Below are 72,089 nucleotides of genomic sequence, written 5' to 3' on the forward strand. Positions count from 1 at the left end.
TTTTTAAGGCAGGATTCACAGAAAACAGCAATTTTTGCATTGTTCTCTGGTTGCCGAGAGCAGGGAAATTTAACGGCTCCCTGCTCTATTCATTTATTCCAATGCAGCGCCGTAAAAGGCTACTGCATTGGAATAAAGCCCGTTAGTGGCCATCAGTCTCCGTCTTCCATCAGTCTCCGAGAATTTCCCTAAATTATATTATTATTATTATTTTTATTATTATTATTACTATTATTATAATGAATACTGTTCTGGCATTTAGCGATCGGACAAATAAAATCACAGGATGCATCGCAAGGGTGCTAGGGTCTACATAATGAGAACATAGTTTTACTCTTGATATAAATGACTATTTAGACCAAATATGGAATATTGTGTACGGTTATGTGCACATATGTATCCGAAAGTCATTATCAAACTGAAGCAGGTACAAAGGCGGGAGACAAAGTAATTAAAATAATTCAAAACGACTTTATAGGGATTGTTTTGCCTTACTGTATCAACACTGTAGACTAAGAATAGGTTTAACTAAATAAATTGTGTAGTTTTTTCAATCTTACTATGTAAATATTTATTTATGATATTATTGATTTAGTTAACTATCTTTTTATTAGAAAATCTGAACTAGAGTAGTACTACAGAAGGGGCACTTAGAAGGTGCTGGGCAGCCCACCTGACCTAATAGTGTCGGCGTGACTAATAGGCAACTAGCCAGCATGGTGCTCTATATGTAACCGTGTGACTGGCACCTTATAGAAGTTATATTTTTGTGCAACGGTAATACTAAACAGCCGCCTCCCCCATGGATGATAGGTGTGAGAGCGGACGCTTATCAGTATTTTGCTCTTGTGCAATCTCCCTCTATACAACATTGTGACTTGTCTGCAACCTGCCTGGGAATTGGCGTTTTAATTGGCGTTTGTATCAGTAAGTATGGCCTTTATCTGTGATTTTAAATAATTTGATCCCATTTTCTGTGTTTTATCACTACATATCAAATATAGTTACTTGCTCACCAGCCTAGAAATTTTGCTTTGACAGTATGTTGGCGCTATATAAATAAAAATTATTATTATAAGTACCCAGTGATGTTGCCACACTGAGCAGATACTACCTATGATATCCATGATATTGCATTCATGAAGATGTATGCTCCTGATTGAACATAATTATACTGTTTACATATAAGATTAATCGACATAATAAATTGAGTAACTTTGTATATTGATAGTTCCTGATCCTGATTAACAACATGTATTAAAATCCAGTGTTTTATTCCCACTTCTAGAGGCTTCATATCTAGAATGTCCAATCATTCCTCGCTGGCTTAATATTTGCATAGAATTCATTCTGGTTATTTTAATACTGGGAAGTCTTCATACTTGGCACTGTACAATAAGATGTTACAGTAAATATGAATCAATCTATCTGCATTACAGGAGATCAACTAAGCGGATTTTTCCAACAGCAACCAATAGAGTTGTTAAAGGGGGTTTCCAGGATTAGAAAAACATGGCTGCTTTCTGCCAAAAAAAGTGCTACACCTGTTCATAAGTCATGCGAGATATTACCATCAACGCTGTTTCTAGATGCCATGTTTTCTAATCCTGGACAACCCCTTTAATAAAGTAATGCGCTACATACTGTAGCTGTACACCATGGAAACGTAAGTAATGCAGATGTGGGAAATGTTACTTACAATTTTAAATGTATATATAAACTGTAAAAGTTATCTAAAGGTGAACCTGTTATGCTGATAAATGGGACACAGCACAGGGTTTAAAAAACTTTTTCCCCCAGATAGACCATCTAATTTGGTCAAAATACCACAATGCATCTAGTATTACAGGGACAGCAAACACCAGTTCCATGATAAATCCATACATTACACTTACCTAAGCTTCCTATCCTACCTCAATTTTTTTGTTCCTTTTTTTTTTTACTTTTTTTTTTTTATTTCCTTCTAGACATTTATGAAAATGGATGAAAAGGATATATACAATGCTTTCCATAAGTATAAGATATTATGGGACAGTTACCAACGTTCCTATGCCAGTTTTCTGGCATAGAAAAGTTGCAAACTGCCCACAAGTTGCTAATTTTGGTCCATTTCCCCTGCTCTCTACACTTTTCAAAAAGTGGCTGGAGCTTAGCGGAGGTGGCGTGGGACCTGCAGCCCAACGCATTTACTATAATTACGTCAGAAACTGGCATAAATTATAGCGTAAATCTACGCCAGTGCCTGGTTGATGTAGATTTCATTTAGTGTACATACATCTGAAGATGGAACAAATATATTAAGAGGCGCGTGCCTCTTAACAAATTTATTGTATCTTAATCTATCTTGTTTTTTATTAAGTACATCTCCGTCATTATGTTTGTTTTTTGTACACATTTGTGTTATGTCTAATGTTGGATAGTTGACTGCATTTCTGGATTCATTTTGCATGGAAACAGGAACAGATTTCTTTAATTTTCAGCATAACAAATTTGTGAAATCGGCCTAAGAACAGTTCATTAGCGATGTCATATTTACATCTGAATTAACAAGAAGAAAATTAATAGAAAGGAGGTCCAATGCTGAATTGGATATAACAACTCTTAAATACATATGTTGGACAGAGAAAATCGTGAAATTGTGCCAGAAGCTCTGCGTCACAATTCCACTTACAATTAAAAGGATTGAAGTTCAATGGTGACTTGCAAAAGATAGCTTCTTCATTCAAATAGCACTTTGGCCTTGCCACATATATAGACAAAATACATTGAAATTGTGCCAAGAACTCTTCCTAAGCCTGTTTCACATAAGCGTATTGGAAAAATTCTACACTATGAATGTATTATGTATGATTTTGCATCATTATGCCATCAGTATTGCATCAGTGTTGCATCAGTATTACAGATCCGTAATACTGATGGACAGTCTTCTAGGGAGACTACTGAATTACATAAGACAGCCCCTCTGAAAAACTGTTGCAGAACGGATGCAATATGAATCACATACGGATTTAATACGGAGCACATACGAACCAAATACAGATGCATCCATATTTTAATCACTCTCCATATACTTTAATGTGCATTTTCCATCTGCAATACGGATGAAAGTAGTGCCCGCTGCGTTTTAAAAATGTGATACGTCTATGTGACTATTGATTAACATTAACTCCGTATTATGGTCTGCAACAAATGGATGGAATACGTTATAAAATACACTCGTCTGAAAGAGGCCTAAGGCTGGATTCGCAAGTTCTATTTTTAAGCAGTCTTTGGTGCAAACTTTGATGCGGTTTATTAAAGCAAAGCCAAAAGTGGATACAAAAGAGAAGAGAACTATAAGGCTATGTTCACACCTGCGTTGGTGTGTTCTGTTGCTCTGCTCTATCAGAGGAGCAGAACAAGGAAATAATGGAACCAACGGGCAACACCAGTGGCTCATGGAACCCATTGACTTCAATGGGTTCCGTCAGCTTTCCATCGGGGTGTCCGGAATTTTACCGGAAACAATTGCGCAGTCTGCTGTGCTAATATTTCCGGTAATCCCTGCTGGATCTGCGACGGAGGCCCCTAACGGAGCATCTAATGCAGATGTGAATAGAGTCTTAGTCTTCCCTTTATAATTTTCCTTCCTCTGTAAGTCTGAGCTAAAAACTGCTTCAAAACTGTGTGTGTGATCCTGGCCTAAAAGTTGTATTCACAGAACTATTATTATTACTACAGTAGATAAACATTACACAGTGTATTGTAGATACAATACATTTAATTAAGGGAAATTAGTTGCTAACCTTGTATGTTTAGTTAACAACTTTGGCCAGACATACAACAATAATTAACTATTTCACAATACCCAGAATGTTTACTTGATGTTGGCGCACTGCTCAATTCTCATATTAACCCCTTGGCGCACCAGGACGTACCGGTACATCATGGTGCGGAGGGGTGATGTTTGGATAGCGATCACACGCTGAGCGCGCTCCATATGCTGCGGGTGTTGGCTGTGTTTTAGAGCCGACACACAGGACTAACAGCCAGGAGCAGCGATTGCGATGTTCCTGACTGTTTAACCCCTCAAATACTGCAGTCAATCACGACCGCAGAATCTGAGGCGTTGAAAAGAGGGGGCAGCTCCCTCCGACAGCTCATCGCCCCCCCGTAATGAGATCTGGGGGTGACGATGGTTGTTATTGCAGCCATGGGGCTTAATGAAGACCCCCAGGGCTGCCTCCACTCTTCCTCTGTAAAGCCCTGCCTGTGGCAGGGCTAAACAAATAACTGTAAAAATTATGATTTACTGCAATACATAAGTATTGCAGTATATTGTACCAGCGATCTAATGATTGGAGGTTCAAGTCCCCTAGAGGGACTAATAAAATGTGTAAAAAGAAGTGATATAAAGTTTTTAGTAGTGCCAAAAGAAAATAAAAAAAGTTAAAAAACCCCCCTTTTCCCATTTTTCCTCTAAAGTAATGTAAAAAATAAAAAAGCAAACAAAATTGGTATTGCTGTGTCCGCACGGTGAACGCCGTAAAAAATAAAAATTGTAAACCGCCAAAATAGCAGTTTTTTTGTCACCTTAGCTCCAAAAGATTTTTTAATAAAAAGTGATCAAAAAGTCATATGTACCAACAAATGGTGCCAATAAAAACTAAAGCTCGTCCCGCAAAAAATAAGCCCTCACACCGCTAAATGCAAGGAAAAATAAAAAAAGTTATGGGTCTCAGAATGTGGTGAAACAAACTGTTTTTTGTTTTTTTTTAAAGTAGTAAAATATAAAAAAAATCAATATAGATTTGATATCACCGTAATCGTATTGAGCCACAGAATAAAGTTAAGTTGTTGTTTTTACCACATGGTGAAAGATGTAAAAACGGAACCCAAAAAATAATGGAGGAATCACAGTTTTTTCCAATTTCAGCCCATAAATATTTTTTTTCAGCTTCCAAGTACATTATATGGCACTTTAAATGCTACCAATAGAAACTACATATGCTCCCGCAAAATATAAGCCCTCACACCACTCTATTGACGGAAAAAGAAAGACGTTATGGCTCTTGGAAGGTGGGAAGTGAAAAACGAAAATGGAAAAGCAAAAAATGCCTCGGACATTAAGGGGTTAAAAGGCTACTAGAGATTGAATTGATTCTCCTAATCCTATCTATTCATCTATTTTCATATATGTCTGGAGAGAAATAAATAGGTAAAAATAACAGTAAAAAAAAATTTCTAACACAACTTGAGATAAGATAAGTTTCAAATCATTCTTGTGTCTTTTTTTTTTCTGGGGTACATGTGGCTTTCCTTCTATGCCATTTATATATTTTATATTGAGCACTGTGTATTTAGTGATCAGGAAGGCAGAGACGGTAATAAATAGTCTCTGCCTTCTCTATGATAGTCCGGCTGCCTCTGTATGTTGCTGTCCGTGCAGCTGCAGACTTTGCAGAACCTCAGAAACGTCCCAGCAGAGTTATAGGTGGACCAGCCCGATATTTAAAGACGTTGCGCCATCCACAAGTGGTTAAAGACCAGCCTTTTTTGGGCCTTCAGGATGAAGCAATTTTTTTATTAATTTTTTTTTATCACAACATTCTAAGGCCTCATGCACACGGTTGTGCCCGTAATCACGGCCCGCGAATACGGGCACGGCCAGCCGCTGGATGCCACAGAAAGCAACTCGCATTTTCGGCCCGTGCTCCCATACAAAGTATGGAAGCACGGCCCGTAAAAAGAAAAAGAACGGACATAATTTTATGAACATTTCTACGGCCCGGACACCTTCCCGCAGATATACGGAAGGTGTCCGTGGTCAATAGAAGTGAATGGGTCCGCAATTGCCTTGTTATTTTATTCAAGTTATACCGTTAAATATTTTTTATATTTTAATTTTATAGTATTCACTTTTGCTCAATGATGTTTCTAAGATTTTTGTTCATGGTATATTTTAACACTTCACCTTCTGAGGGTGAGATACAGTGTTACATTGACAGTTTACATGTTACACTAAAATGAGAATCATTGGTATAATATAAATCCCCCTGTGTCATTTTATTTTTCTTAGTCAATAGGTAATACGAGTACACTGGGCTTTGGCTTTCCAAAAGAAAAGCTGCAGATTTAATAGGGGCAGTTCAATGGAAACATTTTTGTCTTCAATCTAAAGCATTAAATGAAGGTAATTATTAAGAAGAACGTTCTTCTTTGAAGGTAACATACAGCTTTCAACTGCTCCAGTACAAGAAACTGAACTACTTACATATCAGATTTCGCAAGTCTCCTACCTTGTAATTCTACGATTGTATGGTTTATGGGTAATAAACTTATTATAACAAGTTTTTCAGGTTTTATACATGTTTTATTGCCAAGATGGCCTTAATTTACTATATATATGTAAAGGGACAGTAGAAAATTCAACATGCATTACATAAAATCCATAAACGTGCTTATTAATACTTGTGCAATTTTCAGCTTGTTACCATTTGCATAAGTAAAGTTGTAATGTGGAAAAGTACAGCTCTGAAAAGTTAGGCCTGTTTAAACCTATTCGGTATCAGTCAATATGATTTGGTTTATTAAAATCTGCGTTTATACTGTACTTTTACTTATTACTTTTGCAGAAATAACTTTATAAACATTTTATGTCATCAGCTGCTGAGTGAAAGTGGTTTAGGCCCCGGTCAATAAAGGTAAGGGGCCATTTACAAGCCATGAATCGTGTATGTATCAGATGTGATACACTTGAACTAGACTAAAAAACTGCGTTACAGCAGAATTTATTTCCTGTACTTTTTTCATTTGCAGGCCCTGCACCTAAATTAGGACATACAACCATCAAAGACTCTTCGCTATTACCCAGAACAGAAAGTCACTTGAGGCTCTCCCTCTGGTGGACCAGCACATCCATGTACATGTTTGCTGATTTATTTGAACGTTTGTCATGGAATACTACATTTCCAAGACAGCGATTGCTGCAGAATATATGGCCTCATCGAAATCAGCTTTCCGTCAGAAATTTCAAAAGTCGAAGCCACGCTGATCCCTTATTTAAAAAGTAGGAGGCTTTACGATTTCTGCATATGACTGAGGCATTTAGTTTGTCCATAGGTCCTTTGAAATGACCAAAATACCTGAATGGTCAGCCCACTCCAGCTTCGTGCTGAAAATATGAAGTCTATCATGATCAACCTGTAATCATATTTTTTAGACTATTTTGGAAAGGTGCCACAAAACAGCACTTTAACAGTCTTTGTGAGAAATATTGTTTCCCGGCTAAAGAGAAATTGAAACTCGTCCAAAATGTTCCACTAAAAGTTAGTATAGGAAAAATGAGCAGTGATTATCCAAATTCAAGCAAGTTCTTGAGGCTAAGTAGAAGGAATAAAAATGCACAATAAGGGTAAAAAAGGGTAATTTTTCAAATGCTGCTCATTTATCCTATGAGCTCTCCTCAACTTTAGTATAGCATTTGGGATATGTTATTAGAGTAGATACCTCTTTTTTATGGACCAAGCTTGAGGTCTTATTTTGACTGTTGACTCTGATAGATAACTAGTAGATGCCTAGAGCCTTTCACATGAGTCTGGGATTTTGCAGGCCTTATGTAGTATCCGCTAAATGTATTGCCTACATTTAGTGATATGTGCTTAACCCCTTCATTTATTGTATGTTACAGCCGACACTTCAGAGTAACTAGCGGCATAGCGCTCGAGCGCAATCCCGCTAGTTTAACTAGTTAAATGCCACGGTCAATACCGACCGCAGCATTTAAATCGTGAGAAAGAGGGGGGCGACCCCCTCTAACAGCTCATCGTGCCCCCCGCAACGCAATCGCGGGGGGGCGATGGTTGCTATGGCCTAATGAAGACCCCCAGGTCCGCCATATTTGTACACCCATGGAATAATTAGAAATCCCTAGTACTCGACTCTGGTCTAGCACCCGACTGTGTGAGAGTTCCAGTAATTTCAGTAGCCCTTGGGTGTTTAGCGGTCCCTTGTATTACCCTGTAGGAAGATAGAACTCAATTTGTTTACTTGTGAAGCATGTTATGTTACTGTTAAAGTGAATAAAGCGTTTATGTAGTAGACTATGCTATTGTTTCCGCTAGCGTAGTCGACAGAACAAAACGAAAACCAGTTGTAATGGAAGCATTAGCATTGAAATCAATGGTAATGCGAACGGAAGCTATGGTTTCCATTTGGCTTTCTGTTCATCGGTTCCTCCGACGGAAAGGTCGAACGAAACCCATGAGCGGAAGCCCGGCGCTGTTGTGAACACAGCCTAAAAGCTGCATGCCTCTTAAGAAATGTAGTGCCTTTTAGACTGTCTGAGACTGTCTGAGAGGCTGTAAATCAAATTTACACCTTATCATAGATTGATGAAAAAAAATCCACCATTTGAAGCTATTCTTTTTAATAAATTTGACTTAGGCCTCCTTTACACACACTTTTATGTGTACCGCTTTTTGAGCCCAAAAAAATGCATCTAAAAAAACTTACATTTTTTGGTAAAATGGTACATGCGTTTTTATTGCATTTTTGGTAGTGTTTTTTTACTCAGCGTGTTTTACTACTTGCAATTTTTTAAGTGGCGTTTTTTTACAGTGCAAATTATGTGATTTAAAGTTCATGTGATGCCAAGATTCCTGTTTGCAACAAATGCTTTCGTTTTAGGGCACATTCCAACAAGGCGGAAATTTACAGCTGCAGATTTTGCCACAAATTCATGGCAATTAAACAACAAATCTGCAGCAAAATTTGCATATTTGACATTTTATTTAGACGTGGCGGATTTTTCAGAGGACTTGCCGCAGATTTCAGGCTTTGCATTGCAAAGGCTGAAATCCGCAGTGATGATCCGCTGCTTCTCTGCAACAGACTGTGCATGCTGCGGAATGTAAATTCTGCACCGCAATCTAGTTTCCGCACTGTTATTTTCCACAACGTCTGCACTAAGTTACCTGAAAAGTAAAAGAAAAAAAAGTCTGCTACGGATTTTCACTGCGGCCTGTCCGTGGTCAGAATTCCACAGCAAATCCGCCACGTGCCCTTACTCTGAACAGATTAGCGCCTAATGGTCTAATTCCAGTAATAAAGGTAAAAAAAACACAACTCACATTTACGCTTGTTATTAAAGAGGCAAAAAATGGGAGAAAAATGCCACTAAATGATGCAAAAAATGACAAAGCCAGGCCTGCTGCAATTTTGGAAAAACGTCACTGACCTAAAGAACGCAAATTATGATAAAAAAAAGCCAGCTAAAAAAACACCATGTTTGCAGGATGTTTTATATTTCCTCATTGACTTTAAGCTAATTTCTGACCGCAGCATTTTTTGACACTAAGGGTATGTGCACACGAGGGCATTACGTCCGTAATTGACGGACGTATTTCAGCCGCAAGTACCGGACCGAACACAGTGCAGGGAGCCGGGCTCCTAGCGTCATACTTATGTACGACGCTAGGAGTCCCTGCCTCGCTGCAGGACAACTGTCCCATACTGTAATCATGGACGTAATGCCCTCGTGTGCACATACCCTAAAAACGCTGCAAAAGTGCCAGGAAAAATCCTCTAAAAATGTGAAATTTTCCCTAAAAACGTTATGTACAAATTCACCCTTGGAGACCACACCAACTTTCTTTGTCACTTGCCAAATTTGGCGAGTGATGAGAAAAATCAAACTTTTTTTGTGCAAACTTGGTGCTTGTTACCATTTGCAACACTTTTTTGGCGCAGTTTATGCTAAAACACGGCATAAACAGCTCAGTAAATGTGGGCAATTATTTATTTTCTAAAGACTTACTGTACATTTAAGTAATCAAACTAAAATGAAATACATGAGTCATTATCTTAAATTACTGGACTACTGTACAGCACTTTTGCCATTTAAATAAAATTGGAAGGAAACAATGTCTATCAATAGAACACAGATAATAAGTATCGCAACCTAATTGGGTTGTCTAGTTAAAATAAAACTTTTCATATACATTATTATGCAATCCTGAGTTAATAGAGGGGGACACATGTTTAGGATCCTCATCTCTCGACCAGAGTGGAGAGGGACTACAAAAAGCATCTCTTGCTCTGGATAACCCGTCCTGTCTTGCAACCCATTGATTTGAATGGGAATTGTGTAATGCAGAATTTACCACACGGGGGCGCTGCAGGAAAATGGAAGACTTGCTGACAGGCTTTCACATAGCTGGGGGTCCCAGCAGGGGGATACTTTGTAATTGGCCTATTGCCAAGGGACCCTTCTAACAAGTAGAAATGTTTTCACTGTCAACAATATATGTTATTTTCCCTGGAACATCTAATTTGTTTCTCACTGTACCTTTTACCCTTGAGGATTCTTATTTTGTTACAATGTAACCATGAATCTTGAATTTGTTTAGTATATTAGCATAAACTAAATTGTGATATTAATGTATCACTAATAGTTTTATTTTACTAGTGCTTTTTCACTTTACATTGATATTTATTATTTATTTAAATTAGTTAGGTAGACCAACCAGTGTGTTACACGCCAAAAAGAATTAACTTACATATGTTTTGCTTATCTGAATTATTTATTAATTTTTATAGTTATTTTTATTAATATATATTTATGTTTTTATTGACTATTTATATTTTTGATATTTTTCTCCTGTAAGCAAAGTTAGCACAGGTGTGGGCCGGTAACCCCACTTGTAATAAACGTCTGCACTGGGCTATGCCTGTATGTAATCCTTTCCTGATCACCTACACCAGGTTTAGAGGATATAGTTTCAGTGCTATTGGAACACACTTGCAATGTAATAATCTTTATTTATATAGCGCCAATGTAGCTACCAACTTCTAGCCCTACGCCTTTCTTCACTATATTCACACTGAGAAACAGGAGTCAAATACTACTGTTATTGAAAAAATAGAAAATACCAATTTTATTATGACAATTAAAAGATGAGGACATATAACACTATATAACACTACAGAGGATCCAAAATCAGATCTCTATAGGGACCATGTGTATGATAACATTAACACCACAGATGAATAGTAATGACTATGAACATGCACAATACATATTGTTTATAGTAGTAGAACAGGCATTGACATGACTTAAATTTACAAGCAATTTACAAATAGGTATATGCTGTGTATCTATCTAAGTAGGTAAACATTTGCTATGTGAATTCTCATACAGGCTAAGTCATCAGTATGTAAGAAGTGTGGACACAAACTTCTAGCCCTAAGCGTTTCTTCACTATGTTGTTCATCTGCCGTAAATTTTCAGGGGCCTGCAGAATAAACATATTAGATGTACTAGCATTCTAGAAGTCTAAGTGTACAATGTACTAGAGCATAGAATCATGCATGACGTGGATATAGATGCTAGTCGCAGTTAGTGGCAAAAAGCTCCGTCTTATGAAGCTGAAATGTCCCCCAATCTATGTATTACAGCCAATCAGAAGACGCAGCATGCATTGGGAAGGGGCTCATTAATCACAGCCAATCACATATCGGCTGTGGACCGGCTTCCCCTGGTGACGTATGGGGTAATGCTTGGAGACTTGGCGCTGCACTGTGTAACAGTGCATAGCCCATCTCTCATGCCGGCTAAACTCAGACAATGTTCTTAACCCTATCTCCACGTCACAGGGGGAGGAGCATTGTCGGAATATACTGGGATTATCTATAGTACTATGTAAACTGTGGCCTGATTTAGCAATCTTTATGTCGTTTTATTGGGGGGGGGGGTTTGGTTCGGTGTGTGTGTAGGCTATTGTTCATGTAAGGCACCGATACTTTAGGGTTTGTATTTTGACACTCTGATTTTGATATATATAGGGTGTTTAGTGCAATAAATAAAAACAAAGGATCCATAAATAACTTGAGTCATTTACATAGTATCTACACTACCGTTCAAAAGTTTGGGGTCACCCAGACAATTTTGTGTTTTCCATGAAAACTCACACTTATATTTATCAAATGAGTTGCAAAATGACTAGAAAATATAGTCAAGACATTGACAAGGTTAGAAATAATGATTTTTATTTGAAATAATAATTTTCTCCTTCAAACTTTGCTTTCGTCAAAGAATGCTCCATTTGCAGCAATTACAGCATTGCAGACCTTTGGCATTCTAGCTGTTAATTTGCTGAGGTAATCGGGAGAAATTTCACCCCATGCTTCCAGAAGCCCCTCCCACAAGTTGGATTGGCTTGATGGGCACTTCTTGCGTACCATACGGTCAAGCTGCTCCCACAACAGCTCTATGGGGTTGAGATCTGGTGACTGCGCTGGCCACTCCATTACAGATAGAATACCAGCTGCCTGCTTCTTCCCTAAATAGTTCTTGCATAATTTGGAGGTGTGCTTTGGGTCATTGTCCTGTTGTAGGATGAAATTGCCTCCAATCAAGCGCTGTCCACAGGGTATGGCATGGCGTTGCAAAATGGAGTGATAGCCTTCCTTATTCAAAATCCCTTTTACCTTGTACAAATCTCCCACTTTACCAGCACCAAAGCAACCCCAGACCATCACATTACCTCCACCATGCTTGATAGATGGCGTCAGGCACTCTTCCAGCATCTTTTCAGTTGTTCTGCGTCTCACAAATGTTCTTCTGTGTGATCCAAACACCTCAAACTTTGATTCGTCTGTCCATAACACTTTTTTCCAATCTTCCTCTGTCCAATGTCTGTGTGCGTTTGCCCATATTAATCTTTTCCTTTTATTAGCCAGTCTCAGATATGGCTTTTTCTTTGCCACTCTGCCCTGAAGGCCAGCATCCCGGAGTCGCCTCTTCACTGTAAATGTTGACACTGGCGTTTTGCGGGTACTATTTAATGAAGCTGCCAGTTGAGGACCTGTAAGGCGTCTATTTCTCAAACTAGAGACTCTAATGTACTTGTCTTGTTGCTCAGTTGTGCAGCGGGGCCTCCCACTTCTCTTTCTACTCTGGTTAGAGCCTGTTTGTGCTGTCCTCTGAAGGGAGTAGTAAACACCGTTGTAGGAAATCTTCAGTTTCTTGGCAATTTCTCGCATGGAATAGCCTTCATTTCTAAGAACAAGAATAGACTGTCGAGTTTCACATGAAAGCTCTCTCTTTCTAGCCATTTGGAGAATTTAATCGAACCCACAAATGTAATGCTCCAGATTCTCAACTATCTCAAAGGAAGGTCAGTTTTATAGCTCCTCTAAACAGCAAAACTGTTTATAGTGGTGCTAACATAATTGCACAAGGCTTTTCAAGTGTTTTCTAATCATCCATTAGCCTTCTAACACAGTTAGCAAACACAATGTACCATTAGAACACTGGAGTGATGGTTGCTGGAAATGGGCCTCTATACACCTATGTAGATATTGCATTAAAAACCAGACGTTTGCAAAGAATAGTCATTTACCACATTAACAATGTATAGAGTGTATTTCTGATTAATTTAATGTTATCTTCTTGGAAAAAAACTGTGCTTTTCTTTCAAAAATAAGGAAATTTCTAAGTGACCCCAAACTTTTGAACGGTAGTGTATATCTGGGAGTTTATACAAAACTAGTAAATTACATATAGTCATTAATACCTTCCTGGTTCAGTGTTTTTAATCGATAGATGCACCTACATTCCTTTTGAAGTTGGAGTCTGTCTAGATTACCTCCACGATTGCAGGATTTAATCACTTCTATAGCCTGGAATGTAATTTCTTCCTCTCTGTTGTTGTGTTTGACTCGCATATGTCTTGCTAGACATGTATCTTCTCTTCTACAGATATTTCCCATATGATCCAGGATTTCCCGAAACATTTTACCCACATAGTTTTGTGGGCAGGTACATGTGGCCATATAGACCACCCCCTTAGTTATGCAATTGGCAAATTCTCTATTTTAAAATGTTTGCCATGTAGCTGCACTCCGAAAGGTTTTACTTTTTACTATGTATTTACATGCTTTGCAGGATCCACATCTAAATGTGCACGTTGGTATATGGCACGGCCTGATGGCATAGGTGCTTTTGGGCCTCTGTGTTGCTTCCTCTGCAGGAGCGTTGCTGCAGTGACGGTGACCGCCATGCGGTACTGCAACCGATAGAGTAGGGAGCAACTTTAAAGAGGTCGCCGTGAAGTGGCAAGTGGGCTTGTATACAATTTGATCAAAATGTTAACAAAGAACCTCATGTTCATGTTTATAAATTTTGCCTAGCCGCGATAGATCAAAGTATATAGTAGATGTGCGGTCCATGTCTAGTTTCTCACTAATTTATATATTAATAAAAATAACAATAAAAATGTATAAATAATTCAGATAAGCAAAACATATGTAAATTAATTATTTTTGGCGTGTAACACACTGGTTGGTCTACCTAACTAATTTAAAATAAATAATAAGTGTCAATGTAAAGTGTGAAAGCACTAGTAAAATAAAACTATTAGTGAGGGCATGACCACACGTGGCGGATTTCCTCCGCAACTGTCCGCATCAATGCCGCACAGAATCTGCGTTGCAGATTCTGCTGCGGATCTGCACAAAATGTGCAGTAAATTGATGCGGACTGCGGGAAAAGTGCTTCCCTTCTCCCTATCAGTGCAGGATAGAGAGAAGGGACAGCACTTTCCCTAGTGAAAGTAAACGAATTTCATACTTACCGGCCGTTGTCTTGGTGACGCGTCCCTCTTTCGGCATCCAGCCCGACCTCCCTGGATGACGCGGCAGTCCATGTGACCGCTGCAGCCTGTTATTGGCCTGTGATTGGCTGCAGCCATCACTTAGACTGAAACGTCATCCTGGGAAGCCGGACTGGAGACAGAAGCAGGGAGTTCTCGGTAAGTATGAACTTATATTTTTTTACAGGTTGCTGTATATTGTGATCGGTAGTCACTGTCCAGGGTGCAGAAACAGTTACTGCCGATCGCTTAACTCTTTCAGCACCCTGGACAGTGACTATTTACTGACGTCTCCTAGCAATGCTCCCGTCATTACGGGAGCCCCATTGACTTCCTCAGTCTGGCTGTAGACCTAGAAATACATAGGTCCAGCCAGAATGAAGAAATGTCAAGTTAAAAAAGCAAGACGGATCCGCAGCACACATAACATGTGCATGACAGCTGCGGACTTCATTGCGGAAATTAGAATCTCCATTGAAGTCAATGGAGAAATTCCGCCATGAGTCCGCCACTGCTCCGCAACAGACAGAGCATGCTGCGGACACCAAATTCCGCTCCGCAGCCTATGCTCCGCAGCGGAATTTTACGCCTCGTCTAAACGAACACTGCTAAATTAAAGTGTAAGTCAATGGACAAACGGCTCCGCTGCGGATTAACGCTGCGGAGTGTCCGCAGCGGAATTTTAGTGAAATTCCGCCACGTGTGAACCCAGCCTGATACATTGATATCAAAATTTAGTTTATGCTAATATATTAAACAAATTCAACATTCATGGTTACGTTGTAACAAAATAAGAATCCCCGAGGGTAAAAGGTACAGTGAGTAAGGCCATGTTCAGACATGGCGGAATTTTTCCGCTGCAAATGTTGGTGCAGATTTGGGGCAATTACGCAACGAATCTGCACAAACATGTGCATATTTGACAAGTAATTCAGACGTTGCAGATATCACAGCGGACTTGCCACAGATTTCAGTTTTTGCATGTAAAAGGCTGAAATCCGCAGTGAAATTCCGCTTCTTCTCTGCAATGTAATGAGCATGCTGCAGAGGGAAAAATCTGCACTGCAGCCTAATTTCCCGCACAGTTATTTTCTGCAACGTCTGAACTAAGTTTCCTAAAAATATATAGAAAGAAATGTAAAAAACGGCTGCTGCAGAATTCCACTGCGGACTGTCCGCAGCGGAATTCAACAGCAATTCTGCCACGTCTGAATGTGCCTTAACAGGTAAAGATTGTCCAAAGCGGGGAACCCCTTTAAGGTAAGATAATGTTTCTCAGCGACCTGTAGTTGCTAAGCAATGTCGATGGAAACACTAAGAATAAATTTAATATTTCCACAAACATACCCTATTACCTCTGTGTAATTAATTGATGAGAATATATATTTTTTTCATTCACTTAGGTTTAGTATAAATTAATCTAGATAGAATGTAGATGTTTTTTGTATATACACATACTGCATATGTTTTTATAGTACAATTATTAAAATATATGGAAATGTATAATAAACATAAGTCTACACCATGCAAATATAATCAAATTTACTTTATTAATAAGCTTGTAGTAAACAGGATAAATTGAAATATGCATCCAATTAGAGTTATAATCATAGGTAGGGTCAAAAAAATATTAGGAATAGCCTTCCTACACATATCAAATTTGCATGTGGGGGGGGGGGCAATATCTGTAATATGAATATTAATATACTATATGATAGTCACATTACTGTTCTAAACATCAGAAATCAAAAAAATTTAAAAACACAAATGACAGCAAATAAATTATACAAAATTTGACCAATTTCTATGTAAATGGGTATAAATATTAATATCACACATGCATTAATACATAAAGAAAGACAGTGGGCAATAGAACAAGGTGGATTCCAGCGCAAAATGATTCTTGGATGGTAAATGGTTAAAATGGAAACTTGTTCCAATTTTATTATAGAAATAGTAAAACAGGGAGACAATGTCCCACAAAGAAAGGTGGATGTGAATAATGCACGCTGCCAATGCGTTTCAGACGGCTTCCGCGTCCTTAATCATGGCTGAAGTGAAAGTTATGACAACATGATTGGGGTTTATATCCGGTCAGTAACAGGTGTAATTTGATTGCATTTCACAGTGGTTTGCTTGGAACGCAGAAAAAGAAAGTCGGCACGTGTCATGTCAAATTTGTAAACATCCGAACGGGGCCGAAAGCAGGAACCATACTGGGTAAGTTAACTTTCCATGAATGAATGCTTCTCATCGGAGCTTTCGTTGTATAACAATGTTGAATACATTAAATAATGTTTTTTATAATAGTTACTTTTTGACCGGGGATAACCCCTACTGATTATTGGGAAATGCATAGCAAAGACAAATAAGTAAATGGAGAAGCTTGTGTGAATATGGCATGAAAGCCCCCACTCTAGGCAATTTCTTGTCTCCTTCCATTTTAAAACCAGATGAACGCAAAACCACTTGGCTAGAAGAAAAAGGCTTTTTTTAAATGCGGTACACACCCGTGTAAAATATGCTCCTACGTTTCCCCAAAAAAAACTTTCACAGACTCTACAGACACAAACAATTTCACCATTAAAAATTATATCAACTCTGATAGTGAAGCCGTAGTCTATGTTTTAGAATGTACAGTTTGTAATTTAAAATACATAGGCTGCACAAGCCGTAAATTCAAACTCAGAGCATTGGAACACTTAAGCTACATTAGAAACCCTAATATTACTAACACATCTAGTGCAGCCAAACACTTTATCAATCATCATAATAGATCCACTAATACTTTTAAATGTTATGCCATTGAAAAGGTACATGTACCCAAACGAGGAGGAAACCTAAAGCACAAACTACTAAGAAGGGAGGCGTATTGGATTTACCGCCTGAAAACTAGACACCCACATGGATTAAATTTGAAAAAGGAGCTAATGTATCATTATTAAGAGCATAGCCACACGTAGCGTATTTCTTCCGCAACTGCCCGCATCAATGCCGCACAGAATCTGCGTTGCAGATTCTGTTGCGGATCTACCCAAAATGGGCAATAAATTGATGCGGACTAGCCGCTGCATATTAAGGGGAAAGTACTTCCCTTCTCTCTATCAGTGCAGGATAAAGAGAAGGGACAGCACTTTCCCTAGTGAATGTAAAAGAATTTCATACTTACCAGCCGTTGTCTTGGTGATGCGTCCCTCTTTCGGCATCCAGCCCGACCTCCCTGGATGACGCGGCAGTCCATGTGACCGCTGCAGTCTGTGATTGGCTGCAGTCGTCACTTAGACTGAAACGTCATCCTGGGAAACCGGACTGGAGGAAGAAGCAGGGAGTTCTCGGTAAGTATGAACTTCTTTTTTTACAGGTTGCCCTATATTGTGATTGGTAGTCACTGTCCAGGGTGCAGAAACAGTTACTGCCGATCGCTTAAAGGGGTTGTCCCAAGTTGATAAATGGAGCTATAAAGCTCCCCCATGTAAAAATAAGAAGAATTCTAATTACCTGTCCGTCGTCCAGCGATGTCGTTTTCTTGATATCGTTGATTGAAGTTGCGGTCGGTCCCTCTTTGTATCCTGCTCGTTGCCTAGGTTCCCGGCCACCGCTATTTACCTTTAGCGGTGGCCGCGCAGGAGATGCAAGGAGATGAAGTGGAAGGCACCTGTCGCAAGGAGAAGTCTGCGCTCCGCTAAAGGTAAGTGTGTGTGTGTGTGTCTGTGTTTGTGTATATATGGGTGTGTTTGTGTATATGTGTTTGTGTATATGTTTGTGTATATGTGTGTGTGTTTATGTGTGAGTGTATATATGGGTGTATTTGTGTGTATATGTTTGTGTATATTTTTGTGTATATGTGTGTGTTTGTGTGTGTATATATGGGTGTGTTTGTGTATATGTTTGTGTGTATATGTTTGTGTGTGTGTGTGTTTTTGTATATGTGTGGGTTTGTGTATGTGTTTGTGTATATATGGGTGTGTTTGTATACATATGTTTGTGTGTATATGTGTATATGTTTGTGTGTATATGTGTGTGTGCTTTTTTGGTGTGTTTATGTGTGTGTGTTTGTGTATATATGGGTGTGTTTGTGTATATGTGTGTGTATATATGGGTGTGTTTGTGTATATATGGGTGTGTTTGTGTATATGTTTGTGTATATATGGGTTTGTCTGTGTACATGTGATTGTGTATGTTTGTGTGTATATGTGTGTTTGTGTATATGTTTGTGTGTGTGTTTGTGTGTTTATTTGTGTATATGTGGGTGTGTTTGTGCATATGTTTGTGTGTATATGTTTGTGTGTTTTTGTATATGTGTGTGTGTATATGTGTGTGTTTGTGCATATGTGTATAGGTTTGAGTGTATATGTGTGTGTGTTTGTGTATATATGTGTGTTTGTGTATATATGTGTGTGTGTGTTTGTGTATATATGGGTGTGTTTGTGTATATATGGGTGTGTTTGTGTATATATGGGTGTGTTTGTGTATATGTTTGTGTATATATGGGTGTGTTTGTGTACATGTGTTTGTGTATATGTTTGTGTGTATATGTGTGTGTGTGTGTATATGTTTGTGTGTTTATGTGTGTGTTTGTGTAATATATGGGTGTGTGTTTATATGTGTACGTGTATATGTTTGTGTATGGTTGTTTGTGTGTGTGTGCGTGTATATATGTGTGTAGGTGAGTATAAGTATCGGTATTGTTCACATTGCTAACTTTTTTTTTATGTTGTTGCAGATTTTGATGTACCAATTGGACTACATCTTCGATTCGTTGGACTACTGCGTAGATCTACGTTTTTTGAAAATTTTAATAAAATGGTTAACGAGGGTTTTGTTGGGGATTTCTTATTTCAATAAAAAAAATTGTCTTTGTGTTTTTTTTTCAAACTTTATTAGTGCCTAGATAATGGCAGTTGGCTGATTGACAGCGTCCATTATTAAGGCGGTACTTAGTGTTAGCTGGTGCAGAGGCTAGCACTAACCACCCATTATTACCCCGGTACTCACCAGGGGTGCCGGGAAGAGCTTGGTACGATCCAGTACCCGACCATCTGTTGTGATGGTCGGGTACTGGGGCGGCCGTAGGCTGGTATTATGAGGCTGGGAAGGGCCAAAAACAGTGGACCTTCCCACCCTTGTAATGCTAGGCTGCTGCTGCTGTGTTGTATCGGGCTGGTTATAAAAATGTGGGGGACCCCCACGTCGTTTTTTTTTTAAATTTAACAATAGACGTTGGGTCCCCCACATTTTTAATAACCAGCCATATACAAGGCCGCAGCAGCCTGGAATTACACGGGTGGGAGGGGCCACTGGTTTAGTACATTCCCAGGCTAATAACACTGTGTTGTTTGTGGCTGGTTATGATAAATTGGGTGGAACCCCATGTCTTTTTAATAAAAATAATAAATAATAAAAAAAAATGACGTGGGGTCCCCCCCATTTTTATAACCAGCCAGATACAACTCAGCAGCAGCAGCCTAGCATTACAAGGGTGGGAAGGTCCACTGTTTTTGGCCCTTCCCAGCCTCATAATACCAGCCTGCGGCCGCCCCAGAGCCCGACCATCACAACAGATGGTCGGGTACTGGATCGTACCCAGCTCTTCCCGGCACCCCTGGTGGTGGTGGGTACCGGGGTAATAATGGTGTTTAGTGTTAGCCTCTGTACCGGCTAACACTAAGCCTCCCCTTAGTAATGGACCTTGTCACTCAGACAGCGGCCATTACTAAAGTGATAGTAATAAAACTTGAAAAGAAAAGACAAAGATATAGATAAAATATTTTATTGAAATAAAGCACCCCCAACACAACCCTCATTAACCATTTTATTGATGAAAAAAAAAGCGTCATCTAAGTAGTCCTCGAAACCGACGTAGTCCAAACACTAAACCTGTAAAAAATCAAAAATATATATATAAAAAAAAAATGAAATAAAACATGTCGTAGGCTTAGTTTCACTTTCATCTGTGATACTGACTGTTATACCATGTATAGAAGCCTGCGGCAAAGTTGGCTTAGATACAGGGCGCCAGCAGACAGTATCATACATGGCCATACAGACATATATACAAACAAACATACATACATGCAAACATACATGCACATATACAAACATGACAACATACATGAAAACATACATACAAACATACATACATGCAAACATACCTACATGAAAACACATACATGAAAACACATACATGAAAACATACATACATGCAAACATACATACATGCAAACATACATACATGCAAACATACATAAATGCAAACATACATGCATACATACATGCAAACATACATACATGAAAACATACATACATGAAAACATACATACATGAAAACATACATGCACATATACTTATACATGCACATATACACATACAAACATGACAACATACATGAAAACATACATACAAACATACATACATGCAAACATACCTACATGAAAACACATACATGAAAACACATACATGAAAATATACATTCATGCAAACATACATACATGAAAACATACATGCACATATACACATACATGCACATATACACATACAAACATGACAACATACATACAAGAAAACATACATACAAGCAAACATACATGCAAACATACATACATGCAAACATACATACACGCATGCAAACATACATAAATGCAAACATACATACATACATGAAAACATACATACATGCAAACATACATGCATGCAAACATACATGCACATATACACATACATGCACATATACACATGCAAACATACATACATACATACATACAAGCAAACATACATACATACAAGCAAACATACATACAAGCAAACATACAAGCAAACATACATACAAGCAAACATACATACAAGCAAACATACATACAAGCAAACATACATACAAGCAAACATACATACATACAAGCAAACATACATACAAGCAAACATACAAGCAAACATACAAGCAAACATACAAGCAAACATACATATATGCAAACATACATGCATACATGCATGCAAACATACATACATGCAAACATACATACATGAAAACATACATACATGCAAACATACATGCACATATACACATACATGCACATATACACATACAAACATGACAACATACATACATGAAAACATACATACAAACATACATACATGCAAACATACCTACATGAAAACACATACATGAAAACATACACACATACAAACATGACAACATACATACAAGAAAACATACATACATACATGCAAACATACATACATGAAAACATACATGCACATATACTTATACATGCACATATACACATACAAACATGACAACATACATGAAAACATACATACAAACATACATACATGCAAACATACCTACATGAAAACACATACATGAAAACACATACATGAAAATATACATTCATGCAAACATACATACATGAAAACATACATGCACATATACACATACATGCACATATACACATACAAACATGACAACATACATACAAGAAAACATACATACAAGCAAACATACATGCAAACATACATACATGCAAACATACATACACGCATGCAAACATACATAAATGCAAACATACAAGCTCTTTCTGAGCTTGGTGGTTTAAGTGGCTTGTGAACTAAGTGGAGTTCTAAAACCGGATTGTGTTGCTGTACTTCTGTATTGTGTTGCTGTATTTCTGTGTTTGTGAATCTGTTTTGATTGCTAGCAAATAGAAGATAGCAAAAACTCACACAATTTAAAAAAAAAATTTGTAAATTTTATTTTTTTTCCCTTGCAGATTCGTTCCAGCTGAGCAGTTGACGAGGGGGAAGGGGTTAACTGGACACAGGTGGTATAAATTAGTCATCAGACCTCATTTTGAGCTTGCTCTTTCTGAGCTTGGTGGTTTAAGTGGCTTGTGAACTAAGTGGAGTTCTAAAACCGGATTGTGTTGCTGTACTTCTGTATTGTGTTGCTGTATTTCTGTGTTTGTGAATCTGTTTTGATTGCTAGCAAATAGAAGATAGCAAAAACTCACACAATTTAAAAAAAAAATTTGTAAATTTTTTTTTTTCCCTTGCAGATTCGTTCCAGCTGAACAGCTGACGAGGGGGAAGGGGTTAACTGGACACAGGTGGTATAAATTAGTCATCAGACCTCATTTTGAGCTTGCTCTTTCTGAGCTTGGTGGTTTAAGTGGCTTGTGAACTAAGTGGAGTTCTAAAACCGGAGTTGAAAAGAGGAGTTGAAGCCCCAGTAAGTACTCTTCTTTTTCTTTGACAATTGTTCGCTGTTTTGGTGTAACTTGGATAATGGATAGCAAGATTGGAGGTTTTCTTCAGTGCACAGTTTGTCATATGTATACACGACTGGAGCCGGAGTTCCAGGGTGAATATCTCTGTGGCAGATGTGAGCATGTTGTTCACCTGGAAGCTCGTATTAGAGATCTGGAGGAGCAGAATGCAACACTGAGGAGGATAGACAATTTTGAGCGGAGCTTGCTGCTCACAGAGCATGCAGTTAGTGGGTTAGAACTGGAGGGTGAAGACATGGGTGAGCAGGATCAGGTAAGTAGCTGGGTTAATGTAGTTAGGGGCAGTAGAAAGGGGTCAAAGACAAGGAAGGCCGATCCGGTTTCTGGCATTCCAAGCAAAATTGCCAGGTTGGGTGATGATGCGAGGGTGTCAGTCTCAGAAAAGGCAGCCCTAGTGGATACTGATCTCCCTAACAGCCGGGAGAACAGCCCAGCTAGTAGTCGGCGGGATGGTAATGCAGGCAAGCCAAGACAATTGATAGTTGTAGGGGATTCTATAATCAGGAAGACGGATAGAATAATTTGTCGCCAAGACCGCCTCAACCGAATGGTTTGCTGTCTCCCTGGTGCCAGGGTTCGGCATGTGGTGGAACGGGTGGACAAATTGCTGGGAGGGGCTGGTGATGATCCAGCTGTCGTGGTCCATGTCGGTACCAACGACAGAATAAATGGTAGGTGGAGGAGCCTTAAGAATAATTTTAAAGAACTAGGCTACAAGCTGAAGGGAAGGACCTCCAAGGTTGTATTCTCAGGAATACTGCCTGTGCCATGCGCATCACAGGAAAGACAGCGGGAGCTTAGGGAGTTAAATGCATGGCTGAAGTCTTGGTGTAGAGGAGAAGGATTTGGGTTCCTAGAGCACTGGGCTGACTTTTCATTGGGGTACAAACTGTATTCTGCAGATGATTTGCACCTAAATGGAAGGGGGTCCGCTGTGCTGGGGGAGAGAATTCTAGCTGGGGTGGCGGAGTATTTAAACTAGGGCTGAGGAGGGAGGTCAATGTAGAAAAAAAAGGGGTAGCCAGGTTAGAGAGGGGTCAGACTATATTGGTGGGGGGAGAAACAGAATGTGGGGAGAGGACTAGACAACAAGATAAGGAGATCCTTTCGTTACAAAACATCAGTGTAAATAAAAAGGACCGATTAATGTCAAATCACATTTCTGATAATAAAAGTGAAAAACTGACAGGCAAGTTAAAGTGTATGTTCACAAATGCCAGAAGTCTAGCAAGCAAAATGGGGGAGCTGGAGGCCTTGATACTGGAAGAAAATATAGATATAGTTGGTGTTGCTGAAACATGGCTGGACTCTTCACATGACTGGGCTGTAAATCTACAGGGTTTTACACTTTTTCGTAAAGACAGGACAAATAGGAAAGGTGGTGGTGTATGTCTGTATGTGAGAAGTGATATGAAGGCGAGTGTGAAAGAGACAATAGTGGGTGAAGACTGTGAGGAGGTTGAAACCTTGTGGGTGGAACTAGAAAGGGAGGTAAACACTGAAAAAATTACTTTTGGTGTAATCTATAGACCCCCCAATATAACTGAGGAGATGGAAGGTCAGATATATAAACAGATGGAGCGGGCTGCACAGGCGGGTACTGTAGTGATAATGGGAGATTTTAATTTCCGGGATATTAATTGGTGTCATGGTTCGGCTTCAACTGCAAAGGGGAGACATTTCCTCAACCTGTTGCAGGAAAATTTTATGGGCCAGTTTGTGGAAGACCCGACTAGAAGTGAAGCTCTGTTGGATCTGGTCATTTCTAATAATGCAGATCTTGTTGGGAATGTCAATGTTCGTGAAAACCTCGGTAACAGTGATCATAATATAGTTACATTTTACCTATACTGTAAAAAACAAACGCAGGCTGGGAGGGCAAAAACATTTAATTTTAAGAAAGCCAATTTCCCCAGGATGAGGGCTGCAATTCAGGATATAGACTGGGAAGAACTAATGTCAAATAATGGAACAAATGATAAATGGGAGATTTTCAAATCTACTTTGAGTTATTATAGTGCAAATTTTATTCCTACAGGTAATAAGTATAAACGACTCAAATTAAACCCCACATGGCTTACACCTTCTGTGAAAGGGGCAATACATGACAAAAAAAGGGCATTTAAAAAATACAAATCTGAGGGTACAGCTGTAGCCTTTGTAAAATATAAAGAGCTTAATAAAATCTGTAAAAATGTAATAAAATTAGCAAAAATACAAAATGAAAGGCAGGTGGCCAAGGATAGTAAAACAAATCCTAAAAAATTCTTCAAGCATATAAATGCAAAAAAGCCAAGGTCTGAACATGTAGGACCCCTAGATAATGGTAATGGGGAGTTGATCACAGGGGATCAAGAGAAGGCAGAGTTACTAAATGGGTTCTTTAGCTCTGTATATACAACAGAAGAAGGAGCAGCTGATGTAGCCGGTGCCAGTGCTGTTAATATATCAGTTGATATACTGAATTGGATGAATGTAGAGATGGTCCAAGCTAAATTAAATAAAATAAATGTGCACAAGGCTCCGGGACCAGATGGGTTACACCCTAGAATTCTTAAAGAGCTTAGTTCAGTTATTTCTGTCCCCCTTTTCATAATATTCAGAGAATCTCTAGTGACTGGTATAGTGCCAAGGGACTGGCGCAGGGCAAATGTGGTGCCTATTTTCAAAAAGGGCTCTAGGTCTTCCCCGGGTAATTATAGACCAGTAAGCTTAACATCCATCGTGGGGAAAATGTTTGAGGGGCTATTGAGGGACTATATACAGGATTATGTGACAATAAATAGCATTATAAGTGACAGCCAGCACGGTTTTACTAAGGACAGAAGCTGTCAAACCAACCTAATCTGTTTTTATGAAGAGGTGAGCAGAAGTCTAGACAGAGGGGCCGCTGTGGATTTAGTGTTTTTGGACTTTGCAAAGGCATTTGACACTGTCCCCCATAGACGCCTAATGGGTAAATTAAGGACTATAGGTTTAGAAAATATAGTTTGTAATTGGATTGAGAATTGGCTCAAGGACCGTATCCAGAGGGTTGTGGTCAATGATTCCTTCTCTGAATGGTCCCCGGTTATAAGTGGTGTACCCCAGGGTTCAGTGCTGGGACCACTATTATTCAACTTATTTATTAATGATATAGAGGATGGGATTAATAGCACTATTTCTATTTTTGCAGATGACACCAAGCTATGTAATATAGTTCAGACTATGGAAGATGTTCATGAATTACAGGCAGATTTAAACAAACTAAGTGTTTGGGCATCCACTTGGCAAATGAAGTTTAACGTAGATAAATGTAAAGTTATGCATCTTGGTACCAACAACCTGCATGCATCATATGTCCTAGGGGGCGCTACACTGGCGGATTCACTTGTTGAGAAGGATCTGGGTGTACTTGTAAATCATAAACTCAATAACAGCATGCAGTGTCAATCAGCTGCTTCAAAGGCCAGCAGGATATTGTCGTGTATTAAAAGAGGCATGGACTCGCGGGACAGGGATGTAATAATGCCACTTTACAAAGCATTAGTGAGGCCTCATCTAGAATATGCAGTTCAGTTCTGGGCTCCAGTTCATAGAAAGGATGCCCTGGAGTTGGAAAAAATACAAAGAAGAGCAACGAAGCTAATAAGGGGCATGGAGAATTTAAGTTATGAGGAAAGATTGAAAGAATTAAACCTATTTAGCCTTGAAAAAAGACGACTAAGGGGGGACATGATTAACTTATATAAATATATTAATGGCACATACAAAAAATATGGTGAAATCCTGTTCCTTGTAAAACCCCCTCAAAAAACAAGGGGGCACTCCCTCCGTCTGGAGAAAAAAAGGTTCAAGCTGCAGAGGCGACAAGGCTTCTTTACAGTGAGAACTGTGAATTTATGGAATAGCCTACCGCAGGAGCTGGTCACAGCAGGGACAGTAGATGGCTTTAAAAAAGGGTTAGATAATTTCCTAGAACAAAAAAATATTAGCTCCTATGTGTAGAAATTTTTCCTTCCCTTTTCCCTTCCCTTGGTTGAACTTGATGGACATGTGTCTTTTTTCAGCCGTACTAACTATGTAACTATGTAACTATGTAACATACATGCAAACATACATGCATGCAAACATACATGCACATATACACATACATGCACATATACACATGCAAACATACATACATACATACATACAAGCAAACATACATACATACAAGCAAACATACATACAAGCAAACATACAAGCAAACATACATACAAGCAAACATACATACAAGCAAACATACATACAAGCAAACATACATACAAGCAAACATACATACATACAAGCAAACATACATACAAGCAAACATACAAGCAAACATACAAGCAAACATACAAGCAAACATACATATATGCAAACATACATGCATACATGCATGCAAACATACATACATGCAAACATACATACATGAAAACATACATACATGCAAACATACATGCACATATACACATACATGCACATATACACATACAAACATGACAACATACATACATGAAAACATACATACAAACATACATACATGCAAACATACCTACATGAAAACACATACATGAAAACATACACACATACAAACATGACAACATACATACAAGAAAACATACATACATACATGCAAACATACATACATGAAAACATACATACATACATGAAAACATACATACATGCAAACATACATGCACATATACACATACAAACATGACAACATACATACATGAAAACATACATACAAGCAAACATACATACATACAAGCAAACATACATACATACATACAAGCAAACATACATACATACAAGCAAACATACATACATACATACATACATGCAAACATACATGAAAACATACATGCACTTATACACATACAAACATGACAACATACATACAAGAAAACATACATACATACATACATACATACATACAAAAATAAACTCACCTAAGACGTTCCCACGAAGAGCTGAACGGTCCCGTCACTTTTCTTCTCCCATTCACAATAACAGAGCGGTGGGCGCAGATGAAGTAATCACGTGGGCCTGATATGATTACGTCATCTGCGCCACAAAGCATTGTTACTATGAATGCGAGCGGCGCCGAGAAGAAGGAAGATGGCAAGTGACGGGACCGTTCAGAGCGCCGTTAGAACGCCTTAGGTGATTATTATTTTATTTTATATATTTTTAGTTGTTCGCCGGGTGCTGATGCGGCGGGTACAAAAATGTAGTGACAGGGTGGGGGAGGGAAAAGTGGCTTGCCGAAACGGGGTGAATGTAATGTAGTGTAGTGTAGTGTAGTGTAATGTACAGTACATTTACGGTAAGTTCGTCTCAATCGGGCTTACCATGCCCGCTTGAGACGAACATTCTCCCGATGTTGCTAGAACTACAGTATCTAGCAACATCGGGAGCGCGCACACTGCAGAGCGGAGCGGCTTGATTGACATCGAGCCGCTCACGCCCCTTTTTAGAAAAGATAACCAGCACTTGCTAAGTTATCAAGTGTAAAAAAAAGGCACTTAGGAAATGAATTTTAATTTTTTTTTAACACCAAATGTTTTAAAATTCATTTCCTGCTTAGAATGTTGAAAAAAAAAAATTCGAGTCAACTTGGGACAACCCCTTTAACTCTTTCAGCCCCCTGGACAGTGACTATTTACTGACGTCGCCTAGCAACGCTCCCGTAATTACGGGTGCACACACATGTAGTCACCCGTAATTATGGGTGCACACACGTAGTCACCCGTAATTATGGGTGCACACACGTAGTCACCCGTAATTATGGGTGCACACACGTAGTCACCCGTAATTACGAGAGCCCCATTGACTTCCTCAGTCTGGCTGTAGACCTAGAAATACACATAGGTCCAGCCAGAATGAAGAAATGTCATGTTAAAAAACCAATACGCTCCGCAGCACACATAACATGTACATTACATCTGCGGACTTCATTGCGGAATTTTGAATCTCCATTGAAGTCAATGGAGAAATTCCGCAATGAGTCCGCAACCAGTCCGCTACACGTCCGCAACAACCATTGTATGCTGCGGACACCAAATTCCGCACCGCAGCCTATGCTCCGCAGCGGAATTGTCCGCAACGTGCAAACGAACCCAACCACAAAGCTGTGGAAGGCAATGGAGAAACGGGTCCGCTGCGGATTTCCGCTGCGGAGTGTCCGCAGCGGAATTCCAGAGCAAATCCGCTGCGTGTGGCCTTGCCCTAAAACAAACAATAATGAAACAAAATAGCCAGTTTTTTCTATACCTTTCTACTGTTATATTCTTTCCTTTCTATTGAAAGCGAATACTATTCAAATACTATAAAGCACGATCGATATCTGCCATATTTTTAGGCTTTCAATGAAATAAATTCAAATACGAAATATTACAGGGTCAGTAATTAATGTTAGGACAGTCTCTTTTCTTGTGCTTACAAATCATCTTTAATACAACCAGGTCATCATAAGGACATCAGCACAAAAACCGTGAATGTCCTATTTTTTGCCCCAGAAACAAATATATGCCTCTGATCATGTGAATATATATATATATATATATATATATATATATATATATATATATATATATATATATATATATATATATATATATATATATATTCTTTCATGTTCTATATTATGTAACACATGTAACAAAAATGTCTCCCTAAAAAAACGTCAATATTGGTCTTCGTTCACATTTTTAAAGTTTGATATAATTTTATGATACACGCCATATTCATACAAGCTTCTCCATTTACTTATTTGTCTTTGCTATGCATTTCCCAATAATCAGTAGGGTTTATCCCCGGTCAAAAAGTAGCTATTATAAAAAACATTATTTAATGTATTCAACATTGTTATACAACGAAAGCTCCGATGAGAAGCATTCATTCAAGGAAAGTTAACTTACCCAGTATGGTTCAAGCTTTCGGCCCCGTTCGGATGTTTACAAATTTGACATGACACGTGCCGACTTTCTTTTTCTGCGTTCCAAGCAAACCACTGTGAAACAAAATCAAATTACACCTGTTACTGACCCGATATAAACCCCAATCATGTTGTCATAACTTTCACTTCAGCCATGATTAAGGACGCGGAAGCCGTCTGAAACGCATTGGCAGCGTGCATTATTCACATCCACCTTTCTTTGTGGGACATTGTCTCCCTGTTTTACTATTTCTATAATAAAATTGGAACAAGTTTCCATTTTAACCATTTACCGTCCAAGAATCATTTTGCGCTGGAATCCACCTTGTTCTATTGCCCACTTCCATACATCGTGTGCCGACACGAGTACGCGGGCGCAGCTAGCAGCGGGACTCTGCTGAAGATGAGCTGGAGGTTTTCCTTCCATATATATTTTCTATAAAGAAAGACACTTTTTATGTTCTAAGTAAAAAATTGAATAATAGTGGTCCCAGCACTGAACCTGGGGTACACCACTTATAACCGGGGACCATTCAGAGTAGGAATCATTGACCACAACTCTCTGGATACGGTCCTTGAGCCAATTCTCAATTAAATTCCAAACTATACTATCTAAACCTATAGTCCTTATATTACCCATTAGACGTCTATGAGGGACAGTGTCAAATGCCTTTGCAAAGTCCAAAAACAGTATATCCACAGCGGCCCCTCTGTCTAGGCTTCTGCTCACCTCTTAATAAAAACAAGAGAATATATTATAATAAACATTGATTGAACTTATAATATTGCAAGTCTTGGTGTAGAGGAGAAGGATTTGGGTTCCTAGAGCACTGGGCTGACTTTTCATTGGGGTACAAACTGTATTCTGCAGATGATTTGCACCTAAATGGAAGGGGGTCCGCTGTGCTGGGGGAGAGAATTCTAGCTGGGGTGGCGGAGTATTTAAACTAGGGCTGAGGAGGGAGGTCAATGTAGAAAAAAAAGGGGTAGCCAGGTTAGAGAGGGGTCAGACTATATTGGTGGGGGGAGAAACAGAATGTGGGGAGAGGACTAGACAACAGGATAAGGAGATCCTTTCGTTACAAAACATCAGTGTAAATAAAAAGGCCCGATTAATGTCAAATCACATTTCTGATAATAAAAGTGAAAAACTGACAGGCAAGTTAAAGTGTATGTTCACAAATGCCAGAAGTCTAGCAAGCAAAATGGGGGAGCTGGAGGCCTTGATACTGGAAGAAAATATAGATATAGTTGGTGTTGCTGAAACATGGCTGGACTCTTCACATGACTGGGCTGTAAATCTACAGGGTTTTACACTTTTTCGGAAAGACAGGACAAATAGGAAAGGTGGTGGTGTATGTCTGTATGTGAGAAATGATATGAAGGCGAGTGTGAAAGAGACAATAGTGGGTGAATACTGTGAGGAGGTTGAAACCTTGTGGGTGGAACTAGAAAGGGAGGTAAACACTGAAAAAATTACTTTTGGTGTAATCTATAGACCCCCCAATATAACTGAGGAGATGGAAGTTCAGCTATATAAACAGATGGAGCGGGCTGCACAGGCGGGTACTGTAGTGATAATGGGAGATTTTAATTTCCGGGATATTAATTGGTGTCATGGTTCGGCTTCAACTGCAAAGGGGAGACATTTCCTCAACCTGTTGCAGGAAAATTTTATGGGCCAGTTTGTGGAAGACCCGACTAGAGGTGAAGCTCTGTTGGATCTGGTCATTTCTAATAATGCAGATCTTGTTGGGAATGTCAATGTTCGTGAAAACCTCGGTAACAGTGATCATAATAGAGTTACATTTTACCTATACTGTAAAAAACAAACACAGGCTGGGAGGGCAAAAACATTTAATTTTAAGAAAGCCAATTTCCCCAGGATGAGGGCTGCAATTCAGGATATAGACTGGGAAGAACTAATGTCAAATAATGGAACAAATGATAAATGGGAGATTTTCAAATCTACTTTGAGTTATTATAGTGCAAAATTTATTCCTACAGGTAACAAGTATAAACGACTCAAATTAAACCCCACATGGCTTACACATTCTGTGAAAGGGGCAATACATGACAAAAAAAGGGCATTTAAAAAATACAAATCTGAGGGTACAGCTGTAGCCTTTGTAAAATATAAGGAGCTTAATAAAATCTGTAAAAATGTAATAAAATTAGCAAAAATACAAAATGAAAGGCAGGTGGCCAAGGATAGTAAAACAAATCCCAAAAAATTCTTCAAGCATATAAATGCAAAAAAGCCCAGGTCTGAACATGTGGGACCCCTAGATAATGGTAATGGGGAGTTGATCACAGGGGATCAAGAGAAGGCAGAGTTACTAAATGGGTTCTTTAGCTCTGTATATACAACTGAAGAAGGAGCAGCTGATGTAGCCGGTGCCAGTGCTGTTAATATATCAGTTGATATACTGAATTGGATGAATGTAGAGATGGTCCAAGCTAAATTAAATAAAATAAATGTGCACAAGGCCCCGGGACCAGATGGGTTACACCCTAGAGTTCTTAAAGAGCTTAGTCCAGTTATTTCTGTCCCCCTTTTCATAATATTCAGAGAATCTCTAGTGACTGGTATAGTGCCAAGGGACTGGCGCAGGGCAAATGTGGTGCCTATTTTCAAAAAGGGCTCTATGTCTTCCCCGGGTAATTATAGACCAGTAAGCTTAACATCCATCGTGGGGAAAATGTTTGAGGGGCTATTGAGGGACTATATACAGGATTATGTGACAATAAATAGCATTATAAGTGACAGCCAGCACGGTTTTACTAAGGACAGAAGTTGTCAAACTAACCTAATCTGTTTTTATGAAGAGGTGAGCAGAAGTCTAGACAGAGGGGCCGCTGTGGATTTAGTGTTTTTGGACTTTGCAAAGGCATTTGACACTGTCCCCCATAGACGCCTAATGGGTAAATTACGGACTATAGGTTTAGAAAATATAGTTTGTAATTGGATTGAGAATTGGCTCAAGGACCGTATCCAGAGAGTTGTGGTCAATGATTCCTACTCTGAATGGTCACCGGTTATAAGTGGTGTACCCCAGGGTTCAGTACTGGGACCCCTACTATTCAACTTATTTATTAATGATATAGAGGATGGGATTAATAGCACTATTTCTATTTTTGCAGATGACACCAAGCTATGCAATATAGTTCAGACTATGGAAGATGTTCATGAATTACAGGCAGATTTAAACAAACTAAGTGTTTGGGCATCCACTTGGCAGATGAAGTTTAATGTAGATAAATGTAAAGTTATTGTTAGGGATCTGCCAGGTACTTCATCTAGCTATACTCCTGGGATTAATCAATCCACACCTGAGGCCAGACCTGTTCGACTGACACCATCTCCCACCAACCAGGGTGGCAGGCTCAGGAGTGGGAGAGCCTATCGCGGCCTGGTCTCTCGGAGTTAGCTCCGCCCCCTGCCCTTTATTACCTGCCCTGTGCTCTCCCTCAGTGCTTGTAATTCTTTTGGATTCCTGGCCCCACTGCTGCTTGCTCCAGCCTGCTTCTGCCGTGCTTCTGCCTTGCTGCAGTTCTGCTTGACCTGCTTGCTTGCCCTGGCTTGCTTCTGTCTCCGTGCCCGCTCGGGTGTACTCACTTCGTCCTGGTCCTGACTGTTCGTTCGCCGCCCCGTTTCCTCGTGGCGTTCCGTGGCTACTGCCCCTTCCCTTGCGTGTTCCCTGTTTGTCTTCCTGTGCACTTAGCCAGCGTAGGGACCGCCGCCCAGTTGTACCTCGTCGCCTAGGGCGGGTCGTTGCAAGTAGGCAGGGACAGGGCGGTGGGTAGATTAGGGCTCACTTTCCCTTCACCTCCTTCCTGCCATTACATAATTACAAGCCCTTACCTAGTCTACCATTTCTCCTACGCTGACGCTATCATGGACCCCCTTGAGACCCTGACCCAGCAGATGCAGGGCCTCTCCCTACAGGTCCAGGCCCTGGCCCAAAGGGTCAATCAGGGTGACGCTGCTTTAGTAGTACCCCTCACCTCACCTCTAGAACCCGACCTCAAGTTACCTGACCGGTTTTCAGGGGACTGTAAGACGTTTCTCTCCTTCCGGGAGAGTTGCAGACTGTATTTCCGCCTAAAGCCCCACTCCTCAGGTTCCGAGAACCAGCGGGTGGGTATCATCATATCCCGACTCCAGGAAGGGCCCCAAGAGTGGGCCTTCTCCTTGGCTCCTGACGCCCCTGAACTTTCCTCTGTTGATCGTTTTTTCTCTGCCCTCGGACTCATTTACGACGACACTGACAGGACTGCTTTAGCCGAGAGTCAGCTGGTGACCTTACGTCAGGGTAGGAGACCGGTTGAGGAATACTGTTCTGATTTTAGGAAGTGGTGCGTAGCTTCTCAGTGGAACGATCCGGCCCTAAGGTGCCAGTTTAGGTTAGGATTATCTGACGCCCTGAAGGATCTGCTGGTTAGCTACCCCTCGCCTGACTCCCTTGACCAGGTTATGGCCCTAGCAGTACGACTTGACCGACGTCTCAGGGAACGTCAGCTAGAACGCTTCAGTGTGCTCCCCTCTGACTTTTCTGCGATTCCCCCCGAGGTCCCGTCTCCTCGCCCCTCCACGGAGGACTCGGAGGTACCTATGCAACTCGGGGCCTCCATGTCCCCTCGACAACGTAGGGAGTTTCGCAGAATGAATGGTCTCTGCTTCTACTGTGGGGACGACAAGCATCTACTGAACACCTGTCCCAGGCGCAAGAATAAGAAGCCGGAAAACTTCCGCGCCTAAGTGATCATCGGGGAGGTCACTTGGGCGCACAGGTATTTCCCGTTAATGTGAAACGCAATAAAATTTTGCTTCCCTTTCAGGTCTCGTTTGCTGGCCGGTCTGCCACGGGCAGTGCTTTCGTGGATTCTGGCTCATCTGCTAATATCATGTCTGTGGAATTTGCTATGTCTCTAAAGATGCCTTGTATTGATTTACCTTATCCTATCCCTGTAGTAGGAATCGACTCAACCCCCCTTGCTAATGGTTATTTTACTCAGCATACTCCTGTTTTTGAACTCCTGGTTGGCTCCATGCATTTGGAGCAGTGCTCTGTACTGGTGATGCAGGGATTATCGTCTGATCTGGTTTTAGGCCTTCCCTGGTTGCAGTTGCATAATCCCACATTTGATTGGAATACTGGGGATCTCACCAAATGGGGTAATGAATGTCTTATGTCATGTCTTTCTGTTAACTCTATTTCTCCCCGGGAGGAGGTAAACACGCTTCCTGAGTTTGTTCAGGACTTCGCCGATGTGTTTTCTAAGGAGGCCTCCGAGGTGTTGCCCCCCCATAGAGATTACGATTGCGCTATCGATTTGGTGCCTGGTGCCAAGCTTCCTAAGGGTAGGATATTTAATCTTTCATGTCCTGAACGTGAAGCTATGAGGGTGTATATCCAAGAATGCCTGGCCAAGGGTTTCATTCGCCCCTCGACTTCTCCTGTAGGTGCTGGCTTCTTCTTCGTGGGGAAGAAGGATGGTGGTCTTAGGCCGTGCATTGATTATCGTAACCTGAATAAGGTCACCGTAAGGAACCAGTACCCACTTCCTTTGATTCCGGATCTTTTTAATCAGGTTCAGGGAGCCCAATGGTTTTCTAAGTTCGATCTACGGGGGGCATATAACCTTATCCGCATCAAAGAGGGGGATGAGTGGAAAACTGCGTTCAACACACCCGAGGGTCATTTCGAATACCTGGTCATGCCCTTTGGGTTGTGTAATGCCCCTGCTGTCTTCCAGAATTTTATTAATGAAATCCTGAGAGAGTACCTGGGTAATTTTCTTGTTGTGTACCTTGATGACATACTGGTGTTTTCCAAGGACTGGTCCTCCCACGTGGAGCATGTCAGGAAGGTGCTCCAGGTCCTTCGGGAGAATAATCTGTTTGCTAAGACTGAAAAATGTGTCTTTGGGGTACAGGAGATACCATTTTTAGGGCAAATCCTCACTCCTCATGAATTCCGCATGGACCCTGCCAAGGTTCAAGCTGTGGCGGAATGGGTCCAACCTGCCTCCCTTAAGGCGTTACAGTGTTTTTTAGGGTTCGCCAACTATTACAGGAGATTTATTGCCAACTTCTCGGTCGTCGCTAAGCCTCTTACGGACCTTACCCGCAAGGGTGCCGATGTCCTCCATTGGCCCCCTGAGGCCGTCCAGGCCTTTGAGACTCTCAAGAAGTGCTTTATCTCGGCCCCCGTGCTGATTCAGCCCAACCAAGAGGAGCCATTTATTGTGGAGGTTGACGCTTCCGAGGTGGGAGTGGGGGCCGTCTTGTCCCAGGGTACCAGCTCCCTCACCCATCTCCGCCCCTGTGCTTACTTCTCTAGGAAGTTTTCGCCCACGGAGAGTAACTATGATATTGGCAACCGCGAACTTCTAGCCATTAAATGGGCTTTTGAGGAGTGGCGGCACTTCCTGGAGGGGGCCAGACACCAGGTAACGGTCCTTACGGATCACAAGAATCTGGTTTTCCTAGAATCGGCCCGGAGGCTTAATCCTAGACAAGCTCGGTGGGCACTATTCTTTACCAGATTTAATTTCTTGGTTACCTATAGGGCTGGGTCCAAGAATATTAAGGCTGACGCTCTGTCACGTAGTTTCATGGCCAATCCTCCTTCCGAGAAGGATCCCGCTTGTATTTTACCCCCTGGTATAATCGTCTCTGCCACGGATTCTGATTTAGCTTCTGATATCGCGGCTGATCAGGGTGCAGCTCCCGGGAACGTCCCTGGGGACAAACTGTTTGTTCCCCTGCAATACCGGCTGAGGGTACTCAGGGAAAACCATGACTCCGCTCTATCTGGTCATCCTGGCATCTTGGGCACCAAACACCTCATTACCAGAAACTATTGGTGGCCTGGGTTGCCTAAAGATGTTAGGGCTTACGTCGCCGCTTGTGAGGTTTGCGCCAGGTCCAAAACCCCTAGGTCCCGACCTGCGGGCCTACTACGTTCCTTGCCCATTCCCCAGAGACCTTGGACCCATATCTCCATGGATTTTATCACCGATTTGCCTCCATCTCAGGGCAAGTCGGTGGTGTGGGTGGTAGTCGACCGCTTCAGCAAGATGTGCCACTTTGTGCCCCTTAAGAAGCTACCTAACGCCAAGACGTTAGCTTCTTTGTTTGTGAAACACATCCTGCGTCTCCATGGGGCCCCAGTCAATATCGTTTCTGACAGAGGGGTACAATTTGTTTCCTTATTTTGGAGAGCTTTTTGTAAAAAGTTGGAGATTGATCTGTCCTTCTCCTCCGCCTTCCATCCCGAAACTAATGGCCAAACGGAAAGGACCAACCAATCCCTGGAACAATATTTAAGGTGTTTCATCTCTGACTGTCAATTCGATTGGGTCTCATTCCTTCCCCTTGCTGAATTTTCCCTGAATAACCGGGTCAGTAACTCGTCAGGGGTCTCCCCGTTTTTCTGTAATTTCGGGTTTAACCCAAGGTTCTCCTCCGTCTCCCCTGGTTGTTCCAATAATCCTGAGGTAGAGGAGGTTCATCGGGAACTGTGCACTGTCTGGGCCCAGGTTCAGAAGAACCTAGAGGCGTCCCAGAGCGCACAAAAGATTCAGGCGGATAGTAGACGTTCTGCTAACCCCCGGTTTGTCGTCGGGGATTTGGTCTGGTTGTCGTCCAGGAACTTGCGCCTTAAGGTCCCGTCCAGGAAGTTTGCTCCCCGATTTATTGGACCTTATAAGATCATTGAAGTCCTCAACCCTGTATCCTTCCATCTGGAGCTCCCCCCATCCTTTCGCATACATGACGTCTTCCATGCCTCCCTCCTTAAACGCTGCTCCCCGTCCTGGTCCCCCTCGAGGATACCTCCTGTTCCCGTTCTCACCCCTGAGGGGGTGGAATTAGAGGTGGCCAAGATTATGGACAGTAGGATGGTCCAGGGCTCCCTCCAGTACCTGGTCCATTGGAGAGGATACGGGCCGGAGGAGAGGACTTGGGTACCTGCCCGTGATGTTCACGCTGGGGTATTGATCAGGAGGTTCCACCTCCTCTTCCCCACTAAACCGGGTCCCCTTAGTAAGGGTCCGGTGGCCCCTCATAAAAGGGGGAGTACTGTTAGGGATCTGCCAGGTACTTCATCTAGCTATACTCCTGGGATTAATCAATCCACACCTGAGGCCAGACCTGTTCGACTGACACCATCTCCCACCAACCAGGGTGGCAGGCTCAGGAGTGGGAGAGCCTATCGCGGCCTGGTCTCTCGGAGTTAGCTCCGCCCCCTGCCCTTTATTACCTGCCCTGTGCTCTCCCTCAGTGCTTGTAATTCTTTTGGATTCCTGGCCCCACTGCTGCTTGCTCCAGCCTGCTTCTGCCGTGCTTCTGCCTTGCTGCAGTTCTGCTTGACCTGCTTGCTTGCCCTGGCTTGCTTCTGTCTCCGTGCCCGCTCGGGTGTACTCACTTCGTCCTGGTCCTGACTGTTCGTTCGCCGCCCCGTTTCCTCGTGGCGTTCCGTGGCTACTGCCCCTTCCCTTGCGTGTTCCCTGTTTGTCTTCCTGTGCACTTAGCCAGCGTAGGGACCGCCGCCCAGTTGTACCTCGTCGCCTAGGGCGGGTCGTTGCAAGTAGGCAGGGACAGGGCGGTGGGTAGATTAGGGCTCACTTTCCCTTCACCTCCTTCCTGCCATTACAGTTATGCATCTGGGTACCAACAACCTGCATGCATCATATGTCCTAGGGGGAGCTACACTGGCGGATTCACTTGTTGAGAAGGATCTGGGTGTACTTGTAAATCATAAACTCAATAACAGCATGCAGTGTCAATCAGCTGCTTCAAAGGCCAGCAGGATATTGTCGTGTATTAAAAGAGGCATGGACTCGCGGGACAGGGATGTAATATTACCACTTTACAAAGCATTAGTGAGGCCTCATCTAGAATATGCAGTCCAGTTCTGGGCTCCAGTTCATAGAAAGGATGCCCTGGAGTTGGAAAAAATACAAAGAAGAGCAACGAAGCTAATTAGGGGCATGGAGAATTTAAGTTATGAGGAAAGATTGAAAGAATTAAACCTATTTAGCCTTGAAAAAAGACGACTAAGGGGGGACATGATTAACTTATATAAATATATTAATGGCACATACAAAAAATATGGTGATATCCTGTTCCTTGTAAAACCCCCTCAAAAAACAAGGGGGCACTCCCTCCGTCTGGAGAAAAAAAGGTTAAAGCTGCAGAGGCGACAAGGCTTCTTTACAGTGAGAACTGTGAATCTATGGAATAGTCTACCGCAGGAGCTGGTCACAGCAGGGACAGTAGATGGCTTTAAAAAAGGGTTAGATAATTTCCTAGAACAAAAAAATATTAGCTCCTATGTGTAGAAATGTTTCCTTCCCTTTTCCCTTCCCTTGGTTGAACTTGATGGACATGTGTCTTTTTTCAGCCGTACTAACTATGTAACTATGTAACTATGTAACAGAGGCCATTTAAGGTGCTAATAGATATGAGATATTATTGAATAAATTGAACAGTATTCACATTTATAAACAAAGTAAAACTGTCAGGGATCATTACCATGTATATTGTTTGAAAAATATTATCCTTATATATATATATTCATTATATACACATATATATATATATATATATATATATATATATATATATATATATATATTCAGTATATTACACAAAGAGATTGGATTCATGGAACACAAAGAGCCTGCATAACACGCCTATGGAAGACACCGCCCCCTGGAATGCAAAGAGGAATGCACAGAAGATCTTACAGCTGAGGAGCCAAGGGGGGCTTTAGCATGTCCCACATCTCTAGGGAGGGGGCATGTGTCTTTTTCTGTGTTTCTTTGTTCTGAATAAAGTTCAGTTCGCTTCCTTTCCTATCTGAGGAAAGCTGTGTACCAACATTTTTCTGGCTGGTTTACTTCTTTCCAGGCATGCCTTCAGCTTTCAATTTACAGAGGTGGTTATTCAGTGTGAAATAACAGGGAGAAGGAAGCTACCCTGAAATTCAGACTTGACATTTTTGGCGCCCGAACAGGAACCTCACTCGAGGAAATATCGGAATCCGGACAACCGACAATCACAGGGTGAAACAGAGAACCCAGGATTGCCCACTGAAAGAGATTGATCACCTCCACAAAGCACGGTAAGCAAGTTGATTTTATAAATCTTCATCTTATCTGTGTTTGTGGACAGTCTTGTAGCGATCTGTAGAACCCTTTTGTTGATTTCCTGGATTATCTCAGGCGACAGAGGCGATATTTTCCGCTGTGAGGTCACAAACCTGTGAGACCTTAGTCGCGCCCGACTAACATCCTCTGGGTAATTAGGGACTAGATAAAGATTGTATAACAGACCGGAGAGCTGTAGACTGCAAAATTTTAATATTTCCAGCGAGGCCGGAGAGTCTAGATAAAGATTGTATAACAGACCGGAGAGCTGTAGACTGTGAAATTGTAATATTTCCAGCGAGGCCGGAGAGTCTAGATAAAGATTGTTATATTCCAGCGAGATGTACAGGAATACATTGTAGACTGTGAAATTGTAATATTTTGGCAGACCGGAGGGCTGTAGACTGAGAAATTTTAATATTTCCGGCGAGGCCTAGGAGTCATTGACCGAAAATTGTTATATAAAATACGTGTATAATATAGACTGTTAGAATGAATAGTTTGCGGTCCATATTCAAATCTCCAGGATCGTCCGTATCCAGACGATCTTTTTCATATGATTTGGTGAAGCGAAGGGAAACAGTATGTGAGTAAAATGAAGAAATTGATGGATGTGAGCGGAATCCATAGAGGAGGGAGGCTCCACGTCGCAGATTGGGAAAAAGGTATTCGTGAGAACAAAGGGAAGTTAGAAGATAGTAAGTTGATGGAAAGTGCTTTAGCATGGCAGCGAACAGCCATAGCGGTCAGCAAAGAGGGATTTGAAGAAGAAGAAGTTAGGAATAAGAAAGGCATTATATTATGTTATATGTATTATACAACAAAGGAGCAGCCCCCACCTTATAATAGCCGCCATCCCTCATTTTGGGTGTGCCCTTATTGTGGCCAGCAAAACCCTCTTACAATTGAACAATGTGTTTCCTGTGGGAGAGGCCGCCCCTCACCCCCTGACGAGCTCACGTCCGGCTCAACCAAATCAGCCTTCCCAACCCAACCCCTAGCCCAACCCCTTCCGCACCCACCGACACGCCCAGTACACCCGGAACTGACATCAGTACGTCACAGGAAGTTCCCACCCCCGGCGGCCATCTTACTACTCCACATGAAGCTACCATAGAGTCACCATTACCACTATACACAGTCCTTACACCAGATGGTGCCTATTATGTCCCAAAAGATTTTGTGCCCCTTTTCCCTATTTTACCCCCAGCCATGACTGGGCGCTTCCCGTCCATAGATGACTTTCTTAATAGCCCGGCCTTTCAACGTGAAATGGCGAAGAGAAGGAGTCAGTGTGAACCGGATGAAGGCAAGGAATCCCAGCATGAGTTACATGCTGTGAAAGAGGATTCTACGCTCCCCCTCCCGGTCAGTCAGATCCCGGGCCGTGTCACATTTCACATACCAGAGTCCCCACCAGTGGAAGAGAGGGATACTTTCTCTAATGCAGGACACCCACAGTACTGGGAACCATTAGCAAAAAGACTGGTGTGGCCTACTGACACTTTGTTGATAGCAGGAATGGGTGATATTGTCACCCAGCGAGTGGATGCAATTGTTAATCCAGCTAATAGTAAGCTCCGCCATATGCGAGGGGTGGCAAGAGCAATAGTACACGCCGGAGGTGTCGGAATCCAATGTGACAGCGATCTCATAGTTCAGGAACAGGGCCCACTTAGAGTGACAGATCTGGTATCCACAGGCCTAGGAAATCTCCCCTGCACCCCGATAGTACATGCAGTAGGCCCTGTGTATGAGGCCGAGAATCATGAGCACTGTGTTCAGCAGCTTCAAACAACTGTTCGCAGGATTCTGGATTTCGCCAATTATAAACGTCTCACAACCATAGCACTCCCAGCTATTAGTGCAGGAATTTTCGGGTTCCCACCTCAAGCATGCGCACAGGCAATTGTTCAGGCCATACGGCATCACCCAGCAGTGCCGTCCCTGCAGGAAATCAGATTAATTAGCAATGATGATGTTACTGTCCAAGCACTGAAGCAGGCCGTGCAAAACATGTCCAAGCAAGTTATCCCCTCACCTTTATTTAAGGAGATGTTTCCTGAAGATCCGGATGAACTGCTACCTGGCCTACCCCGCCCACCAGTCTACCCACCCCCTCCTGCAGCCTCACCTCTAGTTCCCATATCCACTCCCACCCTGGTATTCCCCGATGCGGCACTGCCTCGGGAGATCGGGATTACCACAGCCGTTTCCTCCGCCATCCCCGGCTCTTCTCCAGTCCCTGACCCACCTATGACCACGACCACGTCCCCTAGTGACGCACCCAACAAATATGTGGCCTTCAATCCGACGCAAGTGAACCAGATTGTGAGCCAACTCCCGGACCCGGACAAGAATACTATGCCGTTCTACAGGAGACTCCGACAAATTCAACAGACATACTCAGCAGCATGGAAGGATTTGCAACTCATCACTAGCATCAAGGCGGGGGACAGTTTCTGGCCCATAATCCAGTCTGCCTTAGATGATACACAAGTACCAAATCAGGTAACTTATGAATCAGGAGATGTGTTTTGCCGTCAAATGCAAGGATGGGCCAGGGATAGGTTAACGGAATCTTCCACGAGTATTTCTGACTGCACCCAAGACACCATGGAGTCAGTGGAGAAGTTATATGCCCGGATACAATCCCTTTTCCAAGACCAGGGGTTTGATGTTAAAGTCAAAATGCAACAGGTGTTGTTAGTGTACTCCTTTGTTAATGGTCTCAAGGAGCATATCAAGAAGAAGTTGGTGGAGGGCAGGCCGGAATATGTTGACATGGATCCCAGGAAGGTCCTCCTGATAGCTAAAGCTATTGAAAAGCAACCAGGCCCCACCCCACAGGAGTCTACAAAGGTAGCCATGTGCCAGGATATCAATACAATTATGTACGCCGGACCAGCAGAGCGACGCCCCCCTCTCTACCCGCAACAGGCTTACCGTCCTTCTCACCGATCTTACGGGCCCAGACCCGTACAAGCGAGATTTACAAGGAAATATCCTGACACCCAGGGTCCCGGACGGGCTAAGGAAGTCCTTATCTGTTATAGATGTGGGGAACCAGGACACTTCCAGCAAAACTGCAAGACTCATATGGACGACGATTAACCAGATCCACGACCTCAAGACGATTACCGTCATCGCTCTCCGGAACGCCCTTACCGACCATAGGGAACCGGCAAGCTCGTGCCCACCATGTCCTATGTTACTGCACAGTCTGGCCCTATCTCTTCTGTTAGGATCCTGGTGGGTGGCCACTCTTTGCCTTTTCTAGTGGACACGGGTGCAGCCAGGTCAGTCATAAGAACTAAGGATCTACCTGCTGACGGTTTCATATCTGAAGATTATATCTCCTGTGTTGGTGTAGACGGCAAGCCATCTTCTTCTAGGCTCACCTACCCCATACCTGTTGGGGCCCAACAAAAGATTATCTCCAGATTTATGGTATCCAATACCTGTCCTCTCAACCTGTTGGGAGCGGACTTATTACAAAAACTTCACGCAATAATCCGCTACGAAGATTCTGGAATGTACCTTGATTTGGACACTCCTCTGTCCCAGGAAGAGACCTGTCAGATCAGGGCTATCCCCTTGCTTCTACACCAACCCCATCCCACCCCCATTCCGGAATATTTCTACAATCAGATCCCCAATTCTTTGTGTTCCACAGGCCCGGAAGACATAGGGAAATTACCCGTTCCACCTGTTCAAGTGTTCCTCAAAGAAGGTGTGCACATACCACGGCTCCCACAATATCCTTTGAAGGCAATACAAGAAGCTTCCTTGGGAGCCCAGATCCAGGGACTACTACGGAATGGCGCCCTTATCCACTGCATATCTCCAGCCAATACCCCCCTCTTCCCTGTGAAGAAGAAAACTCCGAAAGGTGAGCCCGATAAATTTCGCTTGGTCCAGGATCTGAGAGCAGTTAACGCTGCCACGGTACTAGAAACTCCAGTGGTCCCCAACCCGCATACTCTGCTGAGTAACATTCCGCCCGAATCTACGTACATCACGATTATTGATTTGGCCAATGCTTTCTTCAGTGTCCCTCTACATCCTGATTGTCAGTATCTTTTTGCGTTCACCTACAGGGGAGCTCAGTACTCTTGGACAGTTATGCACAAGGAGCACAGAACTCTCCCAATCACTTTTCTCAGGCCCTCTCCATGTGCCTGGATCCTTGGATACGAACTCAACCTGAAGCCACATTCCTCCAATACGTGGATGACCTACTCCTTTGTTGTCCGGACAAACAGACAAGTCACCATTTCTCTCTACGCCTGCTCCAGTTTCTTGCGAAAATTAATTGTAAGATCTCTCTGAAGAAGCTCCAGTGGTGTGCCACCAAAGTTGTTTTCCTAGGACACTGCATTTCTCAGGGGGTGAAACACCTTACTGAAGACTGGAAGTTTGCTATTCGAGATATTCCCCTCCCAAGGGGAGTGCAACAACTCCAAGTGTTCCTGGGTATGGTCACCTACTGTAGACAGTGGATTCCCAATGCTTCTGCCCTTATGCAACCACTGTATACTGCCTTGAAGGATGTAGTCTGGCATCCACATCTCCCTGTGGACGCCGTGGATGCGGTACAAAGACTCAAAGACCTGATTGTCTCCGCGCCAGCCCTTGGCATCCCGACTATCAGCGACCGTTTTTCTTCTTCGTGTCAGAATACCACGGCCATGCATCTGGAGTGTTAACCCAACACCATGGCGGGACACACCGTCCCATTGGATATTACTCTTGTAAACTGGACTCTGTCTCACAAGCGGCCCCTGTATGTCTTAAAGCTTTGCTGGCCGCCAAGGAATTGCTGGATAAAACGTCTGACATTCTTCTAGGACATTCAGTTATGATATTGGCTCCACATGATCTCAAAGCCATGCTTGATCAAAGCCAACAAAAGCATCTCTCTACCCAGTGGCATATGAGACTCCAATGTTCTCTTCTTCTCCCAGAAAATGTGACCCTACAGCGATGCACAATCCTGAATCCGGCCACACTGCTTCCTCTCTCGAGGGGGGATTATACAGATGGGTTTTCTTCTCACACTCTTAACCCCCCGCTTATGACGGATCATGATGATCCAGATGCCCACGTACACGACTGCCTCCAGGTAATGCACCATGAAACATTGCATTTGCCCACAGTGACTGAACAGATGATACAGGAAAAAACAAAGAAATGGATCCAGCGAAGAGTCTGTTAGGTTCTGTTAAAATATAGGAATCTTCTTCCAAGTTTTAATGAGGCAAAGGATAAAACATGTGCAATGAAATGTGAGAATTCCCAAACATGCAATAGAGGGATAAACAGCAAATGGAGCGGCTGCTGTCATGACTAAGGACGCAGTCAGCGTCAGAAACGCGTAGGCACCGCTCCATTCGCTGTTTATCCCTCTATTGCATGTTTGGGAATTCTCACATTTCATTGCACATGTTTTATCCTTTGCCTCATTAAAACTTGGAAGAAGATTCCTATATTTTAACAGAACCTAACAGACTCTTCGCTGGATCCATTTCTTAGTTTTTTCCTGTGCTTACACGTGTGCCGACACGGGGATCCGTGCTTGAATGACTCAGCATATCTGCAAAGGTGAGCTGGAGGAACCCTCCTACATTTTTTCTATGAACAGATGATAGTTAATGCTGACCTTACCCTCTTCACTGATGGATCCAGATATGCGGATGAATGGGGGTCTTTCCACACTGAATATGCTGTGGTGTCCCCTACCACGGTCATTACAGCCGGATCTCTTCCGCCGCACATGTCAGCGAAAGAGGCGTAGCTGATAGCCCTAGCTGAAGCCTGCAAACATGCAGAAGGACGAACCTTCAATATCTATACTGACTCTAGATATGCATTCGGGGTGGCGCATGATTTTGGTCAGCTATGGGCCATATGGGGCTACAAGACAGCCACTGGATCTCCTATCAAGAATGCAGAGGCGGTGGAGAATTTACTGGAGGCCCTCCAGCTCCCCCTGCAAGTGGCGGTAATCAAAGTTAAAGCACATGGGAAAACCCATACGGCAGAAGCCCAAGGAAATCTGTTTGCGGATCAAGAGGTTAAGCAAGCAGCCATAGGGCCTCGAGAGGAGGCAGGTGTGTACGTAATGATGAGGAGGGGTAAAAGGAAGGAAGAAGAGCAGGAGGGGGAGAAAATGGATAATCCAGGAGTCAGGACCCTCCAGGAATTTCAAAAACAAGCCCCGACCCACGAGAGAGAAGAATGGCTCAGAACAGAGGCGATACAATCGTTGCAGGATGAACTCTGGAGAAAAGGGAACAGAATATGTCTACCCAGAGCACTCTACCCATCTACAGTACAATGGGCCCACGGAATAGTACACAGAGGGATAAGAATCAGATGATTGCTGCCATAAACAAACTATACGTGGCACCCGGCATTTCCACACCAGTTAAAGAGGCTCTGTCACCAGATTTTGCAACCCCTATCTGCTATTGCAGCAGATAGGCGCTGCAATGTAGATTACAGTAACGTTTTTATTTTTAAAAAACAAGCATTTTTGGCCAAGTTATGACCATTTTTGTATTTATGCAAATGAGGCTTGCAAAAGTACAACTGGGCGTGTTGAAAAGTAAAAGTACAACTGGGCGTGTATTATGTGCGTATATCGGGGCGTTTTTACTTCTTTTACTAGCTGGGCGTTCTGACGAGAAGTATCATCCACTTCTCTTCAGAACGCCCAGCTTCTGGCAGATCACGCTGTGACGTCACTTCCCCAGGTCCTGCACCGTGTCAGACGAGCGAGGACACATCGGCACCAGAGGCTACAGTTGATTCTGCAGCAGCATCGGCGTTTGCTGGTAAGTAGCTACATCGACTTACCTGCAAACGCCGATGCTGCTGCAGAATCAACTGTAGCCTCTGGTGCCGATGTGTCCTCGCTCGTCTGACACGATGCAGGACCTGGGGAAGTGACGTCACAGTGTGATCTGCCAGAAGCTGGGCGTTCTGAAGAGAAGTGGATGATACTTCTCGTCAGAACGCCCAGCTAGTAAAAGAAGTAAAAACGCCCCGATGTACGCACATAATACACGCCCAGTTGTACTTTTACTTTTCAACACGCCCAGTTGTACTTTTGCAAGCCTCATTTGCATAAATACAAAAATGGTCATAACTTGACCAAAAATGCTCGTTTTTTAAAAATAAAAACGTTACTGTAATCTACATTGCAGCTCCGATCTGCTGCAATAGCAGATAGGGGTTGCAAAATCTGGTGACAGAGCCTCTTTAAGCAATACACCCAAAGCTGTGAAATCTGCAATACCTGCAATCCAGGAAGAACTGAACCCACTCCAAAGAAACACTTGGCAAGACCATTGTACCTGTTTCAAAGGATACAGATAGATCATATGCAATTACCAAAGAGTGGAAGGTATGAATATGTCCTGGTGGTGGTGGACATGTTCTCAGGATGGCTTGAAGCTTACCCAGTGTCCAACATGACAGCAAGAACCACGGTGAAGCGACTGCTGACAGAGTTAGTCTGCAGATTCGGCATCCCTGAAGTCATAGAAAATGAACAGGGACCAGCATTTATTGCAGATGTGACCAGAGACATTTGGAAGATGGTGGGTGCAGATCTCGGACTACACACCCCGTACCACCCTCAAAGCAGTGGCAAAGTGGAAAGAATAAACGGTTCTCTGAAAAGTAAAATTCTTAAAGCCACTAAAGAACTGTCCCTGCCATGGCCCGAAGTATTGCCCATTGCTTTGTACTCGGTTAGAAATACCCCCAAACAGCCAACAGGGCTCACCCCATATGAAGTCCTGTTTGGGGGTCCTCCCAGAATGGGATGTTACTACCCACAACAGCTTAGTCTAGGAAATGATAGTCTTGTTAATTTTGTTATTTCCCTCAGTAAAGAGTTGACAGTAACACATGATGCAGTGTTTTCTTCCATTCCAGATCCAGATTCTGTCTCAGGGGTGCACGAGCTACAACCAGGAGACTGTGTACTGGTGAAAAGACACGTCAGAGGGGCCTTAGAAGCCAGATTCAAGGGTCCATACCAGGTCCTCCTGATCTCGCCCACTGCAGTTAAGCTGGAAGCAAGGCCGACATGGATCCACGCCTCGCACTGCAAGAGGGTCTCTTCCAGAGAATGACTATCACCATGTACATCCTTATCCTTTTTCATGTTATTGCACAGAGTACTGGGGGGGGGACATGTTGGAATCTCCCAGGCTGATGGGTTGACCACTTTTTGGTATAATTCTTCTAGTACACATCACATGTAGCTACATACCAGTTTGAATTTGAGTCTGTAACATCCTTCAGAACAAACATAGTTGTTTCAAACAAACATGCGGATATTGGAAAGCTTATCACCTGTGTGATCGAGGCACTCAATATATATGTGTAACAGACAATTATTACGGCAATCGTTGTACATCCTGGGGGGGGGGGCGGTGGGCTGGAACACGGGGGACCATTGGGGATATCGTCCACAGAGTGCCTTAGAAAAGAAAGACATTAATGGGAAGTCTCTTCTAACTAGAATGACGCTATCAAGGAAAGCCTGTGGTCTGTCAGGATTAGACTTGATCCTCACCATAGAAAACCGTAGTAAAACAGACCAAGACACATACATATTAGGGACCTATGGGGGAGTAACAGATAAATGGGAAAATTCAAACTAAAAGATATGGTAGACTCCCGAGAATGGCGAAAGTTGAACCCTGAGAGACTGATAAAAGTGTTGCTATCCCAAATACAGATGCATAAAAATATGATGGCCATGGCTGACCCGGGACTGGAAGATACTATGGCCGTAGAAACCGGATTTGGGGACCATAATGTCTGGTTAGAGTGGGTACAATACACGACACGGAAAGTGAATAAGTCCAACTGCTATGTGTGTGCAGGAGCCCGCCCACACCTGGGGATAGTGCCACTTAATATTCCGGACGATGCTGAAGAATGTTTCCTAAGCCTATACACCAATATAACATTAGACCACACAGTATGCGAGTCCTGGAAAAAGGAATACCCCATAGTCACCACGACACCCAAACAAGACCAGGGACTTACCATTTACAAAGGCAACTACAGATGTTACACCAATACAGAAGGGAATAGCAGGTTCCTAGGGAACTTTCCGGAAGGGTACTGTTCAAAGTACAACTCATTAAATGCATCTATCACTCAGAATCAGGTGCAGTTTTTGGGCGATATATACTGGATATGTGGGGATATGAAAATCAGAACCAGACTTGAGGGTCAATGGAAAGGAGAGTGTGCATTGGCTAAAGCAATTATGTCCTTCCACATTCTTGGCGAAGGTTCAGATGAAGACCCAATAAAAGGATCTTACCACCGCAGAAAGAGGGAGGTATCCCCAAGGGGAAGCTTCGATCTACATGTGTATATAGATACGATTGGTGTCCCAAGGGGGGTGCCAGACGCGTTCAAGGCCAGAGATCAGGTGAAGGCAGGATTTGAGTCTCTTATCCCAATTATTACTGTTAATAAAAATGTAGACTGGATTAATTATATATATTACAACCAGCAGCGGTTTGTAAATTATACCCGAGATGCTTTACAAGGGTTAGCCGACCAACTAGGGCCTACCTCAACTATGACATTCCAGAATCGAATGGCTCTTGATATGATATTGGCTGAAAAAGGTGGGGTATGCCGAATGATAGGGACAACCTGCTGTACGTATATCCCCGACAACACCGGGCCCAAAGGGAAAGTCACAATGGCCAGACATAAGTTGGAGAGCTTATCTCAGGAGTTGAAAAGGAACTCAGGTATTACCGACCCATGGGACCAGTATTTTTCATGGATGACTGGATGGCAGAAAATATTAGCACAAATAGGAGTAGTGATAGTGGTCTTTTTAATACTATTTTCTGTCCTTGTGTGCTGTGTTTTCCCTTGTATCAGGAAATCATGATGAAAGCTGTAGAACAGACTGTGCCCACTATGTTTACACAAATAGACGAGGTGACACCGACAGTCCCTTTAAAGACAACCATTCTGTATACTGAGGAGAATAGGGACAGTTAGGACCATTCAGAAACCTTGGAAGTACAGGTACAAAGGGGGGTTCACTCATAAGGAGTAGCTTGTCTCAAGCTGGTGAAGAAATCCAAAACCCCTACCCGCCTGGTTCGAGTAGTCAGTGGTAGGTTGATAGGCAAGATTCAGGGATAGAATGATAATATTTTTAGGGGGGACTGTCAGGGATCATTACCATGTATATTGTTTGAAAAAATATTATCCTTACATATATATATTCAGTATATACATATATATATATATATATATATATATATATATATATATATATTTATTTATTCAGTATATTACACAAAGAGATTGGATTCATGGAACACAAAGAGCCTGCATAACACGCCTATGGAAGACACCGCCCCCTGGAATGCAAAGAGGAATGCACAGAAGAACTTACAGCTGAGGAGCCAAGGGGGGCTTAAGCACATCCCACATCTCTAGGGAGGGGGCATGTGTCTTTTTCTGTGTTTCTTTGATCTGAATAAAGTTCAGTTCGCTTCCTGTCCTATCTGAGGAAAGCTGTGTACCAACATTTTTCTGGCTGGTTTACTTCTTTCCAGGCATGCCTTCAGCTTTCAATTTACAGAGGTGGTTATTCAGTGTGAAATAACAGGGAGAAGGAAGCTACCCTGAAATTCGGACTTGACAAAACAATATACATTGGTACCTTTTTGGTTTCTTTTTTATTTCTTTTTTTACTATTGCTTCCCCTAGGATAAACCTAACACAATTATTTTCTCGCTCCGCTATTCCCTATCACGTGAATTGACATGTATGTGAATGCATGGGCGTTCCAAATGTGAATGTTCATAAAAAGGTCTTATTACAGTCTAATGTCAAAAAAGCAGACAGCAATTGAAATTGTAGTGCTACATGTCACTTTTTTTTTCTGTATTGCAAATAAACTTTTTGTACATCTAGAATTGATGGAAAATTGGGTATTAATGCATTAAAATAAATAGCCCAAATAAAACTATATTCCTATACATACACCTGAAAATTAGTCATCGAAAACAGCATTTCAGAAGACAATTCATGTGGGTTCTTCATAACATAAATCAAAACAAGTTATCTTAAGGGCACGTACCTTAATTGAACTCCAGAGAAACAAAAACAAAATCTAGCATTTGTATCACTGATGGTATCATCCATGTGCCTGTGTTTATTATGCCTATAATACATTGTATGACTAAATATTATGCACACCAGTTTGAACATGAAAACATGGTATGAAAATCCTTAATTTATTTTTGAAAATATTATCTATAATGTAAATATTTTCGTCCATGAAAACATGCAGAGAATTTGGTTGATTTTGTAATCTTCCTGTTAAAATGTTATTCATTTACAACATTTTTCATGTGTCTTACTGGCACACAATAAAGGTAATAGAGCGCACCCGCATTCCAGTTTTTGGAATGTGGCATGTGAAATCACCTTACGTTCGATTTTTTTTCTTACGTTTACGACCAATGTATTAATATAAAATCATTCATTTTATTGAAATATCCAGGTATAATCCATGACATCTTCTGCAGCATGTGAATGGAATTTTGATAATCCTATTCACATGCATTGTGGTATCTAAGGTGAAGATTTTCTGTGTGGAATCTTCAGGGAAAACTTGCATCTAATCTGACATGAGTGTGCCTGTCCTAAAAAACAGACAATGCTTTGCTTCGTGGTATTTCCCTAGTGGCAGAAGTAAACAAATTGTAGGGAACTTCTTGCTATTAGGACGCCAGTCTCAATAGAAAGAAAAGTTGAGTAAAAGCGGAGTAAGATGTAACACATTTATTAAGAGGCGAACGCCTCTTAATAAATGTGCTGCATCTTTCTGCTGACACAATTGTGGCACAACTACAGTGACCATGTGGTGCCATCCACCCCCCCCCCATTGGACATAAAATAAAATAAAAAACACAGTGGCACACTATCAGCACCAGGATTTACATTTAAATTTAAATCTATTTATTTGAGAACAAATTGTCACTTGGACACAGGCTGAAGTATAGCAGTGCCATATAAATGTATAGATGCAAAACAATGGGTGACGTCAAGTCTGTGATGTCTATCAGAAGGCAGCGGCTCAACATCAGCACGAGGATTTACATTTTAATTCAATTCTATTCCTTTTAAAAAAAGAATTGTCACTTGGACATAGACGGAAGTATAATGGCGCTGTATAAATTTTTGACGAAGAACAATAGGTACATTTTTGATGGTGCTATTAGATATATGCAAAATAATAAGTGTTGTTTCAAAAGACAGGCATGCAATCAACACCAGGATTAGTATTACTGAAGAAGATTTGTGAATGATGTGATGAAGATTGGCGATTCACAAATTATATACCTGCAGCAGCAGCCACTCACAGCAATGGATGCCTGTGCCTGCCCAACTAACACACTGACACTAACTGACTCCTATCTCTCTCTAAAATGTATTTCTCTATCAATTTATTGTAATCTAACTATCCATTCTCTTCTCACTATGAAACACATTTGCTGACACTAATCCACTAACTATCTATGTCTTAAAAAAGACATGTGTACTTTATAACAGCATGTATCTCTTAAGGTAGATCTAGAAGCTACGCGTTTTGATCCCGTGACTTTTTTAAGCAATAAAGCAGTTTAATACTTTATTCACCGAGAGGCCTTTTTCCGTTATTTGGAACATAGCCGAATATGCACGCCTGTGTAGGAGCGCCTTCAGTAAGGAGTGAATCCTTTTATCAAGTATCGTTGGACTGCCTTTCACATCAGACCACGCTGACCCTTCAGCCACCGGTGCCCACTCCGAAGGCCAGCAGACTGCCAATCTATGGAGCTTATGGTTTCCACATGCTAGAAGTTTGTGTTTATGCCGACCATCTTGCACAACCATAGAAGGTTAGTGTATCATTGCACACCCCCTCTTTCACCTATGTTTGTGACATTTGTTTTTAAACCTACGTTATCACCTTAGAGGAGCACACTGTCTTTCTTTTTTCCCTGTATCTTTCCCCATTGTTCTGATCTGTAAAAGGGCAGCCACCATTTAGAGCAATTCATGCGGGACAAATCCTAAAAGCTTCAGATTCGCTAAAATCCAAACTTTTGGGAAATTTGCAACATATGCGATTTGTGTAGAAACAATTCGCTCATCTCTACTTCTTAGTCTAATCATACCAACTCTATGGTGCAATGTAAGGTATAGATACCTTCTTATATATATTTGGAGCGTATATAATTTATACCAATGTGCTCAGTTACTCCTGCTCTATAACATGCTGCCTATAGATTGGACTAAATTTTCAACAAGACAGATTCCCCTTTAAAGACTTATTAATGACAGGGTATGTGGGTAAAATATTTTTTTATTTATAAGATTCTTTAATGGTTGCATCAAAGTGTTTCATTAAAAACAAATGTATAATACAGTATCAGCATGGGATTATGAGAGACTGGTCCTGTCAAACTAATCTTATCAGCTTCTATGAGAAGGTAAGGTTTAAAAAAAGATCAAGATAAGGCCAAAGATGTTTTATATCTAAATTTAGGCTAAACTGTCTAAAGCATAGAAAACAGAGAGTGTTTAATAATGGAGCACATTTAGATTTATTCACAGTAACTCTTGGGGTAGTGCTGGGTTAACATTGTAAAAATATGATATTAGAGTGAATAGGTAATTAGAGTGCAGTTTGGCAGACAAGGTGAAAATTAAGTTTATTGTTGATAAAACAATTTTGAGTTCAGCTAGTCTATAATTTATAGCATTTTATTATCACAAGTTACTTTTAAGCTTGCGAGGACAAGACACTTGTTTATTTAGCAGATGACTATAAACTAAGATTGACCTAATTCTCCTCCCTGGCTGTTACTTTAAATTTGGGGACTCTCTGGTATCTGTCCACGAAAGTTGGCACAAGGGCGGCTTCACACGCTGTGTTTTTTAGGAATAATGCCAATTTGTTTAGGTGTTTTTCCTAGTGTTTTTTTATCTATTTTTTTTCTTTTGTCTTACGTTTTTTTTTTGGGGTTTAGTGACATTTTTACGAAAACTAAGGAAAGCTGGCTTTTTTCAAGCAGTTAGCGATGTTTTTATCCCATAGACCTATTTGTTTGGTTTTTTCCTCTTCAAAAAAGTGTCAATGTGTTTTTTTGTGGCGTTTTTTTTTCTGAATAAATCATGTATTGTAAAGTGGACTCTTAGAATCACATGATCTTTGAATCCCATAATTTGCAATGTGAAAGACGGCACATAAAAAAACGCAGATAGTACAACACACTGCAGAAAACACTACAAACAAAGCCCTTAAAAATGCATGTACCATTTTACTGAAAGATGTCGTTTTTTTTAAATGAATTTTTGTTAAAAAAAACTAGACACAAAGTGTGTGTGTGAAGGAAGCCTTGGTCAAATTACAAATCCCATTTTGGTCCTACGTTTAGCGTGTACGTTGGGAAAACTCCCGACCTACACGCTAAACCTGTCCAAAGGACTTCATTAGCCCGACGAAGGCCTCTGTCGAGTTGGTATATGTCAGAGTTCCAACATAAGATCTAGTCATCCTGATACTCAATATAATTCAGGAAGATCTTTTTTTAGGGTCCAGCTCAACTGCAAAAAAATTTACTAGACGATCCGGCGCCAAACACAGACCGAGGAACCAAAAGGTATCTGGAGAGCAAAAAGAACAATAGACAAACTAATTCATAGTTCTAAACCTATCTGCTACTATACTGCCATCTGACCAAATTTATGTCCTCAAGTAGGGTTTAAAGATCATCCCGGCCAGATGGTTTGATTTCTACCGCACATTACTTGATGTTAACAATTTGTTAGATTACTGACAGTAAAGAAACATTTCTCATTTCCAGATGATACAAATGTTCCTAAAAATAAGTATACGATGGAGAAGGCTCCCACGAGCAATGTAACTAATGAATACAGTAATCTTAACTTCATTGAACATCTGACAACAATGACTCTCCAATCATTGCATGATGGACAAATGGATTCAGATTTTCCGATACAACCTGAGATTGGACCAAGTCGAACACCTAATCCCTCGTTCTATCCAATAAATGCCAGTTCAACAGCGATGGATGACTTTCAATGTTTAGGGGAACAGGCTCTGAAGGAGTTAAAACAGTAATGCAGCTATCTCCTATAATCTCACTAGGAAAGAGGAATTTGCACTAAAGCAACTACAGAATAATAGGAATATCACTATACATGACTGATAAAGGAGGCTCAGTTGTTGACCTAGACTCAAACTTATACGAACGGGAGATAATGCCGATGCTTGATTTCACTGCTACATATCGCAGATTACTATCTCATCTTCAAAGAAAAGCTAACAAAATTCCTAAACGAATGTTTATCAATGGGCATCTTTACAATCAAAGACGTAGAATATATGAATAAGGACTTTCCTATTATCCCAATCTTCCATGCCCTACCTAAAACCCATAAGGATTGCTTTCCTCCTCCCCTTAGACTAATTGTATCAGGTATTGGAACAGCCACCTGACAGACCGATAGTGTCTGGCCAAGGATGTCTGACTGAGAGATGCAGTCAATGGCTAGATTTGGAATTACGCAATTTTGTATACAAATTACCCTCGTACACCAGGGATACAATGCAAATACTCCAGGAGCTTAACAATGCTAACTTGGATGAGGGAGAAATCCGAGTAACCCTGGATGTGGAGAGCCTCTATACGAACATCAGACACGACTTGGGTTGTAAAGCTGTGGATTTCTTTCTAGGTCGTGAATATAATTACAATCCCAATAGGAGGATTTTTGCTAATAAAATATTGAAGTTCATTCTAAGTAGGAATTACTTCGTGTTTGATTCTCGCTTCTTCCTACAAACCCAGGGAACGGCGATGGGAACAGCATGTGCACCCACTTTTGCCAATCTGTTCCTTGGGTGGTGGGAGGAAGAAATTGTTTTTGGCGAGCCCTTCCAGATGTATGTAGATAAGATCTCGATATGGCGAAGATATATTGATGATATCGTGTTCATCAGGAGGGGCTCGGAGGGCGAATTACACACTTTCATTGATGAACTCAACACCAATGAACTGAACTTAAAGTTAACCCTAAATTATAGCAAACATGAAGTAATGTTCCTAGATATTAAAATTGGAATTGATCATAATCATGATATCATCACGAACCTGTATAGAAAAGAGACAGCCACCAACAGTCTGCTAGATGCGAACAGTGCTCATCTCAAGAGAACCATTAGAGGAATCCCTAAAGGTGAATTTCTAAGATTAAGGAGAAATTGCTCCACTTTTGAAAATTTTAAGAAGGGAGCAATAGATTTGAAAAAACGACTCAAGGACAGACATTATTCTGGACATCAGATAAAACAAGCGTATAATATTGCTCTTCGGACAGATAGAGACACATTGCTGGTTGTGAAGGAAAAAGTGAAAAATGAAAACACAGTGAAGTTTATTACCACACTGCATGAGAAGTGGCAAGAAATGAATAACATTATGGAAAAACATTGGCAGATTTTATTACTGGACGAAGATCTCAAACAACATCTGGGCACAACAATCTCCTCAGGATATAGGAAAATCAACACTATAGAACAACATATTGTTAAAAGTCATTTTTCTATGGATTGTATAAAAAAGAAACAACACAAATACCCAGGGTTTTATCCATGTGGTTTATGTACAGCCTGTAAAATTCTCGAAAAAAAACAGGGTTTCAAGAATGGAACTGGAGAATACTATAAAATTCAAGAACATATCACCTCTGCCACTAAAGGGGTGATATATACTTTGAGATGTACGTGTAATTTATACTACGTGGGAAAGACTAAAAGAGAACTGAAAACCAGAATAAGGGAACACATTGGAAGCATAAAAAATTATGACAAATTAGAAATGGAGACTAAAAAACAGAACAAACTGTTTCAACCAACACCAGTCGCTAGACATTTCAAACATTGTCATAACCTCAACCTGAAGGAACTATCAGGTTGGGCCATATGCCACCTGAGCACAGGAATTAGAGGTGGTGATGTGGATTCCATACTGCTAAAAGAGGAGAGTAAGTGGATTTTTAAAATGAATCCTTCAACTTTGGTTGCTTTCTTTAAAATATGAGACACTCCAATACTTACTCTAGCATAAATATATACTGAACTTGCCTATACTATATATATAAAATCACGTTATAAAATTATGTCAAAATATGATGTCAAAAATCATGTCAACAATATAACAAATGACTAAAAAACTAAAAGAAAAAGAATAAGAAGACTAATAAAAATAGTCATGTCAAAAATCATGTCAATGGTATAATAAATGATTGACACATAACCAGCAGTGATATCTATAATCACATAACATCCCATATTAAATTAATATGGAACTATAAAAAGAAGAATTTCATTTTAATGCTCCTAATAGTGTTTAACAGGTTCCCGACCGCTGGCCGTAAATATACGGCCAGCGGTCAGGGTCTCTAAAGTCCGGCGTATAGTATATATACGGCCGCACTTCAGAGACTGTGCACGCGCGTGCACACAGCTCTATGCCCTGGCTGTTGCTAACAGCCATGGGCACTGGGCAGAATGTCAGGGGTCAATCTTTTGGCCCCTGAACATGTGATCGCTGTGACAACCAATCACAGCGATCACATGCATTTCTGCATAGAAAACAGCGTGCACACAGCCCTGTTCCCTCGCTGTTACCAACAGCTCTGGGCACTGGGCAGAGTATCAGGGACCAATCTGATGGTCCCTGAACATGTGGTCGCTGTGACAACCAATCACAGCGATCACATGCATTCCTGCTTATAAAACAGTGTGCACGCGATCGCGTGCACACAGCCCTGTGCCCACGCTGTTACCAACAGCTCTGGGCACTGGGCAGAGTATCAGGGACCAATCTGATGGTCCCTGATCATGTGGTCGCTGTGAAAACCTATCACAGCGACCACATTTGTTTTATTTTGACTTTTCTGGCAGTAAATCTCCTGCCTCTTTTCTTCTCCTCAAACATTGTTTCAGTTTGAGGAGAAGAAGAGACTCGGGAGAATTGCTGCCAGAAGAATACAGTTACAGTTACAAAAAAATACAGTTACACTCTAAAACATTCTCTGTATAGATAGATTTCTATCTATCTATACAATCTATCTATCCATCTATCTTTTTTTCTATCTATCTACCTTTCTTTCTTTTATTCTATTAGAATAGGCAGGTAGGGAGTATATAATTATATATATATCCACATATATATAATATATATAGCAATAGCGGTTTATTTTTTTGTTAGCGGTAGTGTAGATATATATAGCAGTTAGTTTGTGTGTTTTATAAAAAAAAAAAAAAAAAATTTGTTTAGTTAGTGTTAGTGTTAGTTACGTTATGGCGAGGAAGTTGTTTAGCGCCGAGGAGGCATACGCCATGCTGTGGTCTGAGTCGGAGACCGCATCAGAGATGGCGTCCGAGATGGAACCTGTTTTAGGTAGTGACGATGACAGCGTCACTTCAGGTTCATCTTCAGGGGACGTTGTCCCTGATGCAGTCGAAACTGCAGAACATGAAAGCGCAGGGCCAAGTAGCGCTGTAGCACGGGACAGCCTGGTCCCTCCAGTCCAGGCTCTTGTATGGGCACCTGCCCCATCTTTTGGGCCTAGAATCCACGGATTTACGGCCACTCCTGGCATAACCGTGGACAATACAAATTTTGTCCAAATGGATTACTTCCATTTATTTATAACGGACGACATCCTAAATCAGATTGTCCACGAAACAAATTTATATGCCACGCAATATATAAGGCAGAAACCTTCATCCACCCATGCCAGAGATTGGACGCCCACCAATTTGCAGGAATTAAAAAATTTTTTGGGGCTCACCCTAAATATGGGTATTGTCAAAAAGCCCTCCATTAGGTCTTACTGGTCAACAAGACCCGCCCAAGCCACCCCAGTATATTCTGCAGTAATGCCCAGGTCTCGTTATGAGACAATAATGAGGTTCCTCCACTTCAATGACAACGCACAGGCCCCCCCAAGTACCGATGCAAACCGGGATCGGTTGTTCAAAATAAGACCGCTAATAAATTCCCTGAATAATTTATTTCTGCAACTCTACACCCCTGAGCAGAATGTAAGTGTGGACGAATCCCTCCTCAACTTTCATGGCAGACTTAGCTTTCGCCAATATCTACCTTCCAAAAGGGCAAGATATGGCGTTAAGCTCTACAAATTGTGTGAAAGCGGGTCAGGATATACCACCGCCTTCAGGATTTATGAAGGGCGGGACCGCACAATAAATGTTCCTGGATGCCCCCCTGATCTTTCCACCAGCAGTAAGATTGTGTGGGAGATAATGCAGCCTCTGCTTCACAAGGGGTACCACCTGTACTGTGATAATTTTTATTCGAGTGTGCCCCTGTTTAGGCATTTGCATGCTGCAAGGACTGGGGCATGTGGTACCATGCGCAAAAACAGAATTGGTTTTCCACAGCAATTAGTGGGGAAGCGCATGGTAAAGGGGGACTCCTGTGCTTATGCATCTGAAGAATTGCTGGCGGTCAAGTTCAGGGATCGCAAAGATGTGTATGTGCTAAGCACGATTCATACCGCAGGAACAGTGGCAGTGAGGGAAAGGGGGGCAACATCGGACAAGCACAAACCAGTGAGCGTGTCCGAATATAACAAGTACATGGGGGGGGTGGATTTAAGCGACCAGGTTTTACAGCCCTATTTAGTAAAACGCAAAACTAAAACCTGGTACAAAAAGGTGGCCATTTATTTGTTACAGGTGGCCATCCACAACTCATTTGTGCTCTATAAAAAAAACAGAGGCAGAGACACATACCTGGATTTCCAGGAAAAAATTATTGAAGGCCTCATTTTTGATGTTCAGGACACCCGAGAATGCCCCCAGTCTGAGGATGTCACGCGACTGACTGAAAGACACTTCATCAGTCGGATTCCCCCAACACCAACCAGAAGCAACCCCCAGAAAAAGTGCCGCGTCTGCAGAAAAGACGGGCACCGCAAAGATTCCCGATATTTCTGTCCCTCATGTCCCTCACAACCAGGCCTGTGCATTGAGCCATGTTTTAAAAAATACCACACTGTTCTGAATTATTAGATTTTAGTTAATTTGTTGAAAATATATTTGCCCTACATTACGTTTTTATTTTTCCCCTGATTTTACTCCAAGGGTGAGGGAGGGAATGGGTGGGGGGTGGATGTCATGTTTGATGTTTTCTAAAGTTCATCTGCTGGAGAGCTCCATTTGCATTAACCTGCAATTTCTTATTTTAGAAAACCCCAAAAAATAAATTCCCATTATACCCCTAGATGAATATTTTGAGATTTCTGCTTCAAGAGCAGATATTTTGGAAGTGTTATAGAAACTATGTTGAGTTTTGTAAAACCAGCTTTGAAAAAAAGCGATTTGTGAAATAATCTTCTTCTATCCTCCGCCCTCCTACATCTCTATGTGATAAATAAGGCCACATATTTGGTATCCCCATGCACGGGAGAAGTGGCAGAATGTGAACGGAGATTAATTTTGACCGTGGTCTATACCGTGTGTGAAAAATGCTGGTATAAACTGACGCATTTGCTAAAAAATTGCTAATTTTATTTTGATCCATCTTATTCAAGAAACTTTCAGAAGAAAACTGGACTGTCTAAAAATATGATAAACCCCTTGAAGGAAACCTTGTGGGGTCTACTTGTGTGAATGAAGTCATTTATGGGGTGTTTCTAATGTTTCAGCAGCATTAGGCCCCCCAGAAAACAGTATGCTGCTATAAAATCAAATGCAGAATTCCTGGACCAAAAAGACTCCTTTTATGCCAAGCCCTGGCACATGCCCGCACAGTGAATAAGGCACACATATTTGGTATCCCCATGCACGGGAGTAGTGGAAGAACGTGAAAGGAGATTAATTTTGGCCGTGGTCTATACCGTGTGTGAAAAATACTAGCCTAAACTGACACATTTGCTAAAAAAGTGCTGATTTTATTTTGTTCCATCTTATTCAAGAAACTTTCAGAAGAAAACTGGACTTGCTAAAAATATGATAAACCCCTTGAAGGAAACCTTGTGGGGTCTACTTGTGTGAATGAAGTCATTTATGGGGTGTTTCTAATGTTTCAGCAGCATTAGGCCCCCCAGAAAACAGTATGCGGCTCTAAAATCAAATGCAAAATTCCTGGACCGAAAAGGCCAAAAAGCCTCCTTTTATGCCAAGCCCTGGCACATGCCCGCACAGCGAATAAGGCACACATATTTGGTATCCCCATGCACGGGAGAAGTGGAAGAACGTGAAAGGAGATGAATTTTGGCCGTGGTCTATACCGTGTGTGAAAAATACTAGCCTAAACTGACGCATTTGCTAAAAAAGTGCTGATTTTATTTTGTTCCATCTTATTCAAGAAACTTTCAGAAGAAAACTGGACTTGCTAAAAATATGATAAACCCCTTGAAGGAAACCTTGTGGGGTCTACTTGTGTGAATGAAGTCATTTATGGGGTGTTTCTAATGTTTCAGCAGCATTAGGCCCCCCAGAAAACAGTATGCGGCTCTAAAATCAAATGCAAAATTCCTGGACCGAAAAGGCCAAAAAGCCTCCTTTTATGCCAAGCCCTGGCACATGCCCGCACAGTGAATAGGGCACACATATTTGGTATCCCCATGCACGGGAGAAGTGGAAGAATGTGAAAGGAGATGAATTTTGTCCGTGGACTATACCGTGTGTGAAAAATACTAGCCTAAACTGACGCATTTGCTAAAAAAGTGCTGATTTTATTTTGTTCCATCTTATTCAAGAAACTTTCAGAAGAAAACTGGACTTGCTAAAAATATGATAAACCCCTTGAAGGAAACCTTGTGGGGTCTAATTGTGTGAATGAAGTCATTTATGGGGTGTTTCTAATGTTTCAGCAGCATTAGGCCCCCCAGAAAACAGTATACGGCTATAAAATCAAATGCAAAATTCCTGGACCGAAAAGGCCAAAAAGCCTCCTTTTATGCCAAGCCCTGGCACATGCCCGCACAACGAATAAGGCACACATATTTGGTATCCCCATGCACGGGAGAAGTGGAAGAACGTGAAAGGAGATGAATTTTGGCCGTGGTCTATACCGTGTGTGAAAAATGCTAGCATAAACCGACGCAATTGTTAAATTCTTGCATTTTTTTCCAATTTTGCCCACTTTAGAGAAAAAAAAAAAAATGATATATACTGACAAATGCCACTAAAACAAAGCCCTATCTGTCCTTTAAAAAGAGTGTAAAATTCAAAGATGAACTTTATTCACGTGCTGAGTTATAGTCATCTAAAGAAGCGCATAGCAAAATTGTGAAATTTGCTCTGGTCATTTAGCTGTAAAACAGCCTAGTCCTTAACCGGTTAAATTTTGCATTATACATACATGATTTTCTATGAAAATTTATAATAATGCTGTAATCAAAATTATTTTTAAACTGGAAATGGTCAATAATTTAATTATAAAAATAATAATAATAATAAATATATAGAAAAATCAAAAACAATATAAAACAAAAAATGAAGACAAATGTAAAAACAAAAAATTAATAAAACAACATAAAAATTTAAAAATAATTAAAAATAATAGAAATAACAAATATGATAAAAATAATAATAAATAATTTTGACGATATTTTAATATAATATATTTAAAAGTTAATAAATATAGAAGTGAAAAATAGATATCAACTTAATGGAAAATCTGTCTAAACGCTCTGTCTACTAAAATTACAAACTATATAAGTGCAAATTTGAAAACACACTATAAACGCTTATAAATCTAACAAATCTATTTAAAAACTGCTGAAAATGCTCTTGTATGAAATTTTCTGATGATAAAAGTCATGTTACAAATGTAACAAACATTCACATCACCGTATCCTCAACAAAGGATACAATGAAACAAGTTACATTTTGAGTTGATTGGCTAGAACCAATGTCAGTCAAATCTGGCCTATAAAAAGCACCAGAAACAAAATGCTCCCGCCCCCGGAAGAAGCTGACTCAGTTCAGTGAAACGTACGTCGGGACAATACCGACCCTGATGTAGGGAAAGATAATTGAGGGAGAGATTAGTTCAATGAAAAATAAAAAACTAATCTTACCGCATCTAGAGGTTTGCTCCTGACATAGTGGGAACGAACGAGAGTAGTGGCGATATCACTACACGCCACATAGCCGTCGAGTGCTGATGACGTCGCGGCACTCACGGCTGATACTCCGAATAATGCAGGCGTTCTTTAAACCCCACCAGGCAGTAGTGTTGACTATCAACGGGCAGTCTGTCTGTCTGAAAGCAGCGAAAGCTGTTACCCTTGCGCTGCTGCTCAACTAGAGATCGGAGCGGCAACGCTGGGAGCATATATAACAAAGAGGCACTCGGTGACCAGTCAGCTGTTCACTGAGACAGACTATAACCATTTGCGGTGTGCACACGCAGGAGATATTACAGTCACAATACAAACCCTCGGAGCACTCCCTCTCTTATTTCCATTGAGGGAGAAAAGCCACAAACAGGCGTCCTAACCAATGGAATTTAAAAATAATACAATTAAGGAATCTATAATAAAGTTGTGAAAATATTGAAGTGTTATAGTACTAATACACTTTATATATATAATAACAAAAATAATTAAAAAATGTGGCAATAAAAGGGGACATTGCACAGCAAAATCTTTCTCCTATTACACTAGTCGGTATCAATATAAATAATTGAAGGCGACATTTGACCCACCGTGCTCTACTTTTCCTTCTTTCCCCATACCTACAATTTCTATTCATTGGATTGCTTACGGAAGGTTTAGGAACTTGGCTTGATAGTAAATTGCAAACACTTGTCAAAAGAATACCCAGCTATATCATAGACAGTATGGGAAAATGAGAACACATGGCTAACATGTGACATCACTGCACTCTATACCTCTTTACCACACGATAAAGCTCTCCTAGCCCTTGAAGATCACCCATTGAAATATACAGCATATGAGGATGGATTGAAACAATATATCATCATGACTACTGTTTTTTTGCTAAAACATATTTTTATTTCTTTTAACAGTCAGTTTTTTGTTGCAATGTGAATTCTGTTGGGAGCTATGTGGGAGCTAAATTTTGGGAGCTAAATAATGGGAGCTAAATTTTCCCCCTTATTAGCAAATATCTACGTAGCATGTAGCATGGTGGGAGGAAAAATTTATTTATAATTTCCAATCTCTTTATGTCTCACATTCTCTGGTACGGACATTACATAGACAATATTTTGATTGTTTGGAACGGCCCTGTGACGCTCATACCACAGTTTGTCAGACACATAAATAATAATATGGATAACCTAGCTGTCACCTATGTTAGCAATCAGATTTCCATTCCTTTCCTGGATCTTCTGTTAATAGGAGATTACACTCAGTTCTGTGAAATGTAGCTTATGCCGTAAGCCCGCTTATGGTAATTCCATATTGCATTTGACTAGCTCCCACCAAAAACATGTTATAAAAAAATCTTCCTATTGGAGAATATATTAGAGCCAAGCGTATTTGTACTAATAATGATAATTACTTATTAGAATATCAAATCATAAATAATAGATTAAGAGCAAGAGGTTATTCTACCACAATTTTGAATAGGTTTTTGAATAAGTATACCAAAGCATTATATAAGCGATCAGCAGATCACATGGTGAAGTCCCCTAGTGGGACAACAAAAACTGTAAAACAGTTAAATAAAGTTTTTGAAAAAAAAGGAGTACAGTAAAAAAAAAGTGATTTTATTTAGTAAAATTTAAAAAAAAACAATAATAACATACACATTTATGGTATCGCCACGTTTGTAACAACTCAAACAATAAAGATAACACATTAATTAAACCACTGGGTGAACGGCGTAAAAACTGCAAAAAACTACGGCAAAATTCCTTTTTTTCTCCCATTCCTCACATAAAAAAATAAAATAAAAGTTAATCAATAAGACCCATGTACCCCAAAATACTACCAATGAAAACTACACCTTTTCCCACAAAAAACAAGCCCACATATGGCTACATCGACGGAAAAATAAAAAAGTAACGGCTCTTGGAATGCGGCGATACAAAAACAAGTAATTTTGTGTTTTTTAAAAGGTTCTTTATTTTGCAAACGTAGGAAAACATAAAACCTTTACATATTTGGAATCCCCGTAATCTTGCCGACCCATAGAATAAAGGTAACATGTTATTTATGCCGCATAGTGAACGGCATAAATTTATTGCACAAAAATCAATGCTGGAATAGCTGTTTATTTTCAATTCTTTCCTAAAATAAAGTTAATAAAAGTTAATCAATATATTATATGCACCCAAAAATTACAAATCATGCCGCAAAAACCAAGCCCTTATACAGCTATGCCGATGGAACAAAAAAAAAAGTTACGACTCTTAGAATGAGACAGGGAAAAAAAACAACTAATGCGCAAAAGGGCCTGGTCATTAAGGGGTTAAACAGGGAAGCGCAATGTATCCTGAAAATGGATACATGCTTTCCAAAGGGACTAAATTACATAACAGACCTAATGTACACTACCGTTACAACGTTTGGGGTCACCCAGACAATTTTGTGTTTTCCATGAAAACTCACACTTATATTTATCAAATGAGTTGCAAAATGACTAGAAAATATAGTCAAGACATTGACAAGGTTAGAAATAATGATTTTATTTGAAATAATAATTTTCTCCTTCAAACTTTGCTTTCGTCAAAGAATGCTCCATTTGCAGCAATTACAGCATTGCAGACCTTTGGCATTCTAGCTGTTAATTTGCTGAGGTAATTGGGAGAAATTTCACCCCATGCTTCCAGAAGCCCCTCCCACAAGTTGGATTGGCTTGATGGGCACTTCTTGCCTACCATACGGTCAAGCCGCTCCCACAACAGCTCTATGGGGTTGAGATCTGGTGACTGCGCTGGCCACTCCATTACAGATAGAATACCAGCTGCCTGCTTCTTCCCTAAATAGTTCTTGCATAATTTGGAGCTGTGATTTGGGTCATTGTCCTGTTGTAGGATGAAATTGGCTCCTATCAAGCGCTGTCCACAGGGTATGGCATGGCGTTGCAAAATGGAGTGATAGCCTTCCTTATTCAAAATCCCTTTTACCTTGTACAAATCTCCCACTTTACCAGCACCAAAGCAACCCCAGACCATCACATTACTTCCACCATGCTTGACAGATGGCGTCAGGCACTTTTCCAGCATCTTTTCAGTTTTTCTGCGTCTCACAAATGTTCTTCTGTGTGATCCAAACACCTCAAACTTCGATTCGTCTGTCCATAACACTTTTTTCCAATCTTCCTCTGTCCAATGTCTGTGTGCTTTTGCCCATATTAATATTTTCCTTTTATTAGCCAGTCTCAGATATGGCTTTTTCTTTGCCACTCCTCCCTGAAGGCCAGCATCCCGGAGTCACCTCTTCACTGTAGACATTGACACTGGCGTTTTGCGGGTACTATTTAATTAAGCTGCCAGTAGAGGACCTGTGAGGCGTCATTTCTCAAACTAGAGACTCTAATGTACTTGTCTTGTTGCTCAGTTGTGCAGTGGGGCCTCCCACTTCTCTTTCTACTCTGGTTAGAGCCTGTTTGTGCTGTCCTCTGAAGGGAGTAGTAAACACCGTTGTAGGAAATCTTCAGTTTCTTGGCAATTTCTCGCATGGAATAGCCTTCATTTCTAAGAACAAGAATAGACTGTCGAGTTTCACATGAAAGCTCTCTCTTTCTAGCCATTTGGAGAATTTAATCGAAAGCACAAATGTAATGCTCCAGATTCGCAACTATCTCAAAGGAAGGTCAGTTTTATAGCTCCTCTAAACAGAAAAACTGTTTATAGTGGTGCTAACATAATTGCACAAGGGTTTTCAAGTGTTTTCTAATCATCCATTAGCCTTCTAACACAGTTAGCAAACACAATGTACCATTAGAACACTGGAGTGATGGTTGCTGGAAATGGGCCTCTATACACCTAGGTAGATATTGCATTAAAAACCAAACGTTTGCAGCAAAAATAGTCATTTACCACATTAACAATGTATAGAGTGTATTTCTGATTCATTTAATGTTATCTTCATTGAAAAAAACTGTGCTTTTCTTTCAAAAATAAGGAAATTTCTAAGTGACATTAAACTTTTGAACGGTAGTGTATATATACTAACAATCAATAAAAAAATTATACATATTCCCTTTGTCTAGTAATACAATTAACCCCTTGAAGACCAAGCTCATTTTGGCCTTCAGGACCAGACCCATTTTTTCAAATCTGACATGTGTCACTTTATGTGGTAATAACTTGGGAATGCTTTTACCTATAACAGCGATTCTGAGCTTGTTTCTTGTGACTTATTGTACTTTTTAATAGTGGAAAAATTTGGTCGATAAATTCAATATTTATTAGTGAAAAAAAATTGCAAAAATTAGCATTTTTCTAAATTTAAATGTATCTGCTTGTAAGACAGATAGTTATACCACACAAAATTGTTGCTAATTAACATCCCCCATATGTCTACTTTAGATTGGCATTGTTTTTTGAACATCCTTTTATTTTTCTAAGACGTTACAAGGCTTAGAACTTTAGCAGCAATTTCTCACATTTTCAAGAAAATGTCAAACTGCTATTTTTACAGGGATCAGTTCAGTTGTGAAGTGGCTTTTAGGGCCTTATATATTAGTAACCACCAATAAGTCACCCCATTTTAAAAACGTCACCCCTCAAAGTATTCAAAACAGCATTTAGAAAGTTTCTTAACCCTTTAGACGTTTCACAGGAATTAAAGCAAAGTAGAGGTGACATTTTCAATTTTTTTTTTTTTGTAGAAATTCATTTTTAATTTATTTTTTTTGTAACACAGAAAGTTTTACCAGAGAAATGCAACTCAATATTTATTGCCCAGGTTCTGCAGTTTTTAGAAATATCTGACATGTGACCCTAGTGTGCTAATGGACTGAAGCACAGGCCTCAGAATCAAAGGAGCACCTAGAGGATTTTGGGGCCTCCTTTTTATTAGAAAATATTTTAGGCACCATGTCAGGTTTGAAGGGCTCTTGCGGTGCCAAAACAGTGGAAATCCCCCAAAAGTGACCCCATTTTGGAAACTACACCCCTTGAGGAAATTATCTAGGCATATAGTGAGTATTTTGACCCCGCAGGTTTTTTGCAGAAATTATTGAAATTAGGCAGTGAAAATTAAAATCTACATTCTTTCAAAGAAAATGTAGGTTTATCTAATTTTTTCCAATTTCCACAAGGACTAAAGGAGAAAAAGCACTGCAACATTTGTAAAGTAATTTCTCCCGAGTAAAACAATACCCCACATGTGATCGTAAACAGCTGTTTGGACACATGGCAGGGCTTAGAAGGAAAAGAGCGCCATTTGGCTTTTGGAGCTCAAATGTAGCAGGAATGGTTTGCGAAGGCCATGTCACATTTGACTCCATTTAGGAAACTACACCCCTTGAAGAATCCATCTAGGGGTGTAGTGAGCATTTTGACCCCTCAGGTGTTTCATAGATTTTATTAGAATTGGGCAGTGAAAATAAAAAAAATCCTTTTTCCTCAATAAGATGTAGTTTTAACAAAAAAAAAAATATTTTTCTAAACAAATAAAGGAAAAAAAGAACCCCCAAGACTTGTAAAGCAATTTCTCCCGAGTACGGCAATACCCCACACGTGGTTATAAACTGCTGTTTGGGCTCAGAAGGGAAGGAGCGCCTTTCTGAGCCGGAAGCTGAGCCAGCGCCATCATGCCGATGGTACTGGAAGCCTTTTTGGCCCCGCCGCCGAGCGGGGCATAAGAGGCTTCCATTGCTGGCAAACCGGGAGGTAAGTGTTGTGTCTCCGATCGCCTTTGCAGCCACCGGCAACCCAGCGATCATGTTGCTGGGGTGCCGGTGGCTAAAAACTACTCACATGCTGCGATCTTTATTGAACACAGCATCTGAGGGGTTAATCGGCCAGATCGGAGGCTAGCTCCAGTCCTGGCTGATACATCAGGGTGCCAGCTGTAACATACAGCTGACACCCGGCGGTGATGGCGCTGGCTCAGCTCGTGAGCTAGCTTCATCTCCTTCACGTACAGTTATGTGGAAATGCGTTAAAACAGTGTTCCCATCACGTGACTGTACGTGATTGGGCGGGAAGGGGTTAAGGCCCCAAAATTCTTATGTTTCTCAATTTATCTATAGCTACTCTAATGTACGTTTTTAATTTTCATATATCCATACATATTTGAAATACGTGTATGAGTATAGTAAATACATGTACTGCTGCTATCCCTATTAATGTCTCAAAAGTCTTTTGGATTATTCATTGTTCTGATAATGCTTCAATACACACCCTTTGGTAATATATATACCTTTGATATTGAAGGGTGTAACCCACTCTGAGTATTCTATATCTTGAAGTATTTGATTTAGAATTGTACCTCTTCCATTTAAGTAACAGACAACAGACTAGATACACGCTATACCCATACACAATACCCATTTCTTTGATATACAATATAATTAAGGCATTGGAAACTTGGAAACTTTGATAGTTTATATTCCAACTGTGTTCATGTAATATACGCCTCTTATACGTATATATGCCCTAGAAAATGTGTGGGTTGGATATGTTTTTGGCTCCTTGATCTGTGTTTTAGGTAGCTTACTTTGAATCTATTTCTCAACACACTCAAAACATGCGTATGAGTGCAACATATATATGTCTTGGTGTTACTCTGTATGAAAGTATTTAAGGTGCTGTGGTTTATCCATCTCTTTTTTGATAATGACTTAATACACCTGTTCTCGTAGTGCACATGCCCCTGACATTGAAAGGGTTACTTTATTCTGAGGATCACGAGTTCTGAAACACCTGATTTAAATCGGACCTCCTCTATGGGAAGAGTAGCTATGAGTAAGAACCGAATGGTTCACAACGCGTAAGCGTTCTTCATCCGGGAATTTCTTTACTTTGTTTTAAATTTTGTTACAATAAAGTTGCATTGATTTTATCCACATTGTGTGCTGGACCACTCTCTACTATTTTGGATCTTCACCTACCCCCAACGTAGAACCCCTGTCCAAAACACCAATATTAAATTGACAAGGTAGCCAGATCTTCATGTGTGGTGAGCGGACCATGTGTATATGTCAGTATACCTTTTTTTTTTCAAGGATGGAATAGCATACTACGCTTTGCCATTTCGCCAGATCCTGCAAAAAAACTTATATTTATAGTCCTCCTTGTAGATTTTAAGTTACACGGACACTCAAATGGGGAATGTATAAATAGACAGAGATTGAATATTAAAAATAATTGCCCCAAACACAATGTGTATCGACATTTTAGAATAGTCCATTAATGGAGACCCAAAATTACTGAAAGTGACCACACTGGTAAAAATAGACCCCATGAGTTTTAAAAATCTATGTAGAAGAGAGATTAAGTGGATATACAGACTCAATACACTAATACCTAGAGGTCTCAATAAGGCATTGGAACATATCTACTAAGTCAACACAGATTCGACACCTTATATGCCAGTTATATTTTTTTATGGTGCCATTATTTATATTTCATTGTATTCTCGACTGATTTTACTTTATATTTTTAATTGCATTAAGTATAAATATTGTAATAAGTATAGATAATTATTATCCTCAAACAGCATTTGCACCTTAATAACATCTTTGATATTTTTAATATAACTTTAATTGCATCTATTATTAAATGTAATTATTTTTTTCTTGTTAAGTATTTAGTCACCATTTAATTACTATATCTTTTTATAACACAAAATCATTAAAAAATTATGTATTGTTTTCTTGGATACCTGAATCAGTCCCGGTATTCGGAACACATGGTCTTTTCACTCTCAGTTCTAAGCATTAGATCCAGTCAGTAAGATGCATATCTGAACGCTTGCCAAGGTCTGATGCTTTAAAGCATATTGGTTCCGGTCTTTGGCTGTATATTTAAACTACACATTTTGCAGAGTGCAAAAATGTTACTTAGGAAAGGAGACACCCTAAGACCTCAGATGTCTCTTCTTACCTCGAGAGGATGAGAAGATACCATCTGGAACCTACAAAAAGGAGGAAGATTACCATTCCATGTCATCCCCACGTGTAAGCAGTCAAAAACATCCATCCTTGCGACTCGTATAAGATTTACTGGAGGGGGGCGAATAGATGGAACCGTGAATTAAGTCTTTATTTGCTACATGTTTTACTACTCACTTATACTCACTACATTGGTCCCCTGAGAGCTGGTTTGTTTTCTTGTTTTTTATCATATATGCTGCTATTCCAAGTCGATACTTTGGTTGGATTTGGGGTTTATAACTTCAGCATCCTCCTGTATTGGATGTTTACTCAGACAGGGAGACCTCTAAGATTATACCTTGAATTCTACCGTGGCCTATAGGTGTAAGGGTTGGTATACATAAACACGTGGAAACCTCCCACACACCAGGTGAGTTACATCCATTTTTATCTTTCTATTATTGGGAGTGCAGTCTTGTTTTTTATTTGCATTTTCTATGAGTGAATAGAGCACAAACTTGGTGTTCACGTTCACTTATTTTTGGTGACAACATATACAGATTATAGAGATCCATGGTAAAATCTTACTTACTATTTTGGGTATGTTCACATGCAATAGATTTGTTGCAGAAATCTTTGCAACTGAAAATCTGCAGTAAATGCCTGAATAAGGCTGTTTCTGCAGCATACGTATGGATTTCTGCAAAATCCAGTCAGATGCATGGAATGGTCGCAAAAAATTCTGCAACATATCTGTTTACTAGTGAACTCACCCTTATGGTGCGACACTTGTCTCCAATGTTGCTTTTGCCTGAACAGAGCCAATCTGGAGATCCCCTCCTATTCTATACTTGGTCGCAGCTGAAGCCTGTGATGGCCATGACAATGGAGGAGCTACATGATAGTCAACATAGGAATTAATA

The sequence above is a fragment of the Rhinoderma darwinii genome, chromosome 3 (genome assembly GCF_050947455.1).
Source record: "Rhinoderma darwinii isolate aRhiDar2 chromosome 3, aRhiDar2.hap1, whole genome shotgun sequence".
NCBI classification, from domain to species: Eukaryota; Metazoa; Chordata; class Amphibia; order Anura; family Rhinodermatidae; genus Rhinoderma; species Rhinoderma darwinii.